This window comes from Diabrotica virgifera, chromosome 8 (genome assembly GCF_917563875.1).
Source record: "Diabrotica virgifera virgifera chromosome 8, PGI_DIABVI_V3a".
NCBI classification, from domain to species: domain Eukaryota; kingdom Metazoa; phylum Arthropoda; class Insecta; order Coleoptera; family Chrysomelidae; genus Diabrotica; species Diabrotica virgifera.
Genome location: NC_065450.1, coordinates 118,886,773 through 118,958,861, shown reverse-complemented (window position 1 = coordinate 118,958,861; position 72,089 = coordinate 118,886,773).

Below are 72,089 nucleotides of genomic sequence, written 5' to 3'. Positions count from 1 at the left end.
ACGGGTTTATTAAGTATTTTAAGGATGCTTTGAAACTGTAGAATAAAACTAAAATTAAAACCATTTGGTTTTTAAGTAAACCTTAAGGTTGCAATAAAACCGCTTTCAGCGTAAAAGGGCGCACTCTGAAAAGGTCAATAAAACCAAAAATAAAAACCTTCTTAAAACTTTGTTTTCTTAAGCAACTGGTTTTAAAGCTGCTGTGAAGGTGCTTTTAAAACCATGTTAAAAGACACTTTAAATACAGACAGTTTTATAGCAAACTTAAAAAGGTTTCGTAAATGGAGACTTTTAAAGACGATTTGCCATATTAAATGATTCTTTAAACCCATATATGTACTCCATATAGGCCAACAAATTTTTACATGTGTTATGATAGGTATATGCGCATTTGTAATCATAAAATAATAAAAAGTACTTGGTTATTTCGGACTGTCAAGGTAGAAAAACACTTGCGCACCCAACTTTATTGATAATGTTAACAAAATGAGGTCTAAATAACTCACGCGCCCTAAAATTTCTGACTTTTGACGATTAAAGAATAAAAATAATAAAAAAATTTAAATCCGAAAAATATTAATTTGAAAGAGAATTAATTTTATTTACAATTTTAAGTACGCTTATCTATAGTCGTTTATTTATAATTTTTATGTAAGCCTTCAACTGTAATCTATCATGGCTTTCAGCATCTCCAGAAAGCAATATGGCCGAAATCCAAATAAAACTATTTGGTCTATCGACAGAGAATTGATAAGATCAAATGGTTTTATTTTATACATTGCCAAGAGCATATATCCTACATAAAAGCAAGGTTGCCTTGAAATTCAAACCGTTTAGTTTTAATGCTGCTGTCAATAATGCCACTCGGTTTTACTGTGAATCTAACCTAAAATCGAGGCGTCGCGCGTCGTAGTGCTGTGTGTGTTGTATTTTTCTTTTAAAATGCCCAGTACGTTTATATTTTAAGTACTTGCGACATTTCTTCCATACTAACTGTAATTCCACTTTTTACAACACACTACACCACTGTTTCGCTCTAAAACAAATGGCAGACCATTTTGGACATGAAAGAAGAGGGAATGGGTTTAGTTTTAGTGTTTCTAATAAGAAGCATAGTTTAGTCTATACGATAACCAAATTGATTTAGTTAAGAGCGTTTCGTTTTAATATAGCCTACTAATTGCTTTTAAGAAAGCAACTTTAAAGACAACTACAAAAATAGTTTTAAGGCATATGTTTACTGGCATAATAGTCTCGAGATCAAGTAGTTTTAATAATAGGTTTTATTAGTCATATTAGGAGAATCTTTAAAACTGCTTTAAAACTAAAAGGTAACAAACAAGAATCTAATAAAACCAAACAGTCCGGAAGTTCTTTATAAAACTGATTAGTTTTAAAGTGAACTGAGAATAAACCATTTTAAAACTACAATAAGACAAAGTATTTATTAAGATTAATTAGTCTTATTTGATACTCTTATTAGATACTTTAAAACTAGTGACAAATGCTTAACAGTTTTAAAGTTCTGGCAGTATATCTACAAGGTAACTTTAAAACCAGTATCTTCTTATTTACCACAATAAAACCTTTATAAACCTAAAATAAAACTAAAATGTTTTTATTGTGCTACTTGGGTTATTTCCTATTCTTTTCAATTTTTCTGATAAGCCCTTTAAATATTGTATTTTCATCTTTGAATCACTTTGCTTGCTTGTGGTGTTTTGTTGTTTCATTTCTTCAATCCTATGAAATTCCTTGTTTATAAATGAAAATGAGTAGTCATTTTTGGCAAGACCAGATTAGCAGATTATTTGCTTCCTGTGGCTCATTTTCATTAGAGCAGGTGTTTCGGGCTCTTCATTGAATGATTTGATCGTTCCTTTTTGTATATTTACGTTGTAGTTTGAGTGGTAGTTCAAATATCTGTTGGTGTGGGTTGATTTTGATCGGTAAAAAATTCCTATAATTTTCCTCCAACCAATTTTAAAAGCTCGCTGGTATGCTTGATTTGATTATACAACCTGTAGTTAGGCTCTGAAGAGGTGCAATAGGAGAACATTTCATTTTCATGTGTAGTGATGCACCTCCACAGACCAGCAGAGTGACTACAGACTTCCTTGAAGCAGAAGATATCACTTTACTGAAGTGGCCTACTTGCTCACCCGACCTTAACCTTATACCAGGGCTTCCCAAACTTATTCGTACTGTGACGCCCTTGAGACTTTGCTCTTTTTTTGCGACGCCCCTTACCCAACCCCCAATAAAACTTACCAATTTTAGTAAGTACTAGCCTAGTAACAGGTTACAGTTGTTATAACAAAAAAACTATTTGAACATTTATATTTTTATTAGAAATTAAGAACTAAATCAAAACATAGGCACAAAAATAAAAAGGGATATATTTTATGTAACTGGCTGTTAATTTGAGGGATGCTTGCTTTTTTGAGCACAGCTTATGAAACCGGGGCTCCAATTTGGAAATTGCCACTCTCATTTTAGTCCAGAAAGCCGCTGCGCATCCGATAGGAAAAATATTCCGATTCGGATTTTTTGCACAATCTTCTTCAAAAAGGACCCCTTTTAACAAATGCCATTTGCATGTTGCCAGGACCAAAAGTGGGTCAAAAATTTTTTAAACGTTTTTTTTTTTGTTTTTTTTTCCTAAAATTATTTTTTTTGCATGGAACAAAGTTTTTCTAGGTTTTTTAGATCATTCCAAACAGAAAAGGTCTTTAGTGACTTTTTTCTAAAGTTGATAGTTTTTGACATATAAGCGATTAAAAACTGAAAAATTGCGAAATCGGCCATTTTCAACCTTCAAAAACTATGTGAAAAACTTAAAATTTGAATGTTGCCAAGGTAGGTACATATTCTCTAAACATCGATTGATGAAATCCCGAAGAATTTTTTGCGATACGGTATTCAAAACTCCTTTGTTTTTTAATTTCTAATCACGCGTGCGCGACGCTATTTTCCACCGTTGCATATGTATACAGTATGGTGCGAATGAAAGGAATAAATTCGTTATTTCGTAAACCGGCGACTTTAAGGGAAAAACCCGAAACAGGTCGATTTTTATTTTTAAGTTATGATATTGTGCAATATATGGGATACTACTGACGTCATCCGTCTGGGCGTGATGACGTAATCGAGGATTTCTTTTAATGAGAATAGGGGTGGTGTGGTACCTCATTTAAAAGGTTCTTCAATTCTCTATTCAGTAATCTAAACATTTACATAATTATTTATACAGAGTGTCCAAAAATTTTTTATTAAATTAAATTATTTGACAAAAAAAGAAGTAGAAGGACACCCTGTATAAATAATTATATAAATGTTTATATTACTGAATAGAGAATTGAAGAACCTTTCAAATGAGCTAGCACACGACCCCTATTCTCATTTCAAAATATCATCGATTACGTGATCACGCCCAGATGGATGACGTCACTAGTATATTATATATGCCACAATATCACAACTGAAAAATAAAAATCGACCTGTTTCGGGATTTTTCCTTAAAGCCGCCGGTTTACGAAATAACGAATTTATTCCTTTCATTTGCACCATACTGTCGGTGGAAAATAGTGTCGCGCACGCTTGATTAGCAATTAAAAAACAAAGGAGTTTTGAATATTTTATTGCAAAAAACTCTTCGGGATTTCATCAATCGATGTTTAAAGAATATCTAACTACCTTGGTAACATTCAAAATTTTAGTTTTTCACATAGTTTTTGAGGGTTAAAAATGGCCGATTTCGCAATTTTTCAATTTTTAATCGCTTATATGTCAAAAACTATCAACTTTAGAGAAATGTCACTAAAGACCTTTTCTATTTGGAATGATCCAAAAAACCTAAAAAAACTTTGTCCCATGCAAAAAAAATAATTTTAGGAAAAAAACAAAAAAAAAAAACGTTTAAAAAATTTTTGACCCACTTTTGGTCCTACCAACATGCAAATTTGTTAAAAGGGGTCAATTTTGAGTAAAATTGTGCAAAAAATCCGAATCGGAATATTTTTCCTAGCGGATGCGCAATGGCTTTCTGGACTATTTCTTTTTCTAAGTTTATGTTTGACCTGTACTTGTTTTTAATTACTGTCACTGCAGAAAAGACCGTTTCGCACAAGTACGAAGTCGCAAATGGTAATAAAACCTTTAATGTTGCAGTACTGATGGCATGATATTCATGAGAAACTGAGTTCCAAAATTCAAACAGTTTGTCCTTGTCGTATTGAAGCTTTAGGCTGGAATCACAGGACAATCCTGTCAGTTGTTCTTCTTCCACTGTTGAAAGGGTCGATGATGTGGATAACTGGAAAGGGTTTCTGACCCAGTCATATGACTCCAGATCTTCGGGAAAATATTTCTCAAAGTATTCGCTCAATGATAACATGTGTTGTGTAAACATATTTTTTAAAGAAGGAGCGAGGATTTCTATCGATTTTTCTTGTAGAATAGCTTGTAAAGCAGGTAAACAGTCAATTTCTTGATCTTCTAATTTTCTCTTCCATAAGAGCAACTTCTTCTGAAACCCAGTAATTTTATCTGCCAATTGCAGGATATGAGTATTGTAATAAATATATATTGTGACACGCGATACTCTGGGACAACTAAGCGACGCCCAGGGCGTCGCGACGCACAGTTTGGGAAGCCTTGCCCTATACAGTATTTATGGGATATGTTTAAAAGAAAAATTAGAGCTCACTGGGATAATCTACAAACCACCGTACGACTAGTACAAACTGCTCATGAAGAATGCAACTATTTACCACAACAAAATGTTGACAGTTTGATTAGAATCGTGCCCACGTAAATTGAAGCGTGCATAAGGGCTAGGGGTGTTAACACTGACTACTAAAAAACGTACATAATTAAAAACAATTTAAACAATATTAGTTTTACACTGAATTTTTTATCCTATTGCCTTTAGACAACTAGTTTCAATTTGTTATTTCAAGGCTTTGCCCTCCCTTTTTCCTTTAATTTAAATCGTTCATTCTAAAAATCTATAGATCTTCCGAAAATCGATACAAATGGTAACACCGCGTGGAGATAAAACCTTAACCGGCAGATGAATTATTTAAATTATGACTGTATGTATCTAGCCATACTCCACTGCCGTGAAGCGGAGGTTAACGGCCGTTGCGGTTATTCCTCTTTGAATACAACTTCCAGTTTTATAGCCTGCGGTCAGCCCTGGAACCATGAACATGTTGCTTTCGTCGGGAACTGGCCACGGAGATGATGTCCACGATCGAAGGCGATATTTTCTATTTAAAAATAGGTATTGGTGCCAGATTAGACGCAAGACTTGATACATGAGAGCAAATTTCGGAGATAATTTTTACTTTAAGCCCTATTTTTTTTAAGAAAAATCAGAAACTTAATACAAAGAGCAAAATGTATTATTATTTTAGATTATCTTATTTGAAGGACTATTTATTATTAGGCTAGTATCTAAAGAAAAAAATAGCTGAAAAAATCTTATACGGGTTTTTGAAAGTTCTAAGAGGTAAATGATGGATAGCTGATGGTGATGACAAATCCTTGAAGACCTACAGCTGAATCTGCTTTGTTTTTTTAACAATCATAAAATGTTAAAAATTATTTTTTATATATGAAACATTGTACCTATAGTCCAGAAAACTAAGGATTTTCTCAGGACACGTAAATCTGCAGGTAGTTGACTACTTTTTTTTAGTTATTGTAGACCTGTAGGAAAAAAACCTACCTGTTTCCTGCCTAGAGTTCGCGTCCGTTTTTTTATTTATTAACAATTTAGTGCAAAAACGCTATTATTTTCAATTTTTTGCACCCCATTAAAAAACTAAATAGTTGACGTAAAATTACAAAAAAATTTTTTAGAACCTTGAAAAAGCTTTAAAATTCCGATTTTTGAATATTAAAAAGTCAATTTGTTGCTTCGCAAATTGAAAAATCAATGAAAATCGTTTGTTAATAACTTATACTAAATTTAACTTAGAACTTTAGTGTTTCATCCAAAGCTGGGTATTGGGGTACTTAACAAACCCTAAAAATTTGAGGCCGATCCATTAATTAATTTAAAAGTTATTCTATTTGTTTATCTTAGAAACCTTTGTTTTGCAATAACAAAAGACAGAAAATAATAAAGATAGGGCAATTCTGCGTATGCCAAATGAAATTAGAAGAGTGATACTATCAAAATGTTTTAAAAAAAGATAAAAAAAAATTTTTATACATATAGTCAAACATCCTAATGCCAAATTTTTGAAATTTTGTAGTTTATAAACATTTAGAATATCTTCATAATGCAGCCGATATGTGAAACAATTGTGCATTTAATGATAGAAATATATAATTTGGACCACATATACTACACATATAAAGGTTCAAATTTAGATATGAGACCATCTCAGATTTTGCCTTTTACAAAAATGGCGGGCATTCAAAATGGCGACTATACATATGTGACTAATAGCACGATACATTTTGAACGAGACGTCAGATGTCAACCAAATTTTTATATAGGTTCTTTTTTTGATGTAGATCTTTCTTGCTGGAACTCCTTCCTAAGGAATCTTTCTTGCTGGAACTTTTACCACGCTGAGGAGATGAGTTGTGAATTATTTAAAATTCTCTCATCTTAATTTCCTCGGCATCCTGTTTGATTTATAAATTTTGAAAATCTCAGGAGGTGTAACCAAAGAAAGTATTCCATCTGTCGTCAATCTGGTAGTATGGAAACGACATTTATTGTCGTTTTCTGTGCTACTTCGATTGATAACTTACTTTGTTTTTCGGTAGATGGCTCTAGTTCATCCGTGACATTTCTTTCTTTGCGATTCGGAAAGGCCCAAAGTATGATACGTGGAGAAATCGGAGAGAAGAGGATATGAGACTACTGATGAGGGGGAGAAGACCTCCGAAACCGGTATAGACTCTTCCTGCACTCTCCGATTTAACCAGAGTATTATGCAGCTGCAGAATTTTCGTGTTGCAAAGAAATTGAAAATGTTTATACATTTTTAAAAAAACATTTATTCAAGACATTTCTTCGAATTGTGAATAGATAGCTTTATAATCGGAAAAACTATTTATCGTGATACCATAGGTAAATTATAGAAACAGTCTAATATCTCGAGAAATACACTTGAAAAATAAAAAACCAAAAAATACGTGTTTAATATTTTTGAAGATCCTGTCGAATAACATCAGACACGACCCTTCACTTCACCCACTGGAGATGGGGTGGGGGTAACTTTAAAATAAAATAGGAATCCCCATATTTTATTGTAGATTTGGCTTCCTCATGAAAAAATAAGTAACATTTATTCGAAACATTTTTTAGAATTGTTGATAGATGGCTCTAATAAATAGTGTTTTTCCGATTATAGCGCCATCTATCCATAATTCAAAAAAATGTCTCGAAGAAAATTTCTTATTTTTACGAATCCTGCAATAAAAATGAGGGCTCCTATTTAAGAAATTAAAGTTACCCTCCACCCCACCTCCAGGGGTAGAGTGTAGAGTCGTGTTTAGTGTCATTCGATCTATTTTTGAAGAATATTGAATACGTATTTTTTGGTTTTTTTATTTTGAAGTGTATTTCTCGAGATTTTAGACCGTTCCTATAATTTACCTATGGTATCACGACAAATCGTTTTTTGCGATTATAGTGCCATCTATCATCTATCCACAATTCGAAAAAATGTCTCCAATAAAAGTTGCTTATTTTTACCTAAGCAATCCAAATATGCAATAACAAATGGGGGTTTCCATTTAAGATTTTAAAGTTACCCCAACCCACCTCCAGAGGGTGGAGTGGGGGTTAGTGTTTAGTGTCATTGGATACATTTTTGAAAAATATTGAACACGTTTTTTCAGTTTTTCAATCCAATTTTTATTTCGCGAATTATTGGATCGTCCCGCGAATTATTCAATCGCCCCAGGCGACGAGTTCCATCCTGGGCACCAGGTACCTCGGAGACTATCGCCGTCATGACATTCGTATTCATATTCATACATTAACAAAATTAACAAAATATTTTAAAATCAGTCTTCTTTAACTGACTTAATAAAAAGTCGTCTATTTTAGTCTACGAATATTTAACATTCCGCATATGAATCCCACAAGGACAGAAACTATTTTCAATATATTAATGTAGGTTTTCTTTAAAGACAATCATAATAAAAGTCCGTTTGATGTTTAACAGTTTTAATAAATAAAATAGATGACTAAATTATTGATACTATTAAATTGACGAAATGTAAAAGTGTTGTGTAATTGCGACTAAAATCTTAAGTGTTCTTATTCTTACAAAAAAGAATTGTATTTATAGATCATTTGCGTCTAATCAATATAATATATTATATTTATTAAGCGCAACAGGCCTTGTAGGCCTAGGGCTAAAATGTTTACATTTCTGATTACATAAATAATATAGTAAATAACTTAATATATCTTACATAACTTATAAATTTTATTTAAATACACTTCAGTCTTTTTATACACTCCTTCACAACCTCTCTCCATCTTCTTCTGTCCAATGCTAGTTCTTTCCATCTCTCAATGTTACTTTTCTTCAAGTCTTCATATACACTGTCCTTCCATCTTTTCCTTGGCCTGCCTTTCCTCCTCTTTTGTATTGGTCTTCGTGAAAGTACCATTTTTGGCATTCGTTTACTTCCCATTCTCTCTATGTGCCCCAAGTATCGTATTCTCTGTGCTTTGATCGTCGTCGTAATCGTTGGCTCTTGATATAGTTCTTCCAATTCTTTATTGGTTCTTCTTCTCCACTGACCTTCTATTTTCACACCTCCATATATTGCTCTTTGCATTTTTCTCTCCCATCTTTCTAACAGGTCTGTTTCTGACTTTTTGAGCACCCATGTTTCGCTTGCGTATGTTACTGTAGGTCTGATAACAGTCTTATAAATTCTTATTTTTGTTTTTCTTGATACGTATTTGGATTTCAATAATGTGCGTAATGCTCCATATTTTTTATTTCCTTTAGCTATTCTTGCCTTTATCTCCCCTTCTTCATGACCATTTTCATCTATTTTGGCTCCCAGGTAAATAATTTCTTTGGCTCTTTTAAACGAGTATGTTTTTTCTCCTTCTATTTGTACTATGATGTTATTCTCTTTTTCTTTTTGGATCTCTCCCATTATCATATACTTTGTCTTTTCTTCATTTATTTTAAGTCCGAATTTTTTGGCTTCTGTTATTATGTTTTTCATAAACTTTTGTAGTTCTTTTTTGCTTGTTGCTAATAGCGTCAGATCATCTGCAAATGCTATGCATTGGTGGCCGTTTTTAAATATCGTTTCTTGCATGTTTATTCTGCTTTTCCTGATTATTCCTTCCAATGTTAGATTGAATGCCATTGTTGATAGTGGGTCTCCTTGTCGTAATCCTTCCTTGGTTTCAAACTTTTTGGATGTATACCCTTTCCAAGCTATTTCGTTTGTTGTGTTTTCCCTCGTCATCTTTATCATCCTGACAATTTTACTTGGTATCCCCAATTCTTTCATCAGTTCGTACATCTGCTGTCTATTTACTGTGTCGTAAGCCTGCTTAAAGTCTATGAACAAAGCATATAGTACTGTTTTATGTTCGTAACATGTAGTCTGTATTTCTTTTAAGGCAAATATTTGGTCAGTCGTTGATCTGTTGTTTCTAAAACCTGCCTGGTATTCCCCCAGTATTTTTTCCGAATAATGACTTATCCTTTTACTTATACTTTGTGCCAAGATTTTGTAAACTATTTCTAATAGTGCGATGCCTCTGTAGTTTTCGCATAGCATTCTATCACCTTTTTTATGTATAGGGCATATTCTTGCTATGGTCCACTCTTCTGGCATTTTTTCTACTTCCCATATTCTTTTTATCAGATCATATATCTCTTTCTGTAGTCTTTTCCCTCCTGATTTTATCATTTCGGTCGATATTTCTGTTATTCCTGGGCTTTTGTTATTTTTCAAGCTCTTTATTTCGTTCTTTATTTCTTGTTCTGTGGGTATTTCTATTGCTATCTGATCATCTTCAATTTCATGGTTTGTTTCCTTTTGTACTTCGCTCTTATTTAGCAGTTCTGTGAAATAGTTTTGCCAGTTTTCCATTATTTTTTCAGGCTCATTTAGCAACATCCCTTTATCATCTCTCATATATGGGTTGTTTTTTTGATATCCTCTTTCCATTTTTTTTGCTTCCTGGTAGAATGATCTTATTTCTTTTTTTTGAAATTTTTCTTCTATTTCTTTCAGTTTGTTCTCGTTGTATTTTCTCTTTTTGCTTCTACATTTTCTTTTCATGATTTTTCTCAATTCTCTGTATTCTTCTCTAGTGCTTTCTTCGTCATTTGTGAGATTTTTGAGTCTTACTTTTCTTATTGCTTCTGCTATTTCTTGACATTCTTCATCATACCAATCTTTTGTTTTGTGTTTTCTTTTGGTTTTCGCTAGGATTGCTTTACTTGTGTCCAAGATTGCTTCTTTGATATTTTGCCATTGTTTGTCTGGGCTTGACGTTTCTTGTTCCCTGATTAGTCTGTTGGTTATTCCCTGTTCATACTTCTTCTGTGTGTTGTTATCTTTTAGTAGTCCTATGTTAAATTGTTTTCCATTTTTTTCTGTTGTTTTATTGTTTCGCTTTATGTTATGCTCGATTTTATATTCTGCTCTCACCAGGTAGTGGTCAGAGTTACAGTCCGCTCCTCTCATGCTCTTTACATTTATTACATTGTTTGCATGCTTCTTCTCTATTAAAATATGGTCTATCTGATTTACTGTCTTCTTATCAGGGGAAATCCACGTTCCTTTATATATATCTTTTCGGCGTAATTGTGTGCTTCGTATCACCATTTGCCTTTCTGTTGCAAAGCCTATTATTCTTTGGCCATTATCGTTCGACACCTCATGCTTACTATATTTCCCTATTATGTGTTCGTATATATTCTCTCTTCCTACTTTGGCGTTGCAGTCTCCCACTATTATTTTGATGTCAAACCCATTTACATTTTGATGTATTAATTAGGAATTCTAGGAAATGCGAGATATGACGGCGATGAAATGGACTGGCGATGAACCGGCGGCATCGAAACGGCCGGCGATGAACCGGCGGCATCGAAACGTCCCATTCCGCTGCACACGTTGAAGTGCTCTGAGGTCCATCATGGTATCCAGATTTCTTTACCTCGTACCTGTCATTTGGATTCACTTGTACTACCACGTATGGTCCAAAATATTTCTTCAGCAGTTTGAGTCCTCCATCAAACTGTGTTCTCTTGATTGCCACTGAGTCCCCCTTTTTATACATCCTCGGCCTTTTTCTTCGTAGATCATATCTGCGTCTATTTTCCTCTTGAATTTTGACTAACTGACGTCGACTCTCGTTTCTCAGCATCTCTCTATCTTCATCAAATTGTTTAATTATCTCCTGTTCTATGATCTCCCTCATCCTCAGATCTTCTTGGTTCTTCATCTTCGTTCCGAACAGTACTTCGAACGGCGTCGACTTTATGCTTCTTTGTTCGCAATAGTCTTCGAATTCCTTCGCCGTAAATGCGGTACCTCTGTCAGATATTATACGGAGCGGATTTTCGAAATCCTTTTGACGTCTCTTCACGCATTCTATAACTTCTTTTTTGCTTCCAAGTATACATTTAACGCAATTCCCTATGCAGTGCTCGATTTTTTCTCTAAGATTTGGAATGTAACATTCTCTTCGAATCAAATCTTGTGTTTGTGTTACAGAAAAATGTCCTACCTCGTGTAAGCTTCTAATTACGTCTGTTTGCATTCTTTTCGGAATGACTAACACTTCCTTGCCGTCTTCGTATTTAAACAAAATATTGTTTTTTATAAAGAAGTCGTCGTACAGTTTAATCTTCTCTTTAAAGTCATTGAAATTTTTGGCACCATAAAGTATTACTTTATTAGCCGGGTCTTCCATAATTCCCTCAATTATATATTGCATTATGACTTCATTTTCGATGTTTCCTCCGCTACCGATTTCTTTTAGACATCGTTTAGCAAAAATTAGCATTTGCAAATCATTCCATCCCATCAGATTGGAAATTTCTTCAAAATCAGCGATCTTGCTTATACTGTCCTCTACGTCCCTAAAAGTTAAGGCAAATGAATCATTCAGTCTGCCTGTCGTTATTTTGTTTGATTTTGATCTATTCCTCGTAAATAAATCCGTCGTTCTTTTATCTTCCCTATTGTCATCATGATTACTATCGTCGTCGGTAACGTCTTTACCTTCTTCTTCGTCTTCGTGATAAGCGTCTTTATCACTATTAACGTCGTTATCCTCATTATCGACATCGTCTTCGATAACGTCTTTACCTTCTTCTTCGTCTTCGTGATAAGCATCTTTATCACTATTAACGTCGTTATCCTCATTATTGCAATCGTTTTCGGTAACGTCTTTACCGTTTTTCTTGTGATAAACGTCTTTATCACCGTCATCGTCGCTAGCGTCTTCGTCTTCATCGTCAGTCTCGACTTCAAGATTGAAGTCGTTCAAAAATGAACAAATACGTTCAATCACATCGTCCTCTGAACCAGTGTAGTTCAGAACCAAAACATGGCAAACTCCTACTAAGTCCGGCATACTTAGTTTATTTTTCACGTCTTCTATTTTTGTGGAATATTCCTCGGATTCTTTATCCCACGAAAATTTTGTGAAATTCCGCAAGTTCTTCCTTGTTTGTCGCGGCAACTCTTTATCCCCGTACGCGACAACATGCAACGCCTTAACAGCACTTAATGCCGAATTTTTAAGGTTTGAACTAATTTTTGGAAAATCGTTAAGAGTTTGTTTAGACTGCATTTTAAAAAGGTATATAATAATATTACATAAAAAAACCAAAAATAAAAAGATAAATTATCTTTTAACTAAAAAGTTAGATTATTTTTTCCCGTGTGCAAATTGTACTTGTGAACTGTAGAATTGTAGTCGCTTTTACTTCAAAATTATCAATATTTACTACAAATACTAACAAAGTTATGATTTATTAAAATAAATGAACAAAAAAAAAACAATAAAAAACAAGAAAAAGTTAATCGTTAAATGATTTATGATAGTTCTTTCGCAACATTCACTGTTTATCGTCAAAGTTCCAGTTCACAGCTCCTCGAAAAAAATAATCTTTGGTCAGATTTCTAATTTCCAGACACAAGACCAAAGTGTCTTGACTACTTTTAAAATATTGGAAAAAACACACCTGATTTCTCCTTGGTAATACTGCTTGCTATGATTGCGTCTCGTCGTCGTCGTCATCACTGCCCAAACAGCCGTCGTATTTGCCTAACAGCGTCGTCTACACTGTACTAGCCTGCTACTCCACCAACACAACCATTCACCAACAGTTCACAAAGTCCGGAAGTCACCAATAGTTTAAAAAAGTCCGAAAATCACCAACAGTTTCCACGTTTCCCGAACAGTCATAAACAGTTTCCAAAAATTACGTCACGTCACTTGAGCCGAGTTTTTACGGTATTTCGCGAACTTTACGACGAAACTGTCTATCTTAGATCCCGTTTGAGCCCCCAAAATGTAGGGATTCATCTAAAGACAATCGTAATAAAAGTCCGTTTGATGTTTAACAGTTTTAATTAATAAAATAGATGACTAAATTATTGATACTATTAAATTGACGAAATGTAAAAGTGTTGTGTAATTGCGACTAAAATCTTACGTGTTCTTATTCTTACAAAAAAGAAATGTATTTATAGATAATTTGCGTCTAATCAATATAATACCCGTCTTAATTCGTCTTTTTACGTCTTATTAACCCTAAGAGCACGTCTGTCGTCGCTGTGATGTTATAATCGACTGCCTGTATTCGTTCTAGTTCCTTACGCTAAAACCAACCCTCTTAGGCTAATCTCTTTTTTCCTGTGAAAGAACCCAATTAAAATTGGTTCAAAGTATGTACCGACCCGCCGCCGTCTTTTTCCAATAAACTAAAACTATAAAGTTAAAAGTAGTTCGCTACCGTCGCCGTAATCCCCAATTCGTTCTGCACATTTGTGCCAACGTCCATATGTGAGACCCTTATCCCGTTCTCGTACTAATAATTAAGAAAAATGATATACAGGGGAATTTTAAATATAAGGTAAACTATTTACAATCCTACATTAATTTATAATAAACAAAAAATTCCTGACCCTGGTGAGATTCGAACTCACGACCATGCGGACCTTTCGATCCAAAGGTAGGCGCTCTTACCACTGAGCCACAGAGGGGGTGAAATTAACTGTAATAAAATAAAATTATTTAAACTTACAATTTAGTATTACGTCAACATCGAACTATACCTGCTTCGACGAAGATTAAATAATCAGAGTTTTTCATAATCGGCCATTTAGAAGCTTGGTTCTTGTCTTATATTGAGGATAAGGGACAGTCACAACAATACTGTTATATTCTTTGAACTTGTTTATATTCAGTTTTTATTCTTTATCCAATCGACTAAACTTCATCGCTATTTTTTATTTAGGTGTTTCGTTTTCAAGTTTTAAATATTTCTACCTGCTTTCCTTTTCTCCACAATCCTTCTGCCATTTAAATTACTTTTCTTTTCTATCCCTATACTCAGATGTTCATATAATATTATTATTTTTCATCAAAACTTTAGATACCTTCTAAATTTAGCCTGTCAATTTTTCCGATTTATTTTAAAATTTGCGATGGGTTCATTTTCGTGTTGGAAAAAGCTCTTACCATCGTTTCTGAATTGTTTATTCACTGATGTGTCTTCAGGCGATTTAAACTTGAACGGCTGCCTGGTTAGAAGTTTAAAAAACGTTTGTTAAAACAAATTGTTGTTGCCAGCTACACTTTTTTCCATGACAGTAGTTATCCGTAATAACTTAAATTTGTACAACATTGATTTTCAAAGCAGTCGATAGAATCTTTATTCCTTGTGAGGAAAATATTTGTTTCCATACCGTGAAATTTTTCGTGTCACCACCGAATTGTATGAAAATTTGGATTCAGGTTCCTCTTACACTACGCTTCACTTTTGGACTTGTGGCGTTGGTTGATTTTACATGAGGGGTGAAAGCCACCTCGGGGGTGAAAAAACATACGTTCAAAATAAGTTCGGAAATGGATAAACTTACGAAACTTTGGTTGTATAGAGTTTTTTCATTAAGTCAATAATTTTCGAGTTATTTACGAGTGAAAATGTTCATTTTTCAACAACAACCTACGTTTTTACACGGTTTTTTACAAATAACTCAAAAAGTAAGTATTTTATCGAAAAATATTCTTAGAATATAAACATGTAGCTGATAAAGAAAAATTAAAAAGCAGAGTTACAGCTATTTTAAGAAAGTAATAATTAATTTTTATTCCTTTGAAGAAGACTTTCAATTTCCATAAAGCTCTTCCATCCAGTTTCTGGTAAATAAAAATAAAAAATGATAAAACATATAAAATATGAAAAATTGTAAAAATTTAATAACATACACATATACACACCGAATGAATGTAGACAAGACAACTTATATTAAAAGTCTAATAAGTCAGGAAGTAAAATTCATCATTGTTTGAGAGGGTCCACGTTTCACATCCATATGTGACGACTGGCCTAATTACTGTTTTGTAGATTCTAAGCTTAAACTAATGGTTTACATGATACTTACATGATATTTATAGCGACTACAAGTAGATGTTAAAAGATTGAATGTGTTAGGAGTGCTCAAAGGGCAACATGGTTCCCTGCTCGATAAGAACTTGTGTTCTAATGGACACAGTCCGTTGAACTGGCAAAAACCACAAGTTCTTATCGAGCAGGGAACCATGTTGCCCTTTGAGCACTCCTAACACATTCAATCTTTTAAAACCGACTTGGAGTCGCTATAAATATCATATAAGTATCATGTAAACCATATTTCTCGATGTTACCAATTTCATAAGGATGCTAGTTTCGTGTACTAAGCAGAACGCACTGAAGATGATCTGATCTAGATCGAAAACGTTTTGCGAATTCTTTTGGATGACTTTTAATGGTTTTTAATAAACTTTTTTATACCATTGTACAAACGAAGTTTTTACTTCTCTATGATTTTTTAATTATGGTATACAGCCAGCTACTGGGATTTTCCCATTGATTTTGAAAAAGAAGTATTTACACAGCAGTATTAAAAAAACTATGTTTTCTCGATATGTTACAGCTGTAACAAGAATATTACGATACAAGTGTATAAATAAGCCTTTAAAGCAAGCCCAACATAGTTAACCCGCGGTGAGATAAAATCTCAATTTATATCCTTTTTCGCGATAACTTGATAAAAATTTTGCAATTTTGAAAAAATTTCGTAAGTGCCTCGAGGAAGGGTGTAGTAATGTGTAGGAATTTTTTTTCTTCTTCTTCTTTTTGTGGAATTTATGGCTTTGGGGAGAGCCAATTAGCTTTAACCCGCGAGTAGTCGCGCCGTTAGATAGAATCTCACATTTCATCCTAAAACCCGTCAGTAACGGCCACTAAAAATGAAAGAACTATTGGCCGATATAGAAAGATGGCCGCTATTGCCAGTTTTTGTAGTCTTCATATAATTGGTGTGGGAAATTTTTAAACTGGCCGTTAGGACAGGTGGCCGATGTTGTAAGGTGGCCTTTAACACAGGTTTTACTGTACAGTAAAATTTGTCAGTAACGGCCACTAAAAATGAAAGAACTATTGGCCGATATAGAAAGGTGGACGGTATTGCCAGTTTTTGTAGTCTACATCGATGGTTAAGAGCGCAGATATAGTATGTCGAAATATCTTAATTGTTGAGGAGAACGTTTTGAAGTTTTCGCGTTACTTTTTGTTTGATACTGCTGATATACCGATATATCATAATGTTTGGGTAATAAGTTCGGGTATCATTATTAGCTTAATGTAGATATTTTTTAAAATATTATGTATTATCGGGTTAAAAAATATTTTTTTTTGAAAATGTGCATGGACATACAACATAAGGTCATGTTACTGCATGTCCGGTCAAATAATATTTACAGCCATGATAAGTTTGATCGCGTGAGCACTAATATTGTATGTCCCAAAACATACTATGTTTGTGCACTTCCAAACGGACATAAAATATCTGTGCAAGTCGGTTTTTAGTACAAATGGGAAATACTATATTTTGGCAAGGCCGTTTAACTCATTTACAATCATTCTGGACTTACAATAATTATGCAGAACATTCATATGACCCTACTGAATATTTTTATAATGTTATCTTAAAATCAGCAAAAAGTGGACATACTATATCTGTGCTCTTAACCATCGACATAATATGAAATTGGAAAATTTTTAAACTGACCGTTAGGACAGGTGGCCGATGTTGGCAGGTGGCCGTTAACACAGGTTTTTTAACAAAATTGTTAGAAATACATATTTTCAATATAAAAAGTAGATAAAAATAGTACAAAATAAAAATTTGTTTTAAATTCGTATTTTGAGATAGAATCTCACACGCGACTATCGACGTTACAGAAGTGAGCGCGACTACTCCCGGGTTAAGGGAATAAAGAAAAGAGGAGTGAAGTTATACATTAATGTTGCAAGCAGTTTAAATGCATTACACACGTACGAGTATGCGTACCTACTACCTACCTACACAAATTACGACTATGCTTTTTCTCATGAGAAACTTTCAGTGCGTCACAGTTTTTCCATTTCTTTCTAACGCGTTAAATTGCATGTGACAGAAAAAAACGCACGTCGGTGATTACATTTCGTCGGTGACATTTATAACATTTATTCTAGTTGCTAATAGATGGCGCTATATTCGAAATAAAAATTATTTTCGAATTATATAATATATCTACAAATATAATCTGTACAATTTATAAGACTATACAAATCAAAGAAAATACCATTTTATAAATGCAATAAACAGAATTGATTTGTTTTTATGCCAAATTGCAAATAAAATTTGACAACTGTCAGATTTAACTAAAATGTCATGTCACTAATATGTATATTATCACGGACTTACCTTTTTTTTCTATCATTTGTGACGCACTGAAAAATGCTCATGAAAAGAAGCATATCGCACTTAAATGTTTATTATACGCATATTAAGAGGATGGGTACGTATTTTCGGCTGCAATGCTATTCAAATGGGGATTCATTTTTTTCGAATTCTCTGAAAACTAATAAGTATTTTTGAAAAATTTAAACGCAGAATGAAATATTACGTTATTGACGAGGGCCGAAAGTCCCTGAGAACTTCTATAATGTTTATTTTAATAAGTTATAGGAGTGAAAAACTAAGAGAAAATTTAGTGTGATATTTAATTTAAAATATATTATTCAAAATAAACTTTTTATTTATTCTAAGGGACTTTCGGCCCTCGGTAATAATGTAGTCTTTCATTCTGCGTTTAAATTTTTCAAAAATATTTATTGGTTTTTTCAGGATTCGAAAAAAATGAACACAACGTCCGTGGTAATATTTCCAAATCTATCTTTGTCATACAGCGCACTCAGTCGAATAGAATATTGTCAGCAGACTGTCAGTCAGACAGTGACAATCAGTGACAATTTTAAATATTTGACATGGCATCGGGAATATTTTGAGTTGTTGATTAAATAATATTGATATATAGTGTATTTGATAAATAATTGATTTAAAACGTGAACTTAATAAAAAGTTATTTATTGTGTATTATTTGTGGAAGATCCAAGCAGAGAATACATCAGGATAATATATTCTGTGATCCAAGTATTTTGTTGTTAAAGATGTTCAAAATTGTAAGCGTTCCATAGTATTAATATATTATTAAAAAATCACTTTAACACTTTTCCTCTTTTCTCGATTGAGTATTAGTTTTTGTTGTACATATTTATAAATTATTACAAACACTGAATACATAGTTAGTGAAAAAAATATCAGATTTATTAACTGAATTAATAATTGGCAATTATAAAAATAACAGTTATCCAATAAGATTCAAAAGCCATCTCTTTAAATTAATGATGACATTTTCAAGTAGAATGACATTCTAGTAATGTTTACATATTCATACCAGTGTGAATTTTACTACATGTAATTTGCCATGTAAAGACATAAAAATTAGGGATACCCGTGCGAATCTTTACCCGTGCGTAATCATTTAAAGCATACGAAATAAGTCGATGATAAGTCGGAAATTGAAATTTACTAAACGCAACATCAAGTCACTTACTGTCACTTGCTGTTGCGTTTAGTAATTTTCAATTTTCGACTTATCATCGACTTATTTCGTATGATTTAAATGATGACGCACCGGTAAAGATTCGCGGACTCAACTGTATTAGACTTTTGATTCATAGATGGTGCTAGTAACATCTTTGGTAATTATTTTGATAATTACCCGGAAAGTATGAAAGGATTTGATTTCAGTTCAGTGCCTCTACCCAGGTGCTCCGATGAGGAAACGGTTATTCCGAAATACGTATAAGCACATAGTAGAGGCTCTGTACTGTAATCGAATCTGAACCATATTTTCTTTTCTTTTAGTTTACAACTTATATTGTTTGGAATAGAAGTAACAAGCCATCAAAGCCCGAACAACCCATTTTGGAAAATAAAAGAATAGGTCATTTACCTGATTTGTTGACAAATTAATACAGTAGCTAGGAAAATAATCACCATATGTGTAAATCCAAACAATGTACTTACTGTTTTACCTGGGAGTAATGCGACTATATCATTAAAGATTGGGACCAAATATTCTATTTCTTGCGTAGCATATGACAAAACCTAGAAATAAAGCTTTCCTCGAAGCAGGAGAACGAAAAATTGCCCATGTTCGGCGATTTAGATTAGCACGGCTTGTATTGAATTGTTTTATTTTATAAAGTATTCCAGTTCTGCGTCTCCATATCTCCTAAATTTTCTCAATCTATCTAAAGTAGATATAGCTTCACGCTTTTTATTTTTGCAATCTAGGTAAATGGATGACTCAACCATAAAGAATGATAAAATAACATGTAATACAAGGAGTAGAGCATAATAAGAGTCAACTCTTTTACTGGTTCCACCAATGCTGCTATTATATCCAAATAGATTGCCAATTGGTACCATAAAACCAACCATACAACCAAGCTACATTATTTCGTAATCAGTACAAATGTCTCCGTTATACAGGGTGTCCGAAAAGTTGGGTCATAAATTATACCACAGATTCTGGGGTCAAAAATAGGTTGATTGAACCTCACTTACCTATATACAATAGTGCACACAAAAAAAGTTACAGCCCTTTGAAGTTACAAAATGAAAATCTATTTTTTTTTCATACATCGAAAACTCTTAGAGATTTTTTATTGAAAATGGACATGTGGAATTTTTTTGGCAGCAACATTTAAAAAAAAAATAAAGTGAAATTTGTGCATCCCATAAAAATTTTAAGGGGGTTTTGTTCCCTTAAACCCCCCAAACTTTTGTGTACGTTCCAATTCAATTATTACTGTGGCACCATTAGTTTAACACAATGTTTTTAAAACTTTTTTGCCTCTTAGTACTTTTTTGACAAGCCAGTGTTTATCGAGATATTTTGAATATTTGTCGAATCCACCACATATTTGTATATGGTTAAGTATGGTTAAGTATGATTATACACACCTGTAAATAATCTGAAAATTTATTTATAACTTACATTTTTAGGTATATTTTGAAAAAGAAGCCACATCTCGATAAAAGGTGACTTATCAAAAAAACTAAGAGGCAAAAAAGTTTTAAAACACTGTGATTAACTAATGGTACCACAATAATAGTTTAATTGGAACATACACAAACATTTGGGGGGTTTAAAGGAACAAAACACCCAAACAATCTTTATGTTAATATAAAAAAAAGATAACCGCATCCCGATAAAAACTGACTTATCGAAAAATATTAATAGGCAAAAAAGTTTTAAAAACGTTGTGTTTAACTAATGGTACCACAATAATGAATTAATTGGAAGGTACACAAAAGTTTGGGGAGGTTTAAGGGAAGAAAACCCCCATAAAATTGTATGGGTTGGACAAATTTTACTATAATTTTGTTTTAAGATGTTCCTGTCATAAGAATGATACATGTCCATTTTCAATAAAAAATCTCTAATAGTTTTCGATATATTGAAAAAAATCGATTTTCATTTTGTAACTTTAAAGGGCTGTAACTTTTTTATGAGCACATTTGTATTAAGGTAAGTTAGGTTCAACCGAACTATTTTTGACCCCAAAATGTGTGGTATAATTTATGACCAATCTTTTCGGGACACCCTGTATATTGCCATGATAAATAATGATTCAATGGAAATTGAAAAAAAAAATAGCTGACATAATAAATGAGACCATAATAGTGGTTTACTTTCAGGAATTGATATGTTAATTTTTGTTATTTTTTTATGTTTAGTTCACGTTTCTGATTGAAATATTTTGGTCCGAAAAGTATTCTTCAAATTCCTTGTGGACTAAATAACCATTTTAAAATCCACATTAATTGTTAACAAAAATGCAGATATTTCCTATTTTTACCAATTTTGGAACTCATAACTTTTCAGGAATGTTCGAAAATTGTACCCACTTTCAATATTTATAAAGATTGTTAAGATTAAAAAATGTTAGTGCTATAATACTTACTCCTTTAAAAATTGTTTAAAATAAAAAAATAAAACTTCGTTCCATAACATTTGCTTTTTTCATATACAACAGGACCTTATAGGTCATAATGCCTAGTTATTATGTCCTAGGCCCTAGAATATATCTAGGTGTGTTTATGGTAACCACATGAAAGGTAAAATAAACAAATAATATGCAAGTAAAAAATAAGCAATTTCCTGCCAAATCATATTTTATTAACAATGTAATGAATATATAGGTGTAAAATGACTTTTGTATGCGATGAACTGCATCATAACGATTTTGTATTTAAAGAAATAAAACATCTTTTAAAAGTAATAATTAATTTTTATTCCTTTGAAGAAGACTTTGAATTTCCATAAAGCTCTTCCCTCCAGTTTCTGGCAAATAAAAATAAAAAATGATAAAACATATAAAACATGAAAAACTATGAAATAACATACACATGTACACACCGAATGAACTACTTATTAATGGATACGCAAAATTACTCCCAACGCCTAAAACACAATACGGCAATGTTGCTGCAGCATACCCAGTGACTCTTACTTCATTATCAAATAACTCTCCAACTATACCAAACGGAAGAGGACCTAATCCCGTGCCATAGGATATTATAAATAGTAAAATGCAGATAACTGGCAACCACTGTATTTGATCGAGAAAAGACAACTCTTGTTGTTTGCAATAGAAGTAGAAAGCCATAAAAGCCATAGATCCCGAACAACCCAATGTGGAAAATAAAAGAAGAGGCCGTTTACCCGATTTGTTGACAAATACAGTAGCTAGGAATATAATCACCATATGTGTAAATCCAAACAAAATACTTACTGTTTTACCTGGGACTAATGCAGCTATATCATTAAAGATTGGGACCAAATATTCTACAATAATTAAAAACCCTGATAATTCCTGCGTAGCATAAATGACAAAACCTAGAAATAAAGCTTTCCTCGAAGTAGGAGAACGAAAAATTGCCCATGTTCGGCGATTTAGATTAGCACGACTTTTATTGAATTGTTCTATTTTAAGGTATTCCAGTTCTGCGTCTCCATATCTTCTAAATTTTCTCAACCTGTCTAAAGTAGATATAGCTTCAAGTTTTTTATTTTTACAAGCTAAATAAATGGGGGACTCAACCATAAAGCATGATAAAATAACATGTAATACAAGGGGTATAGCGTAAATAAGAGTCAACTTTTTTACTGGTTCCACCAATGCCCCAATTATATATCCAAAAAGATTGCCAGCTGGCACCATGAAACCAACCATACAACCAACCCAGGTTCTTTCATAATCAGTACAAATTTCTCCGTTATATATTGCTATGATAATTATACCTCCCGCAGCAAGGACACTGATTATAGAACAAAATACATAGTATATATAAATATTTTTTCCAAAAGCTAGTATAATGAGACATACTAAATATAGAATTCCTATCGTCCTAATTATTATTTTCCGCCCAAAGAAATCTGCTAGCTTTACCAAAGCTATAAGCCCAAATATTGATATAAAGCTACAAGTCGATAAGAGAATTGAATTTTCCATAGTTGTGATAGGTCTTCCAAATGGATTGAGTTCAGTGTCTTTCAAAAATAATTTTGGTATAACTGACGAAGGCCAGACCATCATGGATCCTACTGATATTAGAAGAATGTTGGCTAAAAAGTAAAATTGCTAACATTAAAAAAGTATTTCCTCAATTATTAAAACATTATTGAATGCACTAAATAAACACAGGTCAAAATATGTATGTTTATCACGGTCACATGTTTATCAGAAACATTAAATAATGCGTTCCTAGACGAAAATACTTAGCTCACATCTACATAAATTCGTATATTCTACATAAATTCGTATATTTATAATGTGTCCAATATTCTAAAATATGTATTTAAATAAATTTTCCATATACAGAGTTAAAGCATTATAATGTTTTTCTCTATAGTTATTTCATTATTAAGTACTTGAGGTTGGTTCATGTGATCTTGTCTTCAAAGATGTGTCAGTAAATTATAACTATTACAAATAACAATATACCGGATGACGGCTTAAAGCCGTTACATCAATATATATTATTTTATGTGCTTTTATGCAAGCTCGCCTTTGTACAAATTAATGAGGTATTCTATTTAATAATATTCAAAGAGGGCATTATACACGTATAGGTACCCTGGCAAGAAAGAAAAATCGCGTTTTCCGTGTTTTTTGCTTCGTTGTTTTAATATGTTTTTGTCAACAAAATTATTATAGCGTTGCACTTGCGGAATGCCGACAGAAGTGCCTTCTTATAAATTCGATTCTATTCGGTTTGATTCCATTAGATTATATTTAATTTTATTTAATAATATATTACGCCTATAATTTAATATACAGGGTGTCCCGAAAAGATTGGTCATAAATTATACCACACATTCTGGGGTCAAAAATAGGTTAATTGAACCTCACTTACCTATATACAATAGTGCACACAAAAAAAGTTACAGCCCTTTGAAGTTACAAAATGAAAATCGATTTTTTTTCATATATCGAATATTCTTAGAGATTTTTTATTGATAATGGACATGTAGCATTATTATGGCAGGAACATCTTAAAAAAAATTAAAGTGAAATTTGTGCACCCCATAAAAATTTTATGGGGGTTTTGTTCCCTTAAACCCCCCCAAACTTTTGTGTACGTTCTAATTAAATTATTATGGTTTCACCATTAGTTAGACACAGTGTTTTTAAAACTTTTTTGCCTCTTATTACTTTTTCGATAAGCAAGTGATTATCGAGAAATTTTGAATATTTGTCGAATCCACCACATATTTGTATATGGTTAAGTACGATTATAGAGACCTGTTATAATCTGAAAATTTATTTATAATGTACATTTTTGGGTATATTTTGAAAAAGAAGCCACATCTCGATAAAAATTGATTTTCAAAAAAGACTAAGAGGCAAAAAAGTTTTAAAAACACTGTTTTTAACTAATGGTAGCACAATATTAGTTTAATTGGAACGTACACAAACATTTGGGGGGTTTAAAGGAACAAAACCCCCATAAAATTTGTATGTAAATGTATTAAAAAAGAAGCCGCATCTCGATAAAAACTCGCTTATAGAGAAAATACTAAGAGGCAAAAAAGTTTTAAAAACGTTGTGTTTAACTAATGGTACCACAATAATGAATTAATTGAAACGTACACAAAAGTTTGGGTGGGTTTAAGGGAACAAAACCCCCATAAAATTTTTATGGGGTGGACAAATCTCACTATAATTTTGTTTTAAGATGCTCCTCCCATGAGAATATTACATGTCCATTTTCAATAAAAAATCTCTGATAGTTTTCGATATATTGAAAAAAATCGATTTTCATTTTGTAACTTCAAAGGGCTGTAACTTTTTTTATGAGCACATTTCTACTAAGGTAAGTTAGGTTCAATAGAACTATTTTTGACTCCAGAATATCTGGTATAATTTATGACCAATCTTTTCGGGACACCCTGTATAATATATACCCAATTTAATGTATAATATAGAGGTACCAAAGATTTTACCCGTTAATTTTAGGATGTCACGATTTTGAATGACGCCCAATATGACTTTACATCCGCTAAAATTCCATATCGAACGATAAGAAGTATTAACTTCAAAAGCATTATAAAAACAACATATTTTTAAAATCAATTTTTTTTTAAATCAAAATCAATTGCGGGAATGGGACCAAGCCTTCTGGGTGAAAGCCAGGTATCCTAGCCAATAGACCATAATATGGATGTGAGACATTGAGATAAACGTTTGACATGTAAGTTCTAGGGTTGTTTTCCATCTACTTTCATATTATATTTTCTTGCCTAAAAGTCCCGGAGTCGCGTTAGCTGATAGACATTTTCGTTATCAAACAAGTACTAACCACCAAAATAAATTCATGGAATCTGTGCCAACTAGGGAACATCCATAAACTACGTCGTAAAAATTTCAGACTTTTTAATACCCTCCCCCCTTCCGCCGTAAAGCGTCGTTTACAGTTGACCCCCCCTCATATCGACGTCGCAATTGCAACTCATGACCCCCTTTTTTAGTGATTTTTTAAAATTCCATGATATTTCTGGATTTTTTAAAGTTAGCTATCAAAGTTTATTTCTTATACTATGTAGTTCATTAATATCCGCTAACTTTTTTTTCTCAATTTACTGTACAACTAATTAGCCAGCGGCGGATCCAGCATCGTTAAGAGGGGGGGCCGATTGGCTAAAATGAAAATCGGATCGAAGAACTGAAAAATACCTGTTCAGTAATATTTAAAAATCTATCGAATGACACCAAATACGATCCCCTACTCCAACCCCTAGAGGTGGGGTGGGGCTCAATTTAAAATCGTAAATGGAAACCCCCAGTTTTTATTGCAGATTTGGATTCCTTACGTAAAAGTAAGCAACTGTTATTCGAGACACTTTTTCTATTCTATAGAAATAGAATAATATAGAAATAGTCTGTCTCAAGAAATACACTTCCAAATAAAAAACTAAAAAACACGTGTTTAATATTTTTTAAAAACCTATCGAATGACACCGTGTCGTGTTTGGTGGCATTCGATTCGATAGGATTTTGAAAAATATTCAACTTGTGTTTTTTGATTTTTCATTTGAGAATGTGTTTCTATTGATATTAAACAATTTCTATAAATTACCCATGGTATCACAATAAATCGTTTTTCCGATTATAGCGCCATCTATCCAGAATTCGAAAAAATGTCTCGAATAAAAGTTGCTTACTTTTACGTAAGGAATCCAAATCTGCAATTAAAACTGGGGGGGTCTCCATTAAATATTTTAAAGTTACCCCCATCCCACGTAGAGGGTCGTGTTTGGTATCATTTGATAGATTTTTAAAAATTATTGAATACATATTTTTCATTTTTTCGATCCGATGTTCATTTCGCGAAAAATTCAACAGTTCCGCTACTTTTGGGTTGGGACACCCTATATATAAAGTGGACGAAATAAAAATAAATATATGTAGTGAATTATCATTCAAATTTAAAAAACCTACAAAATGAGACTTTATAAGTTAATAACTTACAGTAGTTTCGGAAATGTAATAAAGAATTAACCGAATGTAATTTATAATACTGATTACAAAAATGTATAATACGTACATGCGCAAAATTTTGGTCGAATGCTTTTTAAACGCGTTAATTTTTTTTTCGAGTCCTGAGAAAACTAATACGAGAACCTTTGAAAAATTTACACGCAGAATAAAATATTACATTATTACCGAGGGCCGAAAGTCCATTAGAATAAACAAAAAGTTTCTTTTGAATGATATATTTGAAATTAACACGCTGACGGACAGAACGTCTATAGACGTCTAATTTCCATTGATGTAATGTAACACAACGTCTATAGACGTTGCATTTTCCCCTATTCTACTTTCCAAAATACAATATAGTGTCACAACACTTGCTTATACATTTTTCACCCCTGTAACATTTGTACCCTTGTATTAAAATAAACATTATAGAAGTTTTCAGCGGAATGTCCCGTCCCATCGCCAGTCCATTTCATCGCCGTCATATCTCGCATTTGATAGAATTCCTAATTAATACTAAAAATAACTAATAATTGTAACTGTCGAACATTCGGAAATATATCAGATAGCGATTAATTGACTGGCTATGAATCGGCCGGCATCGGCATCGAACCGGCGGCATCGAAACGGCGGCGATGAAACGTCCTAGACCCGTTTTCAGGGACTTTCGACCCTCGGTAATAAGGTAATCTTGCATTTTGCGTTTCAATTTTTTAAAAATACTTATTAGTTTTCTCAGGATTATAAAAAAAATTAATGCATTGAACCGATATTTTGGACAAGTATTGCCTATATATTTTTGTAATCAGTATCTCAAAAGCTTTTAAATGAGGTGTCACATGATGTACTTTCCCATATGAAGTTTAAAATTTTATTTATTACCATAATTTTATATAGGTAGCTATGTGGATGATTGCATCCCGCGACATAAATGACTATCTATCGTACTCGTGGAGAAATACTCACTTCTGTCAAACGTGATATAAAATAAACTTATATAACATATAAGACATACTTTCATGCATATAAGACATACCTTTTTCCATAAAACTCTCGAAAGTAGAATTGGTATTTACTGCACGACTTGCATAAATCGCATGACTTGTTTTGAATGATCTCAGAACTTAAATTTGATCCAAGATCAGTAGGTCTCATAGTATGATCTATCTGATAAGATGTACCTTGTACATATTTATTATCATCATTACTATTAATATTATCACCCAAATTACGTTGATTTTTAAAAAAATAATCAGTTATACTGCGACATTTGAATTTTTTACTTTTTAAGTTCTCGGTAGAAGCTTCTGATTCATTTCGTTTATTTGACATCTTATAACTCTTCGCAAATCACAAACTATATTAATATAAAAAAAGAAGAATAAACTCAAAATACTATTAATCACGCTTACAATTTACAAACTAAGATCTGTACGAATCAGTATTAAGAGATGTTACTTGCATCGATACCCAAAATGCACTAATTACTAATAATTAATAAGGCTGTTCTTTTTTCGTGGACAGCTATCTATTTATATTTTCGGCGAATTAATATAGTTTTTGCTAGGCGCGCAATTTTCGAGAGATTTTCGGCGAATCTGTTAACTGCAAACGATTTTATAATTATACGTGGAGATGCTTAAGTTGCGTTCACAGTATATAGGATTACATATTTTTTTAAATATGCTAATTGTGATCATTTTTAATTCTTAATTTATAAGGATTATAAATTACTCATTTCCAAATACACTGTCGTCACTGGCCCGTTTTAGCCAAATCCCATACATACTAATAAAATATATTTATATATAATTCATAATTCATATAATATTGTAATTTTAATTATTTATTTTAATTATTGTAATTCGAAAAAATAAATAAACGTTTTTGTAATATTTATATTATAATTAAAAAAAAATAAATCACTTGGGTTGAGAGGGGGGGCCGATCGCCCCCATCGCCCCCCCCTGGATCCGCCACTGTAATTAGCTTTATTGGGACAAAAGACAATACTTTTATCGGAGTTCCGATATGCTTTCTTAACTGCATCATATAAATCTTGATACTTATTTTGTTTTGATTTCAATACCATTTCTTTTATTAAGTATAAATACAATGTATTAACTAAATAAAATAGAATATTTTGATTCTATTCATTCTTGTAGAATTGTTTCACACATAGTATTCAGTAAATAAATGAACAGTTTAATATTTATTGCTTCCAGACGTTGTTCTTTATAAAAGCGTTTTTTTTTTAATACATAGAACAATGTTTTATTGTTTGTTACTCGGTACAAAACTGCCAGCAATATTATTAAGGCTGTGAGTGATAAAAACGAAATGAAAAGTATGCGATAAAAGTAATATACCTACTAATTCTTTATAATTCTATAATAGCGTAATTTTTTTATATTCGTGAACATCAAACGACGTCGGATGTGCACTCACGGCCCCCTCCTCCCTGTCGTATACCGTCGTAATAAGCAAAGACCACCCTCCCCCTTTTCAACGACGTAGTTTATGGATGTCCCCCTATGATTGTTATGAATAATTTAAAATTTAGTTTAAATTTGACGGATCTGTCAAACTCGAACGTAAACTACGTATATTCTTTGTTGATACATAAAAACATTATAATTTATAATTATTAATATTTGAATATAACAAAATTTGTTTAAATCCAAATAAGAAATAAATAATATAAATGTTTTATTCAGTTTAAATATCAAGTGTACAATATTTATACCGCAAGCTAACCTCTAGCGTCTTGAGACGCTCTCGCGACACGATTTTGAATGACGCCCAATATGACTTTACACCCGCCAAAAATTCCAGACCGAACGACAAGAAGTATTCACTTCAAAAATATTTTTGACTTTAGAAGGTGACATTTTAATAGGAAATTTAATTTTGAAAAAATTTTCTGTAGATATACAGGGTGTTTTATTAATAATTTTCCATACAGTAACTGGAGAAACCTTAACAAAAAATACGAAGATTTAACCTAAAACACTTAAATAAAATGTGGTTCCTTACTGAGTTACAGGGTGTTTTATCTAAAAATTTAAAAACTATTTTTGCTCAGCATTTTAAAACTATTTGGCATATCCTTTTCATACTTGGCAAAAAGTGCGACTACTAGATACCCTACTAAATAATGACAAACAAACGTTTCTAGCTACTACCAGAGGCGTACGACAGGGGATGGTGAAAGGTTGGCCCTTCTCAAATTCTACTCCACTGGAGGAATAACTATTTTAGTGCCATTTTTAGATTCTCCAATACTTTTCACGTAAAAAATATACTCTTCTTTGGTAGCGATAAAGTCACTAGTTTTCGAGATATTTGAAGTTAGATATGAAACGGCACAGTTATTTTGATTAATTTATGATATGATTCATATGATTAAAATTTAAAAATTATTTGTATCCAGTACTTTAAAACTATTTGGCGTATCCTTATCATACTTGGCAGAAAGTGTAGGTACTGTACACCCTACTAAATTAAGATAAATAAACGTTTCTTGCTACTACAAGAGGTGTACAACAGGGGATAGTGGCTGTTTGAACCTTCCCAAATTCTACGCCACTGACGAAATTGCTATTTTAGTGTAATTTTTTGATTTTGCAATAGTTTTTATGTAAATAACATACTCTTCATTTGTAACGAGAATATTTGAAAGATGTATTGATGAATATTTTAAAGATGAATATTTGTAATATATATATTCGAGATATTTGAAATTAAAAATGAAGCGACACAATACATTAATCAAAATAACCGTGTCGTTTCATTTTTAACTTCAAAGATCTCGAAAACTAATGACTTTATCGTTACGAATGAAGAGTATATTATTTTCACATATAGTATTGGAGAATCCAAAAATTGAACTAAAATAGCAATTTCGCCAGTGGCGTAGAATTTGGAAAGGGTCAACCATTCACTTTCCCCCGTACTACGCCTCTGGTAATAACCAGAAACCAGAAGTTTGTTTAACATAATTTAGTAGTCTGTACACTACCTATACTTCCTGCCAAGTACGAAAAGGATACGTCGAATAGTTATAAAATGCTGAGCAAAAATAGTTTTTAAATGTTTAGATAAAACACCCTGTAACTCAGTTAGGAACCACATTTTATTTAAGTGTTTTAGGTTAAATCTTCGTATTTTGTGCTAAGGTTTCTCCAGTTACTATATGGACAATTATTAATGAAACACCCTGTATGTATATGTACGAAAAGTGCAAAAAATGTTAATGAAAAATAAATGAAACTGAAAATAGACGCTTTTCACCCCTTTCTCAAAAACGCACCCGTTTTAATGGTAGCACACTGCGGTTTTTTCATATTTGGCGATCCATTGTCCATTTGAAACAATACAATCCCTTTAACAGAGTAGTTTCTTTCTAAAGTACATAATCAATAGACTATTATTATATTGGATAAACGTAAACAAGTATATACATACATATATGTATATGCTTTGTTCTTAAATTACACAGGAAAATAAAAAATATATTTACCAGAACAAACTGAAAAGTAAAATAACCACGATGATTTTGCCTCATTATTAAGGTCAAACTTATTTTCTCGTATAAACTTATTACATACTTGCCCAACACTTTTGCGAATGCTCTCTTTCATGGTATTTGTCTGTTACTATTCGGCTTTTCGCTTTAACAGCTAGAAGATAGATAATAAGTTGACTAGATAACAATATTATCGTTTAAAAAACGTTAACTAATTAATTATAAAATACAAATATAAATTACTTACACTAATAGCACAAATGCACATACTTGCAAGTCATCGATCCAATGATATTTGTAATTGATAATAAGTACCAAAGAATGCTAAAAATTCAACAATTTCTGGTCTAGATTCAATTATTTTAAAGCTGTTCTATCCTTACTATTAAAAAAATTATTCTATGGTACGTTGTTTAGCACAATGGTACAAATGGTACAAATGGCACAAATGACCATTTGCATACCATAATGATTTTAATTGAAAAATGCATCGAGTACAACCAAGCCCGGACTGGCCCACTGGCCCGCAGGCCCGCGAAATGGTGCGCCTTTTGCCTTCGTTAACATCTATCCATTAAAAATTTAACGCTGAAAAATTGTTTGCACATTTACCCAAAGATAATGCAGCTACCATTTCCTAATTATTTTTTTTACTTGTTTCCGATTGCGCCACTTGATTGATTCGTTGGCGCGAAGATCAATGGGGTATATTGTTTTTGCAGAATACAACTCGAATCAAGTATCAGATATAATTAAAGGCCAGCGCATATAGCTTGAAAATAGCACCCAGGTTTTTGTGTTAATAGCTTAGATGCGACGTACGGCGCCTAGACCAGGGCGCATCTGTAAAAATATTAGTACATTTGGACGTTGAGAGGTGACTCAAATTTTTTTGCAGAAATTGCTTGAAAATAACTTAAATAATAATATTTGAGTTATCCTTCCTCTCAAAAAGGTCCGGAACATTGTTTAAATAATCAAAATGTCAAAAAATGAAGGGAAAATTCGATTTTTTTCTTCGTTTTTTGATTATAACTTTCAAAGTATTCATTTACGAGAAAAGTTGTACTGACATAAAAGTTGCTTAATTAAATTTCCTATAATATAAAATTGGTTAAAAATTTCAAAAATAGTCACCCTTGTTGCAAAATAGCAATAATTGCGAAAAAACCATACAAAAACAAGTATTCGCATTTTACATTTTTCAACCATTTATGCTAGACTTAGGACCTTCATATTTCACCCATAAAAGCTTTATGATACAGTAAAATAATACTGTAAATTTCATTAAGATCGGTTTAACAGATTTTGCAAAATAAAGTTTGCAATCCAGCTTTCGCAAAAAAAATTCATTTTTTCAAAATGTTACAGGACTGAAAATAAAGCAGATAGCAAGTTGAAATTTTTTTTGCATATAGAACTGTACTGTACCTTTCATTTGCAATTTTCAAAATTAAAATCAAATAACTACCACGGCGTCAGAATTTTTTTTAAATGTGCATTAATTATTGGTGCTACGCGCAGGACAGCGGATAGTTTGCTCTAATTGGGCATTCCAATGACCTTTGATAATGATTGATACATTTTAATTTTTATTACATTTCGATATAAATAAATAAATTTGTTTATTGCAAAATAAAAACACATACTCTATCCTTTGAAATAACACTTTTTTTAGCAAAAACTTTCTTTGTTCATATATTTTAACTTAGAGAATAAAAGTTTATTATTTTTAAACATATGCAATTGTTTAAACAATATTTCATAAACAATAATAAAATTATTTTGATTTTTGTGGAATTAAAATATTAAAATACAACAAAATATAGAGTAAGAAAATAATATATTAGATAAAGATTGGAAGAAATTTTGGTGGAAATCAACTTGTGTGAATCGAACACCGCTGTCCTGCGCGTAGCACCAAAAATTAATGTTTATTTAAAAAATTTCCTGACGCCGTGGTAATTAATCTATTTTAATTTTGCAAATTGCAAATGAAAGGTACAGTACACTTCTATAAGCAAAAAAAAATTCAACTTGCTATCTGCTTTATTTTCAGTACTGTAACATTTTGAAAAAATGAATTTTTTTTGCGAAAGCTGGATTGCAAAATTTATTTTGCAAAATCTATTAATCCGATCTTAATGAAATTTACAGTGTTGTTTTACTATATCATAAAGTTTTTCTGTGTAAAATATGAAGGTCCTAAGTGTAGCATAAATGGTTTAAAAACGTAAAATGCGAATACTTGTTTTTGTATGGTTTTTTTTCGCAATTATTGCTATTTTGCAACAAGGGTGACTATTTTTTAAATTTTTAACCAATTCTATATTGTAGAAAATTTAATTATCCAACTTTTACGTTAGTACAACTTTTCTCAGAAATGAATAGTTTTAAAGTTATATTCAAAGAACCAATAAAAAAAATCGAATTTTTCCTTCATATTTTGACATTTTGATTATTTAAACAATGTTCCGGACCATTTTGAGTGGGAGGATAAGTCAAATATTATTATTTGAGCTATTTTCAAGCATTTTCTGCAAAAAAATTTGAGTCACCTCTCAACGTCCATCTCAAAACAGATACGCCCTGGACTAGCCCTCGAAGAACATTTTCATGATTCGGCCGCCTTTAGTAGGTATCAGTAGGTATCCGCTGTTTCTGTTATAATATGAAACTGGTACATACATACGACAATTGACCTAAAATTTACGGGTGCAATTTTGTGCGCTCCTTAACTACATTATACATATCCGTACCTCAGAACAAAAGTGTATTAAGTCACAAAATATAAATTTTACAGGAGAGCGAAAATAAAAATTATTTTTGGTGTTTTGTAACATTTTCATTTAATACATTAAATTTTATTTAGCAAATTCTTATAAATGTGAATAATTCTCATTGTTCTTTTTTATCAGCAAAAAATTTTTTTATATTACTGCTTTTGGAAAAAATGGACAACACATTTTTGATCTGGAAATAGTTATTTTCCTAACTAGTGCGGAAAGTGATACTTTCAACGCACGAGACTGCCGTTGACCCGAACGACGCGATAGCGGAGTTCGGGCCAGCAGTCGAGTGCGGGGAAGACACTTTCCGCATGAGTTAGGAACAATATTTTTTCTAGAACCGTACGTTTGGAAAAAAGCCACAAAAATAGAGTTATATCGATTTTTATTTAGAAGTGAAAATACACAAATTAATTCTTTGACAAGGTTGTCAAAACCAAACTTTCAATATAGTGGGTTAGCACTACGACGATATTGGTTTCCATGACGACGATTCAAAACCATTATAATTGTCTACTGATTTGACTTTGAAATATTATGTCAAAATAATTTTATTTCATCGAATTATCAGTAGTAATTGCACAAGATCTCTAAAATTATTGAATTTTTTCCGAGTGACACTTTGAAATTATGTCAAAGTGTCACGAGGGCAAAAATTCTATATTAATTTTAGAGATCGAGTGCAATTTGTTGCGATTATTTCATGAATAAAACTGTTCCAAACCAAAATTTTATTGTAATTTATTTATGTAAGTACAAATTAATACTGTTAAACACACAGTTGATATAAAATATTTTACGGTTTAAAGTCATCACTCTTATAACTTTTAAAACATTAATTGTCATTGATGTCAATGAATGTATTTTTTCATAGCAACGAAGGGCATCTGACGTAGTATACTTGACGACGGGATATTATCAAAAATTATCACCTTAATTTGCATTTCTGTAGCTTTCTATTGGTCAGAATCTCCTATGAATGAAATAATCAGTAGTAATTGCACAAGAGCTCTAATATTCTATATTAATTTTAGAGATCTAGTGCAATTTGTTGCGATTATTTCATGAATAAAACTGTTCAAAACCAAAATTTTATTGTAATTTATTTATGTAAGTACAAATTAGTACAATTAAACAAACAGTTATTATAATATAAATATCTGACGGTTGAAAGTCATCACTTCTATAATTTTTAAAACATTAATTGTCATTAATGTCACTGAATGTATTTTTTCATAGCAACGAAGGTCATCTGACGTAATATACTTGGCGACGGGAAATTATCAAAAATTATCGGGTATAATATCGCAAGAGAGTGAGAATAAATTGAAAATAATTCGACAGTTTTTCGAAAATTTGTTGTCTGGCAATAGACACGAGAGCCCGCAGGGCTCGAACGGCTATTGCCCAATGACAACAAATTTGAGTAAAAATGAAGCATTATTTTCTTATTTATTCTTACTGTCGTGTGATATTCGTAAGATTATTTTTTAATACGTATATTATGGATATTTTCTTAAATGTGACAGTTGTTAAAACTAGGAAACTGGTTGCCATTAAACAGAAACAATCTACTTAAAAAAATTATATCGGTAATTTTCTACAGTAGATAATTCTCAGTATAATTTTAATCTGATTGGACAGAAGTAAACACGTGATCAAATATCTTACTATACGATTGGACGTTAAAATCATTAAAAAATAATCAGTTTAATTTGTATTTCTGTAGCTTTCTATTGGTCAGAATCTCCTATGAATGAAATAATCGCGCTAATTTCATTAAAACACGAACACAATAAGATAAATTTGAAATAAATTAGTAAATAATCTAATCTAAATATTAGTTTATTGCATGTATTATAATATATTATAATGCCATATTACAAGGTATTTTACTTTTCCGCACGTCGTGCGGGAAAATTTACTTTCACGCACGCCGTGCGGGAAAGTGCAACTTGCGGAAACGAAATGCGTGCGTGAAAGTGGCTCTTTTAGCACGGCCGTAGAAAAATAAATTTTTGACTGTGACTTAATATTAATTTTGCCACCTATCTTATAGCAAAGACGGAGCTCTATTACGAAAAATATCGTACCCATTTTACAAAATTAAGGAAATGTTTGGATATAAAGAATTAAAAATATCATACGAAAGTGTTTGTAACAAAACCATTACCTAATACGAGTACTAAAAAAAATTCTTAAAAATTCGAATTAAAAAAAAAACAGAAATGTTTGTAACGCAACTGTATTTTTATTAAGTAAAAAGAGCTTTAGCAGCTTTTGAAGATCATTGAACTTTTTAGTTCTTATCGGATGTAAGGTATCTCTTAAAGATACCAGAGAATCTTCTACAGATTGATGATTTCTTCTACCAACTCTTCGGTCTTCCAAGTCTACACTCTGAAATTCCAAATCGAAGTCTGTTTAAAGTACAGAAACCCAGAATTTTCTTTTCTGAATTGCATACATACTGTTTGTGAAATTAAAAATTTTTCGGTATTCTCAGTTTTCTTTTTATTTTGAAACGGTAAATCACAAGAATTGTACAGTTTATTAAAGTCTTTAAAATTAGAAGTTGTCATTTCACACACTTTGAAATCTTTGTTTTTCCGGAAATTCTAGCCAACTGTAACCGATCCCCCGGAGTAATAATTTGAAAATTAGGACTTTTTTAGCCTCTCGTTCTATAACTGAGTGTATACTGTCCATCTTCATGTGCGTATGCTCTCGAAAAAGAAATTTGTGAGTGATTTCTTTTATATGTGGATATCTCAAAACTAGATAAAAGTAGCACATAATCATTTGTAAGTTCCTCTGTTTTGGGATGGGCAATTATCGGTCCAAATGACAACCGAAGTTGTGCTTTGAGGTAGTGAGTGAATATATTGAACCAAGCATTAGGCCATTTCGTTTTCACCTCGGCCAGCAATTGATTCATCCCACATTAGACAGTTTGTCTGTTTTTCCGTTGAATCATAAATTGTATAATTAAAATACCAACGTTTCAGACTATAAAAATTTTGAGAATTAGTTAGTTTTGGGCCAGGAAGACATTTTGTAAATCTATCATTAAAACTTTTTGTCCAGGGTTATTGATGGACATCTCCTTGTCTATCTCTTTCAATTTGTAGGTACTATCTATCAGCCTGTAACAAATGAGCGTTATACTGCACTTATAATGTTTCTCGCTCAGCTTCAGAGGTTGACTGTTTAAGACTGTTTTAGACTATACTTTGTTTGTTAACAGAAAATGATATAACAAAAATTTACATGAAATTATTATGTACAATATTAAGACCAGAAGTTTTGTGTATTACATTGTCACTTTTTCCGATTAGAATATGTTATGTGATTCTGCGAATTACATGCTAAAAAAGTACTTTTTTATATTTTGTGATGGTACATATACTGTTAACCTCAATTTGCTTCTTCTTATTTTCTTTTAAGAATATTTTAACCTGATTTTCCTCAACATTTAAACTAGTTAGTTTTACCTTTGATATTTTATATTACAAAGATATATGTTATATGATGGATAAGAAAACTCTATTATTATCAGCTGCTTCCATTGCCACATTTCTTAAAAGAAAAGTTAAGCTTAAAAGAACCAATGTGACAGTATAACGAAAATAACCTAACTGCGCATGCCTGTGTACTAAAAATTGTTATCAAATAGGACATGTTCTAATTTGTATAACATTACCGGACCGGGTTAAACACACAGACGCTTTAAAGAAAAGCAGAAGGGTAGAGACGAATTTGCAATGGTTATAGCCAACCTTCATTAGTGTAGTTGTCTCTACAAGAAGAAGAAGAAAAAGAAGAATAAGAAGAAGAAGAAGAAGAAGAAGAAGGAGAAATGTAAAGGAGATAAAAAAACAACCAAAATACATATTAACCAAGACACAAGAGGCATACGATAATTACAAGACAATAAGAAACTTGTAAGAAGAATAAAAAATGATCTCTAGGAATGTTTTTCAAAAGAAATGGAACATAAATTTTATGATCTGATTAACTTATGTTCTGTGTCTGATTGACTTGAAGAAACCATTTGACAATGAGGGACTCAAAAATGTACCTAATCCATCTTCTGTATAAAGAGAAGTTCCCCTAAATCCTAAATATTATAAACATTATTGAGAACATAAAAATGTATACCATTTTTATTCAGTTGCAATGCGAAGGCAAAACAATCTTACTTTTCAATTAGAATACGGAGTGCAATCCAGCTCTCTGAATCGCGATTTTCGATTCTTATTGGAATCTCATCGGAGAGAGCGCAGGCTTGTTCTCCATGTCCTAACTGACCAGCAGCCGAGAGCTTTTCCCACACATTGCAACTGAAACAAATAGGGTAGGTGACTAGCGTCATCTGGCAGAATTATTGAGAACATCTACCAAAACAACAAAATGAAAGGCAGAGATGGACAACTTACAGAATCTATAGCCTACAGGCAGCGGAATAAGACCTATGCTATGCAATTTAAACATGTATAAAATCATCAAAATTGTCAACAAGGAAGAGGATGCTGAATGGGAAACAAAGAAGTAAAAATACTCTGTTACGCAGAAAACGCAATATAGACGAAGATAGTTTGCAAAGACTAGTCTACATTATTTAACATTAGAGCAAAAGAATTTAATAAGACGATTTCATCTCAGAAAACTAAAACAATAGTAATCAGCAAAGAACCAATCAGATTTGAAATAGAAGATGACATCAATATTAAACAAGTAGTAGAAATAAAATACCTTGGAATTACACTGGTCAGCTATGGAGACCTGGACAAAGAAGTGAGAGCTCAAACACAAAATGCAAATAAACTGGCATGATGCCTTACTAACACTATATGACGAAATCGACATATTAACACCGAGATGAAGTTATAAAGCCAGTGTAAGACCAATCTAGAGGAGTAAACCTCAATAAAAGAATCCCCATTATCACGGTGGAAGGTATTGTGCCAAAGGTATGAAAGATGTGAGAGTAAGAGCATCACAAGCGATCCCTTCGGGATACCTAGCGACCTCCCGAAGTAACCTAGCCTTAGTGCGGTAAGGGCGCCTTGCCCAGCTTGACTGTTGTTCGGCCCGACTCGTGGGAATTAGAATGGAAGTGAAAAATAATGATAACACAGTGGCGGTGGAAGGAGAATTTTTCTCAATTTTCTCCCGATCTAAGAGGACCGAGATAACCCCTGAAAAGGCGACAAGGGAAAGAAAAGGCAAGAGTGAGGGAGCGAATAGGTCTTCTCCAGTGCGGGAGGTCCACACAGACCTAGTAATAATAATAATAATATCGTATGGCATTTTTGCCGGGGAGATCCTTTCGGATAGTTCCAGCGCCAATTACATCTTTAACCCTGTTTCAAGTAACTAGTGTCGATGTACACTAGCCCAGGGGGACCGACGGCTTAACGTACTCTCCGAGGCACGGTGAGACGGCTCGTGTCATTATTGGAAATGAAAATGGTTTGTCTTTGGCAGGGATCGAACCCACGTCTACTGGCGTATGAGGCCAGCGTTTATGCCGTTACCCACGGCCGCTCCACGGACCTAGGACTGGGAGGGATGCCGGTAAGTACCAGCAAGAGAAAGAGAGAGGCAGGGATAAGGCCAGGGCAATCGCCAGAACGATTAGACAGTGTCAAAAAGATGAGTACAGAGTTGCAGGAGCTGAGGGAGACGGTCAGTGAGGTGCTGAGGTTGACTAAGGTCAATTCCAACACCAAAGTTGAAATCAAGACTGAGGTAGTGGGCTTAGATTGGCAGCTCACCAGTCTGGAGCGGGCTTTTAAGGAAATGGAAGGGAGAGCAGATATGTGTGGAAGTAAAAAGAAGAAATCTAAGGGGTCTTCCGTCTGTAGGGTTTCTACCACAAACGAGGGAACACAGACGCTAGCATTGATGGCTTCAGCGAATATCGGAATCCAGGCTAACCTGGAGGAAGAGTTTTCGGAGGAGCAACGAGTGGCAAGGATTGAAAAGAGTCTGAAGGAGGGCGCGAGTGCGGGTGTGGAAGATATAATGGGGCTGATTAGCGAGGATTAGCCGGAGACTCTGTTCAGGAGGACGTTTCGGAAAGAAGGAAGTCCCTTTTTATCTGGAAGTGACGTGGCCGTGGCCATAACGAGCGACGTTGGACATGCGAGGGTGGTCGAGAAGCTCAAGGAGCTTTATCCGGAGCTCAAGCTCCCCTGTTTTCGGTAATGAGACCGCAGGCGTGGGGACGGTAAGTAAGGGTCCAGCAGGACAAGGAGGAGGGTGAGCGAGTGTCTACTGAAAGGCGCGCGCACAAACTCATCCTCGGCAAGGGTGAGGAACCGGACGCTGTCAAGTTCCTCTCAGAGATGAGATTGTTGAAGAAAAAAATGGAGAAGAATGAAAGGAGCAGTGTAAATGTGTGGGCTCCGACAGCCTTGGGGATGGAGGTAGCTCGTAAGCTGTCGAAGTGGGCAGTGAGAGGTAGAGGTCTGACGGTGACCCTGTTCGGAGAGAAAGAGAGCGAGAGAAGACCCGCCGTTAAAAACGGGGTAGTTGTGCTAAGTAAGGCCTATGATAAATCCTTTGCCGATATGGTGCGACGACTTCGCACGGGACTGGGAGAGAGGAAATATGTAGTGGTAAAGCGAATAAGGAAAACAAAAAATGAGGGCACGCTTTTGGAACTGGACGGTGGAAGAGAGATGGCAGAGGAGGTCAGGAGGATCGCCTCCTCGGGCAACACTTGTGTTACCAAAGCGGTAGCGAAGGGTGGAGTGCCGAGAAAGATGATCTTCCTAATCGACATGGACGTGATAACCACGGAGGAAGACGTGGTGAATGCGATAGAGGACTTTGCAGGGAGAAAGTGCGAATGTGTGGTGAAGGACATTCGACCGTCATACGGTGGCAAAATTGCCAGAGTTGAGGTAGAATTTTGTGTGGCAGAGAGATTGATCCGGAGGGAGAGACTGAGGATGGGAATAATATCCTGTCTAGTAAAGGAAAGGTGCGAGGTGCGAGGTGCAAGAGATGCCAGGCATTTGGGCACATAAGGGCGGAGTGTAAGCAGAGAGCGAGCATAAGGGTTGTTAAAGATGTGGAGAAGAGGATCACATCGCCAGACAATGCAATAAGAGTAAATCGTGGTGCGCGAACTGTAAAGTAGAAGGTCATAAAGGTCAGAGTAGAGAGTCACCGAAGTTCAGGCGTTTGGTTGACGAGGCCAGGCGTAGGTCTGCGAACGCGGAGCGGCAGATGTGAGCTCTCTGTCTGAAATGGCGAATAAAAATCGTTATCCTAAGTTGAGGGTTCTCCAGACCAACGTGGGTACGGCGAGAATGGCACACGATCTAGCCGTTGAATCCGCCGCTGAGGAAATTTTTGACATTCTCATGGCGTCGGAACCAACTCCTACGTTGATCACGAATCGTGGCTGGTGTGTGGACGACTCGGATTGCGTCGCTGTATGGATCTGTAATCCAAAGTTTAAAGTGAGAGAGATCTAAGCCCATATGGGCTTCCTGTGTGTATGGCTGGAGAGAGTGAGTCTCGTGTGCTGCTATATCTCTCCTAATATACTAGTGAATGGCTTCGAATGGAAAATGAATGAAATAATGGAAGAGATGAGGAAAGAGAGTAGTAACGGATGTGTGGTGCTCGGCGACTTCCACGCGAAATCCGCGGCTTGTGGTTCGCCGATCACCGACACCCGAGGGCAAGTGATGATGGAGTATGTGGGTGCTCTTGACCTGGTTGTGCTAAACACAGGCCTGGAGCCTGCGTTTGTGAGAGGTGATTCTGGAACATACATCGACGTCACCTGCGCTACACAGGCGACAGCGAGATACGTGAAAGATGGGCTGTGTTACCGGATTACACTGGGACCAAACACAGATTTATCGGCTTCGGGATAGGCGTGGCAGGGATTCCTACAAGAATGTGCAAGACGTCCGGGACCAACCACCTACGGTGGACCGTCTCGAACGAGTTATGAAAGCCGCGTTGAGTGACAGTAGAACGATCAATGTGCATGCCAGCAGGATGCCTTACTGGTGGAATGATGAAATTGAAAAACTGAGAAGAGAGTGCATCACGCTACGCCGATAAGTGACAAGAGCTAGGAGTAGAAGACAGGAAGAAGTAGCGAGAGCGAAAGAGAGTATAATGCTCGGAAGAAGGATCTGAATAGGATGATCCGAGCCGAGAAGAAGAGGCACTGGGGAGATCTGTGTAGTAAGTTGCATGAGTACCTCTGGAGGGACGGTTATAAAATCGTAATGAAGCATTTTAAAGCGTATCGTCCGTACGACATGCAGCTGGACGAGAAGCTCAAGATTGTCAGGGAATTATTCCCGCCCGGAATTTGGCATGGCGTGCGAAGGGACGTGAATGGGAAAGCGAGGTATACCCTTCTCTCCTGAGGAACTCGCTGTGGCGGCGGAGTTCCTCAAGTCGCGCAAGGCTCCCGGTCTAGACGGAATACCGCCCGAGGCGGTTAAGTGTCTGGAGCGATTGGAGCCTGCGTGGCTTTTGGGTCACAGAAATTCCCTGCTTGAGGCACAGGTGTTTCCCAAGCCTGGGAAAATCTCTAAGCTCGTACTCTTACCGAAGGTACCGGAAAGTATCGACCTATTTGTCCTCTTTCGAGCATAAACAAGCTGTACGAGAAGATGTTGCGTGAGAGAATCGAAGGGGTGATAGAGAGATCCAAGGGATTGTCCCCAAGGCAGTACGGATTTTGTAAGGGTAAGAGCACGGTAGATACGGTAATGGAAGTGTTTTTAGCAGTGGAGGGGAGGGGATACCGCAGCAAGTGGGCGGTTTTGCTTGTCTTCGACCTTCGAAATGCTTTTAATGCGTTACAGTGGTCCTCTGTGCTAGGTCCTGTAGCAGCGAGGTACTGTTCCGCATAGGTACTGAATATCGTGTCGGACTCTCTGTCCGAGAGGAAAATCATGGTAGAGAGAGGCGTGCTTGTAGACGTTACGGCTGGGGTGCCCCAGGGGTCCGTCTTTGGCCCGTTGCTGTGGAACTTGTCATACGACGGGGTCATGCACTGCGAATTCGGAGAGGGGGTAACCTCCTTCGCGTTCGCGGATAATCTCGCGGTGCTGGTAGCAGCGCGGGATAGGGAAGAACTCCTGTTCCGGGTATGGCACGCAAGTGTGCTGATTTAGGACTGGATGCAGGACCATGGTTTGAGTCCCGCGGCGGAGAAGACGGAGACGGTAATCCTTAAAAGGTTGATCGTGCGGGCGTGCGTTAAGAAGGACGTCAAGTACTTGGGAGTGGTCTTCCATACAAAGGCAGCGGAAAGAACGGCTGCACTGGGGAGGATAATGCCTAACATCGGGGGACCTAAATCCGAAAGGAGGAGGGTTCTACACGGTGTTGTTCAATCTGTCATCCTCTACGTGGCACCAGTCTGGAGTGCAGCTGTGGAAATACGGGCATACAAGAGGCTCTTGGTACGCGCGGAGAGAAACTAGTCTGCTGCGCGTGGCAAGTGCTTACAGGATTGTGTCTGCTGCTGCCCTGTGGGTGATCACCGGCTGTGTCCCCTTACATTTGTTGGTGAGTGAGACAGATATGATGTTCCAGCAGAGAAATAGCGAAATACAAGGGGAGAACGTTAGAAGTGAGGAGAGGGCCACATTTATTGAGAAGTGGCAGGCCGAGTGGGATGTAGCGGAGCATGTGGCACAGTGAACGAAATGGCTGATATCGAATCTGCGGAGCTGGCTGGACTGCGGATACAGGCGCCTAGACTATTATCTGACGCAAGTGCTCACAGGACATGGGAGCTTCCGTAGCTACTTACACAGATTCAAAAAGACCCAATCGGACAATTGCCTGTATTGCGGGCCCTCGGACTCTCTGTCACATACCTTTTTGGAGTGTGTCAGATGGGCAAGGGAAAGCAATGAGCTAGAAAGAGTGCTTGAGTCTGTGAGAGAGATGGTAGAGAAGATAGTGATGGATGAGCGATGGTGGGACAAAATCCACAACTATGTGAGAAAGGTGCTGTCGATAAAAGAGAAGGAAGAGCGGGAGCTAGACGCGGTTCTAGCAGGTATCGAGAAGGCAGAACTGGGTCCGCAGAGGTAAGAAGAATGAGATGTTGACAGCATAGGATTGAAGGATGTGGTGGTCGGATTGAGAATGTGAGAAAGACAGAAGCTGATGCGTGATGACAAACGACTAAGAAACGGGCAAAAGAAGGACATCGGCGAGAAGTTATGCTCTAATGGCCGATTCCACCCCGACGCCCTAGTATGAGGGGTGGGGTTTAGCTGATCCCGGCCACATCTGAGTTACAGAGGACAGGGAGGTCCGACTTAAGGCCAAACTGGTCGACGTGACACTGATGAGGTTTTAGCTCAGGAACCCAGCACTGTCGGAAATGTTTACCCCCGACGTCTGTTTGCCGATTTCCCACTTAGTGATGAAAAAAAAGTGTAAGACCAATAATGACACATATGCATCAGAAACAAGACCCGACAAAGCCACAACACAAATACTACTGGAAACGGCAGAGATGAGGCAAAGAAGAATTGCAAGAAATACGCTGAGATCGAAAGAGGAGTGGAGACATTAGAAGAAAACGTAGTAAAATATATAAACGAATGGGCACTAAATAGAAAAAAGGAATGAAATAACCACATAAGCAGAATCGGGGAAACCGGTGTGGTCAAAATAGAAATGAGATAAATCACCAATTGGCAGAAGAAGTATCAGACGACCACTCATAAAAAATAGTGGCAACCTTCCATAGAGGTATCAATCCGCCAATGACCAAGCATAATTGCTTATAAACAGGAAGAAGACGAAGAAGAAAAATTAGGATTTTAAAAAAGTTTGACATAAAAAGCTTAACAGGAGTCTGACGCCTCTGTTGGAGTTTAGGTTAGCGCCTTTTTTTAGAGTTTGTATTAGCGCCTTTTTTAGGGGCCAGTCCGGCCCTGAGTACAACATACCACTGGTTCTTGCATTTATCGATTACGAGAAGGCTTTTGATTCTATAGAATTTGAAACAGCACTGGAAGCCCTAAAGCAAGGCCGAATAGACTACAGGTACACGTGACTAATCAAAAACCATGAGAACGCTACATCAAGTATACGACTACACGAAGACACAAAAAAATTCAGCTTAGGTAGAGGAGTAAGACAAGGAAACAATATTTCACCAAAATTGTTCACGGCAGCTCCAGAGTCAGTATTTAAGAACACTCAATGGCATGATATGGGCATAAATATAGATGGAGAAAGATTAAATCATCTGAGGTTTGCGGCTGATGTTGTATTAATCGCAGACAACTTAGAAGATACAGTGTCTATGAAATATTCGCTTCAAACTCTGAGAGAACAGAATTAAAAATAAAAAAATTAGGGCACTCGTGGGAGTGCCGACAGAAGTGAAAACTTCTTACGAAGCAAGCCCCTTCGGGTACACACTCTATCCCTCCTCCAACCATTATAACTTCGGTCGAACTTATACGCAATTCAACCTATAGTATATAAATTACTAATTGCTGTGTCGATAACGATCGCGAGTTCCATGCTTTTTCCCCATCAAAAGAGAAGTGATATACCTAGATTATTTACCCATTGGGTACATCCTATACTATTTATATATACATACACATAATATATAAACGTACAGAATTTATTTCGACGAAGCGGTGACGGTCACGAATTTAATGCTTTTTCCCCATCCAGAAAGTGCACAAAATCGCTACAGAAGTTTTCACTTCAAAAATACTTTAAACACTAATCACTTATAATGATTGGAGTAAGGACCGTGTGGCCCCTTATGCGCTTGCTTCGCAAGCTCCTTCGGGTACACACTCTATCCTTCCGCCAACCATTATAACTTCCTTCGAACTTATACATACGCAATTCAACATGTAGTATATAAATTACTAATATCTCGCCGTAGCGATGACGGTTGCAAATTCAATGCTTTTTCTCAATCCGAAAAGAAGTTCTATACCTATATTATACACGCGTTGCGTGCGTCCTATACTATTTATATATACATACACCTAATGGCTCCTCTACACATCGGCAGATGCGTCCGCGGACGGCATCTGCGGATGCATCCGCAGATGTGTAGATGGGGTAATTTGATCATTTGTTGTTTATATATCACGTCGGCGGACGCGTCTGCGAAATATCCGATTGTAGTCGGATTTTCCAGCACAAATCAAAGGGTTTCGATGCGAACGTCCGATGTCTCTCCACACATCTGACCTCTGACCTCTACGACGCATTAGTTTTCGCAGTGAATCCAAAGTAGATATTGCGTTTCCCGAGAATTAACACAGACTGAAAGATTTACAGATGTGTACCTACAGTGTGTGGTCAGCTCGTGATTGTCGTGATGATACATCGGCAGATGCATCCGCAGACGCGTCTGCCGATGTGTAAAGGAGGCATAATAATATGTAGATACCACAAACGCGAAAATTTCAAACCAATAAGCCTGTTGCCACATCTGTACAAAATGCTTACTAAAATAATTACTAACAGGCTATCAAATAAATTCGATAGCTACCAGCCTGTTGACATAGTACCATAGAACACCTACAGACAATAACGACACTTATCGAAAAGTGCAACGAATACAATGAACCTCTTCATTTGGCATTTGTGGATTACAATAAGGCATTCGATTCCATAGAACTATGGGCCGTATTAGAAGAAATGAATAACGCAAGGATTGATTCTAGATATAGAATACTCCTCAAACACATATACGACAATGCAAATAAATGTATCAGAAGGTCTAACAACAAGCAAAATAAGAACGGAGAGAGAAGTTAGACATAGGACAAAAACAAATAAAACAAAAGTGATGACAAATCAATATACATATCACAATCGACTTAGATGGAAGTGATATCGAAAGTGTCGAAAAGTAGATATACCTAGGTCACACGATCAAACTAGGCAAACAGAATTAAACGGCAGAAATAACTAGAAGAATCCGAATGACTTGGGCAGCAGTAACAAGACTCAGTGATATGTTGAAAAACAAAAAGAAACCAATAAATCTAAAGAAAAGGGTTTTCAACAGTTGTATTCTACCAATTATGACCTATAGAATGGAGACGATGACACTTACAGAGGTATCAGCTAATATATTGAGAACGACACAGAGGGCGATCAAACGAGCTAAGTTAGGGGTATATCTGAGGGAACATATACAAAATGAGGACGTGCGAAGCAGGACGAAAGTGGAATATGTAATTGAAAGAATTGAAATGCAAATGAAACGGACCTGGGTAGGACACGTGGCACGACAAAACATCGAAACTTGGACCAGAAACATTGTAAATTGGAGACTACCGAGCACAGTCGTAGTAGAGGAAGACCACAAAAACGATGGCTAGACGACATCAAAGCAAAAATGAGGAGAAACTGGCACCAAATAGCACAAAACAGAGAAGAATGGAGAACTAATGGGGTGGCCTTTGTCCAGGACAGTATGCAAACAGGCTGAAGAAGAAGATAATATATATACATACAAAAATTTATTTCGACTAAACGATGACGGTCGCGAAATCAATTCTTTATCCCCATCCAAAAATAGGTGTTGTACCAATATTACATACGCGTTGCGTGCCTTCTACATTATTTATATAATATACATACACATAATAATATACATATACGTACAAAATTTATTTCGCCGAAGCGATGACGGTCGCAATGACGGTCGCGAATTAAATGCTTGATTTTTTCCATCTAAAAAGTGCACAACGTCCTTAAAGAAGTTTTCACTTCAATAATATTACTATTATTATACGTACATTATAATAATATACGTACAAAATTTATTTCGTCGAAGCGATGACGGTCGCGATGACAGTCGCGAAATCAATTCTTTGCCCCCATCTTAAAATAAATTTTACCATAATATAAATAAATTACCCTTGAATTTAAATACTTCTACACAATTTATATATACATACACATACTAAATATACGTACAAAATTTATTTCGCCGAAGAGATGACGGTCGCGATGACGGTGGCCAAAAAAATCATTTTTCCCCATCCAAAAATAGGTTTTACATTTATTTTAATTTTAAATACTTCTATACAATCTATATATACATACACATAATATACATACGTACAAAATTTATTTCGCCGAAGAAATGACGGTTGCCAAATAAATCATTTTTCCCCATCCTAAAATATGTTTTACATTTATTTTAAATACTTCTATACAATTTATATATACATACACATAATGTATATACGTACAAAATTTATTTAGCCGAAGAGATGACGGTCGCGAAATAAATCCTTTTTCTCCATCTTAAAATATGTTTTACATTTATTTTAAATTTAAATACCTCTACAAAATTTATATATAGGGTGAGGCAGATAACTGACCTATTAGAAATATCTCGAGAACTAAAGGCAACAGAATCATGAAAATTGAAATGAGGGAGTTTTGAAGGATGATCTATTAAATGAAAATATTTCATCTCTTTGCAACTTCCGGTTATACCGGAAGTTGCTTATAACTTCGTTTTTTTAAATAGGACACCCTGTATATTTTTACATTTTTGGATTCTCTTCGATGTCTTCTTTCTTAAAATATGAGGTTTTGTAATATTATACAGGGTAGTTTAAAAGATAATTACGTTTTTTTATTAATTTCGTAGCAAAATTCACACCCTGTAGAATTGTAGTAGTTTGACATCTAAAACTCTACTTACGTTCAAATGATTTTTAATATACTCTACTATTGTTAAAAATCATAAGTATAGCTCAATTTTTTAATTTTTGTATACAGGGATGGTCGAAACCCGGAATGAGTATTTTCTGAGTTTTCTTAAATGGAACACCCTGTATTTTTGTATTGTAATGAATTGATATTTATGGTACTTTTTTATTTCTTAAGCATTCCCTATACCTAACTGCTTTAATTTGTGAGTTATTGGTGATTCAAGCTAAACATTAATTGCAACAAAAAATACGTAAAATTTTATTAGGTTGGCCGTGAAAATACTCAATGCCAAATAATTTTTCAGAAATAAATACATATTAATCCAGACTGGTCCTTAAAATTACCAATAATGGTTTAGCTATCAAAATACCTACGTAGTTAAGATTGTTGGTGCGATTAACAATTAAGCACAAATTAAAGCAGCTAGGTACAGGGAATGCTTAAGAAATAAAAAAGTACCATAAAATATCATTTCATTACAATACTAAAATACAGGGTGTTCCATTTAAGAAAACTCAGAAAATACTCATTCCGAGTTTCGACCAACCCTGTATAATAAAATTAAAAATTTAGCTATACTAATGATTCTTAACAATAGTAGAGTATATTAAAAATTATTTGAACGTAAGTAGAGTTTTAGATATCAAACTACTACAATTCTATAGGGTGTTAATTTTGCTACGAAATTAATAAAAAAACTTAATTATCTTTTAAAATACTCTGTATAATATTACAAAACCTCATATTTAAGAAAGAAGAAATCGAAGAGAATACAAAAATGTAAAAATATACAGGGTGTCCCATTTAAAAAAACGAAGTTATAAACAACTTCCGGTATAACCGGAAGTTGCAAAGAGATAAAAATATTTTTATTTAATAGATCATCCTTCAAAACCCCTTTATTCCAATTTTCATGATTCTATTGCTTTTAGTTCTCGAGATATTTCTAATAGGCCAGTTATCTGCCTCACCCTGTATACATACACATAATTTTTTAGCATAAGCGATGACGGTCGCAATGACGGTCGCGAATTCAATGCTTTTTTCCCTATCCAAAAAGTGCACAACGTCCCTAAAGAAGTTTTCACTTCATTATACTTATGACAAATCTCGTAATGAGTGGAAATATAACTATTGACAATAATACCATACAACAAACAGACACTTACAAATATCTGAGACACGAGATCAAAATAAGCAGAGACAATCAAACAGGTGAAATACAGAGGCCTGACATGGGCAGCATTTAGCAAACTAAGCCATATTCTAAAAACTTCAATTCCTTTGTGTCCCAATCGAAAGGTTTATAACGAATGTGTTTTACCTTTACAAACTTATGGAGCAGAGACTTTAACATATTAACATAAACTCAGAGTTACACAACGAGTCATGGAACGTGCAATGCTGAACGTGAGCCTTCGACACCGCATAACAAACCAACAAATCAAGCAAAGATTAGGAGTTCAAGACGTCATCGAAAGAGCTACGACGCTTAAGTGGAACTGGGCAGGGCACTTAGCTAGAACATAAGATAGACAATGGACAAGACGAATCATGAAATGGAGGACCAGAAACTATTAAAGAAGCCGGAGACGACCCCCGACTAGATGGACCGACGACATAAAAAGATTAGCGGGAAACTGGCTACAAGCGGCCCAGTGTAGAGAACACTGGAAAGAACTGAGGGAGGCATATGTCCAGTAGTGGACGCGATTGGTTGATTTATGATTATGATGACGTTGTTTTAGGAACCAGACTATTCGTGGATATATGAAGAAAGGTACAGAATCTGCACTAAACCTATTCAAACGTATATCAAAAAACTGGATTATCCTTTATAAATAATATTACTGCAGTAATCTTTACTTTTTACTTTATTCCACATAGTTAAATAGTAATCATGATATTCAGAACCCAAAAGAGCAATTTATTTTCCATCAGAATAAAACATTTAAAAATCTTTAAGTATTTATTTTGTTTTTATTAATAAAAAATGATTACTAATAGAAAATTCCATTATCATGAATAATGATAATGGGATGAATGAATTCCATTATCATGAATAGTGGCAAAGTGTATAATTATCTTGGATTACAATTTTATTATTATAATAATTTTAGATTTCACCATTAAAATGTGAAGACCTTGAATTATCCATGTCTGTCTGTCCGTCCGTAAACACAACTCCTCCCTTATTAGGACAGATAGAATGACAAATGAGGTAACAAATGAAAGCTTATAACCCAGAAATATTATTAAAGATGAGAAATTTGATCTCGGACTCTCGATTCCAGAGTTACAACCGGAGGTACTGTTTTAAAGTCGCCAAAATGGTACAAACGATATATTATTAGGCTCGCCTTAGAAAGACGAGAACAAATATATTTCCGGATTCATGCCTGTCTGTCCGCCCGTCGGTCTGTCCATGAACAGAACTCATCCGTTATTACAACAGATATAATGACGAATGAGGTGTGGAATGAAAGATAATAAATCAAAGATGGCAATTAAGCTGATAAATTTGCCCTAGAACTTCCGATTCCAGAGTTGCAAAAGAAAGTACTGTTTTAAAGTCGCCGAAATAGTACAAACGATATAGCAAGATGAGAATGTGCATTAACAAGACGAGAACAAATATATACCTATTTCTGGTTTTTATATCATTTCTGGTTAAAATATTGTAACCGTTGTTGACAAAAATTACTCAAAATTAGTCAAATGGTATATCAGTCGACAAAACGTTACACGAAGAGTTAAAATATTGACATCCGGTTTGCACTCACGTTGGCTGAAAACCTACGACTTCCGAAGTCCAATTTCTTGTGTGTAAATATTAATCATAAACTGTTAAAAAATTTAAAAAATATACTTTTGCTTAAAGTGAACTAGTTTTATTTTATTATTAAACTAGAGTTGTGAATAAAGTTTAGGTACCTTTAAGTTACAATTAATATCGGTTATGAGCACTTGTATAGTAACTATGTATAGTTACTTCCAGCCACTTCCAGCCAAATTCAAAATTTGTCCAACGTAGTAAAAAATAATAACTAAATTTACTAGACAACCTGGGACTGGGATCACATATTACACATAGAGTATGGTGCAAACGTTTGGAATAAATTCATTATTTCGTAAGCCAGTGACTGATTTTTATTTTTGAATTACGATTTTTTGACGTATATATCATACTAGTGACGTCATCCATTTAAGCATGATGACGTAGTCGATAATTTTTTTAATGAGAATATGGGTCATGTGCTAGCTCATTCGAAAGGTTATTTAATTCTCTATTCAGTAATATAAACAAAGACATAATTGACACAAAAAGAAGAATGTATGTAATTTATTTAATTCAAAATATATTCTACTGCTGTCAGCAAACAGAAAAAATGTTGATTTCATAAATAAACATTGCTTTTCGCTTAAATTCAATGCCCTAACTGCCAAGAGGTAGGTGGGTGGCAGCTTGAACATTGAAATTAAGCGAAAAGTAATGTTTATTTATAAAAAAAAACATTTTTTCTGTTTTCTGATAGCAGTAGAATATATTTTAAATTAAATAAATTAGATACATTCTTCTTTTTGTATCAATTATTTTAATTCAAAAAACTTTTCTTGGACACTCTGTATAAATAATTTTGTTAATGTTTATATTATTGAATAGAGACTTGGGTAACCTTTCAAACGAGCTAGCACACGACCCCTATTCTCATTTAAAAAAATCATCGATTACGTCATCAGGCCCAAATGGATGACTTCACTAGTATGATACGTATGTCAAAAAATCATGTTTTAAAAATAAAAATCGACCTGTTACAGGAATTTTCCTTAAAGTAGCTGGCTTACGAAATAACGAATTTATTCCAAACATTTGCACCATACTGTATGTACTCTACTATAATGCACAAGCTACTTTTGTAACACTTAACACTTACCAGAGACTGTGACAGAACCAGGGCTAGGTGCCTCCAACGGGCTACTGGGATTTGAACCAGACTCTTGCTTAACACTAAAATCAAAAGAATAATTTTAATAGTTGATATCAAAAATCTTTAAACATTTTAGTTCATTTAGCTCAAATACTTAGAGAAGTAGCTGTGAATTAAATAAAAACAGTGGCTAAGTTTGACCCTAATTGACCTACTAGGCGAATTTTTTTTGAAAATTCGTGTAAAATGATTTAGTCTACAGTCAATATTAAAAAAGTTATTCAAATAATTTATAGGCCAAAATTTACTTTACTTTAGTCAAATTTTTTTGGCCATGGTTATTTATTTTTTTAAATACTTTGAAAATATTAGTCTTCTTCTTTCATGTGGTTCCCGCTGAATCCCTGTATGATTACTATTTTCTGAGCAATAACATTGCAAATAAAAGCTCTGTGGGATAAACAAATTGAATATTTAGACTGATTAAAGAATCGTCTTGAAATTCTTAATGCATTATAAGGACTACTTGACTCAACTTTTCATACAATATCAAAGTCTTCAGATTATTTTTGAAAAAGTTATAACACATTTTTGATTTTCAAAATGTTAACTTTATTTTGCAATTTACAAAGCAACAAATGATCTGATCAAAATTCAAAAACTGTCATTTTAAACCTTTGTTAAATAATATATTTAATTACGCTATTTTTACCTTTAACGATTTAAAGAAAATACCGCCACTTTTGACCGTTATTTGTTAATAACTATTATAACCTATTTTGTATGAATACATTTTTTACTAAACCAGATAATATAAGGTGGACAAGGATAAACCCAGACGGGAAAACCCAGTTCCAGTTTTTGTTCTAAGTCTCTTTCACTATTTCCTATTAACACTACATCATCAGCATACATTAGGCACTATGGAATGCTACCCTGTAGTTTCGCTGTTATCTGGTCCAAAACTAATGAGAATAAATAAGGACTAAGCACCGAGCCCTGGTGCAGTCCTATTTTCACCTGAAATTTATCAGTCTCTCCCACACCTGTCCTAACACTAGTCGTTACTCCCTCATACATATCTCTCACAATATTTACATATTCGCCAGGGACTCCTTTCTTATTGAGTGTCCACCACATAATCTCTCGAGGAACTCTATCATATGCTTTCTCAAGATCAATGAATACCATATGAGCGTTAGTCTCTTTATTCCTGTATTTTCCATCAGTTACCTTACAATGAAAATTGCATCTGTTGTTGATTTGCCCTGCATAAAGCCAAATTGATTATCGGATATTTCGGTTTCTTCACGTATCCGTCTATCAATTACTCTCTCCCATATTTTCATAGTGTGGCTAAGTAGTTTTATAGCCCTGTATTTTGTACATTGTTGTATGTCTCCCTTGTTTTTGTAGACAGGTACTAACATACTGCTTCTCCATTCGTCTGGCATTTGTCCAACTTCCATAATTCTATTAAATAGACCTGCTAGCCAACTTATTCCTGTCTCTCCCAATGCTCTCCATACTTCCCCAGGAATATCGACTGGTCCGACTGCTCTTCCTTTCTTTATTTTTTGAAGCGCTTGAGCCACTTCCTCGTTTGTTATTCTGGTAACCATTGCTGTTACTGTCTCCGTTAACTCCACAGGCTGTCTGTCAAATTCTTCATTTAATAAACTGTCAAAATACTTTCTCCATCTCTTTTTGACATCCTTTTTGTGAATTAGTATTTTATTATTTTCATCTCGGATACATCTAATCTGATTAAAATCTCTTGATTTCTTCTTTGCTCTCTGTTTGGCTATTTTATATATCTTTGCTTCGCCTTCCCTGTTATCAAGTTGATCGTATAGGTTTGAATACGCTTCTGCTTTAGCTTTTACTACTGCTACTTTTGCTTTCTTTTTGGCGACCATATAGTTTTGAAGATCTATGTCCGATCTGGTTTCTTGTGACCTTTTATATAATTTTCCCTTCTCTTTTATTTTTCCTTGTACTTCATTTGACCACCACCAAGTCTCTTTATCCTCAAACTTCTTTCCTGACGTTTTCCCAAGCATTTCAATAGCCGTCTCTCTAATAATATTGGCCATTTTCCTCCAAATTGTGTTAGGGCTTCCTTTCATGTTACAACATATTTTTTCTACTATTCTTTCCCTAAATAGACCTTCTTTCTCATCTTTTAGCATCCACCACTTGATTTTTTGTGGTCCTCTCCGATATTTTTGTTTAGTTTTGCTTTTTACTTCTATGTCCAGAACAAGCAGCTCATGTTGTTGGCTTACAGTCTCACTAACTATTACCTTGCAGTCCTTTCATTCACGTATGTTTTCTTTCCTTATCATGAAGTAGTCTATGTGGGATTGATGTTGTCCACTTTTGTAGGTAATAAGCTGAGTTTCTCTCTTTTTAAAGAATGTGTTAACAATCGGCATATCCAATGCTGTTGCTAATTCAAGCATGTCATCTCCAGCTTCATTTCTAGTTCCAAAGCCTAATTGCCCATGTATTGTTTCATATCCTGTCTTCGCTTGGCCCACACGTGCATTGAAATCATCTCCTATTATAACTTTTCCTCTACTGGAATATCACTCAGTACGTCTCCTAATTGGTCATAGAAAGCTCTTCTTTCATTCTCACCCAGACCTGTTTGAGGAGGATAGATACACACAACATTCAATACCTCTTTATCAATTACAAATTTCACTGACATCATTCTATCACTCGTTCTTACAACTTCTACTACGTTTTCATTCATTTCAGTATCAGCAATTATACCAACTCCTCAACTCCATTTCTAGTGTTACTACTCCCTACATACCACAATTTGTATCCTTCACCTAGTTCTTTCGCCCATTGTCCTTTCCACCTAGTTTCTTGAATATAAGCAATTTGAACTCTTCTTCGTTTCAGCGCATCCACTAACTACTACTCTTACCTACTCTCATCCACTACTCTTACCTGTAAGACTACCAAGATTCTAAGCACATCCATACAAACTGCTTACCAACGTAATTAACAACAGACTATCAAATAAATTCGATAGTTGCCAACCTGTTGAACAAGCGGGATTCCGCAAAGGTTATACAGTGGAACCTCGATTATCCGTCAGGACACCGGACCAAGGGTATGACGGATAATCTAAACATTAAAAAAATAAAAATTCATAGTATATATAACTCTCAAATTGTATTTGTATGTTTTATTTGACATTATAAGAGGGATACAGGGAGTACAGTCGCATCAATTTGATTTAAAATATTCCGAAATCTTTGTTTGTTTTATTGTTACTTCACATTTTGCAACGTCTGAATTTCTTAGTCGACGTAAAATCATCAATAGTGTTGGCTACTATCATCAAATTTAATAATTATTGTGCCGTGCGTTTTTATTTTCGGCTTGCGATTCTAAAAATAGAACTCTAAAAGCACGGTATTATTTATCATTACCTATTTAAATTGAAATTAATTCCAAAGCCCTGAATAAGAACAAAAATTATTTACATAAAAAATGCGGTGGTGGCATAACTGGACGTGTACATTTCAACGAATTTTGTTTGACTTATCGCAATGCTCAAACAAAATGAATTGATGACTAAATTTTTTCTTATGTAGTCAATATAACTTATGTATGGACCCTGACGGTAACCAGAGATGACAGTTAATAGAGAGACGGATAATCGAGGTTCCACTGTAGTACCATAGAACACCTACAGACAATAAGGACACATATCGAAAAGTGTAAAGAATATAAGGAACCTCTTCATTTGGCATTTGTGGATTACAATAATGCATTCGATTCCATAAAACTCTAGGCCGTATTAGACGGAATGAATAACGCAAGGATTGATTCCAGATATATAATACTCCTAAAATCATATACGGTAATGTAACTATGGAAATAAATGTAGCAAAAGTCCTAACAACAAGCAAAATAAGAACGGAAAGAGATGTTAAATAGGGACACACCATATCTCCAAAATTATTTACTCTTGCATTAGAAGACGTGTTCAAGAAGTTAAATTGGGAATAACGCGGAATTAAAATCGATGGCAGATTTTTAAGTCACCTAAGATTTGCCGACGACATAGTACTCATAAGCAACAATACAGAGGAACTTATCTGAATGCTGAAAGAGCTTAAGCGAGAATCTGAGAAAATCGGTTAAAAATGAATTTAAATAAAACAAAAGTGATGACAAATCATAATATTACAATCGACTTAGATGGAACTGAAATCGAAAGTGTTGAAGAGTATACATCCCTAGATCACACTATCAAACTAGGCAACCAGAATAAAACGGCAGATATAACTAGAAGAATCAGAATAATTTGGGCAGCAGTAGGAATACTCAGCGATGTGTTGAAAAACAAAAAGATACCAATAAATCTGAAGAAAAGGGTATACAACACTTGTATTCTACCAGTTATGACTTATGGAACGGAGACCGTGACACTTACATCTGCCAATAGATTAAGAACAACACAGAGGGCCATCGAACTAGCTATGCTGGGAGTATCTCTGAGAGAACATATACGAAACGAGAACGTGCGAAGCAGGACGAAGGTGGAAGATGTAATTGGAAGAATTGCGTAAATGAAATGGACACGTGGCACGGCAAAACAACGACAGGTGGACGAGAAACATTGTACATTGGAGACCTCGAGAACACAGTCGTAGTAGAGGAGGACCACAAAAACGATGGCTAGACAACATGAAGGCCAAAGTGGGGAGAAACTGCCAGCAAATAGCACAAAATAGAGAAGAGTGGAGCGTTCATGGGAAGACCTTTGTCCAGGAGTGGATACAAACAGGCTGAAGAAGAAGAAGAAGATTATATGCCTCCGAACTGTGACGGACATTTTTGTATTGATAATGTATTAGGTATACACTATACAAAAAACACATTTTTGTAATCTGGCTGGGTGAGTGTCCCGACAAAAACCTTATTTACCTGGAACAAAAACCTTATTAAGAGGAAAGTAACATTTTGACGCCTGTTAAAATTTTCAATATATTTTAAATTTAATCATTTTTTTCGAGTCCTGAGAAAATTAATAAGTATTTTTGAAAAATTTAAACGCATAATTAAAGGTCACCTTATTATCGATGGCCAAAACTCCCTTAGAATGAATAAAAAATTTATTTTGAATGAGATATTTGAAACTAAATTCACACTAAATTTTCTCTTAGTTTTTCACCCCTGTAAGTTATTAAAATGAATAATATAGAAGTTTTCATGGACTTTCGGCCCTCGGTAATAACGTAATCTTTCATTCTGCGTTTAAATTTTTCAAAAATACTTATTAGTTTACCCGTGTTGAGCTGGCCCCCCCCCCACTTACAAAAATCAAAAAACAAATAGCCCTGATTTATGAGCTATTTATGAGCTCTCATATTCCGCAAACTAAAAATTTTGAGCTCGTTCCACTGAGCAGGAATTTGATGCTTTAGTGGGGGGGGCTGAGTCAGCCCCCCCCCCCACTACTTAAAAATAGGAATATTGAATCGGTTTTTGCGGCAGAATTACGAGCTATTTATGAGCTCTTGAAATTATATAGTTTCGATTTTTGAGCTCATCCCCTTCACCCCCAAACAACCCTTTAATTGATTTAACTTAAGAGAAAAATGCTGAGAAAACTTAAAATATATCGTATTGCGGATATAATTCCTATAGCTTATATACTCTAAGAATAAACTATTAAATCACGTGCATTTCGATTATTGAGCTACAACCCCTTCGCAAGAAAACCACCCTATCTTCCCGGCTTAAGAGAAAGTTGTACTTAAAATGCATTAAACTAATTATTTGGCGACAACATATCATTGAATAATTTATAAGCTTCCAAATTACGCGCATTTAGATCAGTAAATTGCAATTTATTTTGTATAGTGCAGTCACTGAAAGTGAAAATCAACGATTACCTTCAATTTCGGTAAACCTCTATCGATTTTCACGAAAATTGGTCAGTGGTTAGAGGATACGTCAAGAAACAAAGATGACATAATACTACCTTGCGCCTTTACCCTGAGGGTGCATACCGCCCCTTCTCGGGGGTGAAAATTATTTTATAAAAAATAACCGCACAAATCAATAAAAGAACAAATTAAAAGTAAAATTTATTATATAAAGTTAATAAAATAAGTCAATACTTTTTAAGTTATTAAAGATTAAAGATTTTAATTATTCGTGAAAAAAATGCATGTTATGAAGCGATTTTTCGTAAATCACTGAAAAACTGTAAGTTTTTACAAAAAAGTTAATAGTAGTTTAATTCGTATAGCTTATATTCTAAGAATAAACTCTTAAATCATGCGCCTTTCGATTATAGAGCTACAACCCCTTCGCAAGAAAACCATCCCATATTCCCGGCTTAAAAGAGAGAGTTGTACTTAAAATAATTTAAATTAATTATTTGGCGACTATATATCGTTTAATAATTTATGAGCTCGCTAAATATACGCATCTCAATTATTGAATTGCCATTTTCTTTCTATAGTGCAGTCACTGAAGGTAAAAATCAACTATGACCTTCGATTTCGATAAATTTCCATTCATTTTCACGAATTAACAATAACAATTTGAGGTTTTAACCTGGGGTATATGTCACCCCTTCTCGGGGGTGAAAATTACTTTATTAAAAATAACCCCACAAATCGAGAGAGGGACAAATTGTAAGCAAAATTTGTTATATAATGTGATTAAAATAAATCAATACTTTTTGAGTTATTAAAGATCAAATATTTTAATTTTTGTGAAAGAAAATGCATGCTTTAAAGCGATTTTTCATAAATAACTCAAAAACTGTAAGTTTTTACAAAAAAGTGTTTATCACTAGAATTGAAGCTAATAAAAATATAATAAATTGCTTACTTGAAAAACCCTTTAATGTTAATTTAAAGTTAGTTATTGGTAATTAAATGTATATTTTTTTCTGTGACTCTTCAAATCTAAGGATTCAAGCTTAAATAACGGGAAAGAGATGCATTTTATAACACTTAGGTACTAAATACTTGTCAAAGTACTTAGAAATACCTATCAAAAATGAGCTCTAGAAAAAGTTAATAGCATCAAAATCCGCTCACCAATTTTCGTGAAAATGAATGGAGATTTACCGAAATCGAAGGTCATAGTTGATTTTTACCTTCAGTGACTGCACTATAGAAAGAAAATGGCAATTCAATAATTGAGATGCGTATATTTAGCGAGCTCATAAATTATTAAACGATATATAGTCGCCAAATAATTAATTTAAATTATTTTAAGTACAACTCTCTCTTAAGCCGGGAATATGGGATGGTTTTCTTGCGAAGGGGTTGTAGCTCTATAATCGAAAGGCGCGTGATTTAAGAGTTTATTCTTAGAATATAAGCTATACGAATTAAACTACTATTAACTTTTTTGTAAAAACTTACAGTTTTTCAGTGATTTACGAAAAATCGCTTCAAACCATGCATTTTTTTCACGAATAATTAAAATCTTTAATCTTTAATAACTTAAAAAGTATTGACTTATTTTATTAACTTTATATAATAAATTTTACTTTTAATTTGTTCTTTTATTGATTTGTGCAGTTATTTTTTATAAAATAATTTTCACCCCCGAGAAGGGGCGGTATGCACCCTCAGGGTAAAGGCGCAAGGTAGTATTATGTCATCTTTGTTTCTTGACGTATCCTCTAACCACTGACCAATTTTCGTGAAAATCGATAAAGGTTCACCGAAATTGAAGGTAATTGTTGATTTTCACTTTCAGTGACTGCACTATACAAAATAAATTGCAATTTACTGATCTAAATGCGCGTAATTTGGAAGCTTATAAATTATTCAATGATATGTTGTCGCCAAATAATTAGTTTAATGCATTTTAAGTACAACTTTCTCTTAAGCCGGGAAGATAGGGTGGTTTTCTTGCGAAGGGGTTGTAGCTCAATAATCGAAATGCACGTGATTTAATAGTTTATTCTTAGAGTATATAAGCTATAGGAATTATATCCGCAATACGATATATTTTAAGTTTTCTCAGCATTTTTCTCTAAGTTAAATCAATTAAAGGGTTGTTTGGGGGTGAAGGGGATGAGCTCAAAAATCGAAACTATATAATTTCAAGAGCTCATAAATAGCTCGTAATTCTGCCGCAAAAACCGATTCAATATTCCTATTTTTAAGTAGTGGGGGGGCTGACTCAGCCCCCCCCCCTTCCCCCACTAAAGCATCAAATTCCTGCTCAAAATTTTTAGTTTGCGGAATATGAGAGCTCATAAATAGCTCATAAATCAGGGCTATTTGTTTTTTGATTTGTGCAAGTGGGGGGGGGGGCAGCTCAACACGGGTTATTAGTTTTCTCAGGATTCGAAAAAAGTAAATCCCATTTAAATAGCATTGAAGCCGAAAGTTCGTACCCATCACATTAATGGAAATAAGAGATTAGAAGTTGTGTGTATCTGAATCTAAACAGGAATTTAATTAAATGTTACCTAGTATCTGTGTATCTGGTACCTAGTATCTGTGGTCAATACTAGCTGAGATGGAGATACCCCACCACTTAATTCAGCTAATAACACATCTTTACGATACGAAAATAATAACTGCAGAGTAAAAATAATTTTGTCTTTGTTCTTATGGAGCCCATCTTTATCAATTTTATGTCCTAAATAGTTTATGTTCTTTTTAAAAAATTGACATTTTTCTTTATTCACCCGTAGGTTATTTTCTTTTAACTTGGTAAGTACCTCTCTTAATCTTAGTAATAGCTGGTCTTCTGTTGATCCTTGAATTATTATATCATCAAAAAAACATTGCACGCCTTCTAAACCTTTAAGTAAATTATCCATGAATCTTTGCCATAAACTGGGAGCTACTTTTACACCAAACATCAGTCTGTTTACTTTGTATGTTCCCATATGAGTGCTTAAAGTTTGTATTTGGGCGCTGTCTTCGTCCATCTCCATATTAAGGTAAGCTTGTTTAATATCTAATGTACAAAATAATTTACCCCCATTCATTTTGGCAAAAATATCTTCTATGATAGGTATCGGGTATTTTTCGTCTTTAATAACTCTATTTAAAGTTATTTTGTAATCGGCACATAGTCTGATACTCCCATTAGGTTTAACAATAGGTACAATAGGTGTACCCCAATTACTATGGTCGATTTTTGTTATAATACCTTCAGAACTTAGCCGTTCTATTTCTGCTTCTACTTTCGATTTTAAAGCGTATGGAATTCTTCTAGACTTAATGAAAATTGGTTGTGTATTTTCCTGTAAGTTTAAACGAGCTTTGAAATTTGGTGTTTTTCCTATATCTGACCTAAATACTGATGTTGCAAATTCTTCAAGAAGTTGGTCTAATTTGGGTATTTCAACAGTTTGTAGTCTTCGTACATCTGCCAATTCAATATTTATTTCTTTCATCCAGTTACGTCCGCATAAAGGATCAACGTCCTTAGCTATAATGTATAATTTGCTGAAGAAGGTTTGGTTTTTGTAGTTACATTTAACATAAGCAACTCCAGTAGGTTTGATTACTTCTCCTGTGTAAGTTCTTAATATTAAGTCTGTTTTAAAAATTTTCTTTGGAATGTTCAGTTGTTTGTACAATTTTAGTGATATAAGAGACAGTGTAGCGCCTGTATCAAATTCCATAGTAACTGGCCTATTTTCAATACTGATTGTAATTGTATATTTTTCAGATCGTTCATCCTTAACAAGGTTTATTTCGCCGATAGACTCTTCACTTGTATTACTGGTACAATCATTAATCTGGAGTGCATTGTTTCTTTTTAAACAAACGTTTGCTAGGTGTCCCTCTATTTGACATTTGTGGCAAGTTCTTTTAATGGCCCAACATTCGTTGGACCTATGATCTGGTTGTCCACATCTGAAACATTTTCCCCTTAAGTTTTTAATGTTATATTATCATGTTTTTTCTTGTAAGTACATGATCTTTGAGGGATCTTTTTTTTTACAGATGTCGATAATTTGTTTACCTTTTCAATTTCATTACGTATGTCTGTAGATATTTTATTGTTTTCTATTTTTCCCATTTCAATTGATGTAGCTATCTGAACTAATTTTGAGAATGTGTGTATTTCTCTGTCTTGCAGAATTTTTATTCGAATTTCGCTGTCATGCAATCCTCTGATAAACTGTAACGATAAAAATCCATCTATTGTGGACTTACAACAATTCTGGCATTTAAATTCACAGTTAGAAGCTAGAAGCAAGTTTCTTGAGTTCTGCAGCGTATGTTGCAACAGTTTCATTTTGTCGTTGTAAATGTGTAACAAATTTATGTTGTTGAGCCCACAAACTAGGTTTAGGATCAATAAAGTCATCAAGTAGTTTAATTAATTCTTCAAAGCTTTTATTTATTGGATCCTCCGGAGAACAAAGATTATGTAAAGTATCATAAAGTTGTGGAGAGATCGTAGATAATAGAAAGTAAATTTTACTTTGCTCATCTGTGATGTTATTTAATAGGAAAAATACCGTCAATCTCCTTGTAAAGTTATTAATTGTTTCTGTTTCTTGTAATGGTTGAAAATTAACTTTTGGTAATTGCATCTTATGGTCTATGTTTTGAATTTTCTTACTACATAAAACATCTTGGTCGTTTGATCCATTTTTCTTTCGCAAAATTAGGAGTTTGGTCTTTATCACTGTATATTTTTCTTCAAATTCAAATCTTTCTTGTGTTTCTTGTTCTATATCTGCGTCTTCAGTTTCTTGTTCGATATCATATTGTATATTTTGAAATTTCTTTATGGTTTCGTCTAACGTATGTAATCTGGATTCAATTTCTTCGTTTGTGATTTCTCGTTCATGTAAACAGTTTTCAGTTTTTGTCAGAGTGCCTCGTAAACAGGCTCGTACTTTTTTTAGCTTTTTAATGTCCATTCTACTAATCTCGTCGCCAATATTATATACAAGAAATGGACATGTTAACAGTATTTATTCAATTATAATTAATGACAGTGACAACATTATATTAATCTAGAAACATAAAAACATTAGTAACTAAGGTAGATATTAGTAGCCTTAGATCTTAACTACTAAATATATAACAAACAGCACAAATTCAGATTATTTTAGAAAAGAAGCCGGTATCAGACAGTGCTGCATAATCTTTCCAACTCTCTTTAATATATTATAGGTACTCTGGGCTAATTAGCAAAATTCATGGAAAAGTTATTTACCAGCAATTTTATTGCTGGAATCGAATTATAAGATCCTATATATTAATAATATAGGTATGCAAAGTCCGCAGATAGTGTGCTACTTTTTTTATAAACAAAATGGCGCTGACAAATCGTATTTTTTTCAATTATTGCTCTATAACTCCGAAGATTTTAACTTTACAACAAAAACACTCAAATAAAAATTCACCGCAATTAAATTCTACATAGAGATATGTTTTTCCCGATTTGCTCCGACGAAAATTTTCCTCGGAAAATGCGGATTTTCCCAACAAAAACTCTAATTTTCAAATAAAGTTTTAGGTAAGAAATTATTAATCAATAATTAAATAACTTAGTGACATCAAATCTTTCTTGGTATAGATTGTAATTCCAGAAGCCGGTGAAAATTAAACGAATATTTTAGCAACAATTCAATTGTTAATTAACAATTTACGATCACAATAATAACCAAAATAATCATGATACATTGATCAAACTTACAAAGATTATAAAGGTGAGATGCTCATTTAATATTTTATCGACAAAATATAAATTTTTCGTTTTTTTGCATAATCTTTAAAATTTGAAAAAAAAATAGTTATAATACGCTGGTCTAATCAGTAAAGTACAAAGAAAGGTTATTCACCAGCAATTTTATTGCTGGAATCCAATGTTATGATCCTATAATAATATAGGCATGCAAAGTCCGCAGATAATGTGATACTTTTTTTATTAACAAAATGGTGCCCCCAATTCGTGTTTTTTCAATTATCGGTCTATAACTCCGAAGATTTTACTTTTACCCCAAAAACACTCAAATAAAAATTCATCCCAATTTAATTCTACATAGAAGTATGTTTTTCCCGATTTGCTCCGACAAAAATTTTCCTCAGAAAATCTGGGGTTTCTCAACAAAATCTCGAATTTTCAAATAAATTTTTTGGGCAAGTAATTATTTATCAATAATTAAATAACTTGGTGAAATAAAAGCTTTCTTGGTATAGATTATAACTGCAGAAGCCGGTGAAAATTAAATTAATATTTTAGCAACAATTCAATTGTTAATTAACAATTTACAGTCGCAATAACAACCAAAATAATCATGAGACATTGATCAAACTTAGAAAGATTATAAAGATGTGATGCCTATTTAATATTTTGTCGACATAATATAAATTTTTCATTTTTTTGCATAATCTTTAAATGTTTAAAAAAACAGTTATAAACAAATTAACATTTCTCAGAAATTGTTTATTATATTCTAAATTTAAAAATACTTAAAATGCGTATTTCAAAGGTCTTGAAAATGAATGCTTTAAAAATGTTTTCCAACCATTTGCAAAAAAGTTATGAAATAGCAAAATAAAAACACGATTTCTCCGTTGTTTATAATTTGTTTTAATTGTTTCAAAGCTTGAAAGTGAGTCTGTGGTGCAATCTTATTACTCACAAAGAATATCAAATATTAGTTCAACGGTTATATTTTAATCAAAGATTAAAAGTACTTTTTTGTAATTTTTAGCGCGAAAGTAGGCTTGATACAGAGCCGGAGCTAAAAAATGTTCACTCGAAGCGACTGACACGCAGCATACATACACTACAATTTTATTTATTAAGTGTACGTCGCGCGGGCGGTCGTCTCTTCGAGTGAAAATTTTAGCTACATTACTAGTCAGTACAGTACAGTATTAGTCTACTTTCGCGCGTGTAAATTACAAAAAAATATATTTATAATCTTTAATTAAAATATAACCATTAAACTAATAATCGATATTTTTTGTAAATAATTAGCTTGCACTTTAAACTCACTTTTACGCTTTGAAAGAATTAAAAAATATATATAAACAACGTAGTAATCGTATGTTTACTTTGCTGTTTCATACCTTTTTTGCAAATGGTTGCAAAAAAGTGTTTTAAAGCATTCATTTTCAATATATTTGAAATGCGCGTTTTAACTATTTTTTAAAATTAGAATATAATAAAAACTTTCTGAGAAACGTTAATTTGTTTATAACTATTTTTTTTAACATTTAAAGATTATGCAAAAAAATAAACAATTTATATTTTGTCGACAAAATGTTAAATAGGCATCTCATCTTTATAAGATTTCAAAGTTTGATCAGTATAATTATTTTGGTTATTATTGCGACCGTAAATTATTAATTAACAATTGAATTGTTGCTAAAATATTCATTCAATTTTCACTAGCTTCTGGAACTATAATCTAAACCAAGAAGGCTTTTAAGTTACCAAATTATTTAATTATTGGTAGATAATTACTTATCTAAAACTTTATTTGAAAATTAAAGATTTTGTTGGGAAAACCCGCATTTTCCGAGGAAAATTTTCGTCAGAGCAGATCGGGAAAAACATATCTCTATGCAGAATTTAATTGCGGTGAATTTTTATTTGAGTGTTTTTGTTGTAAAATTAAAGTCTTCGGAGTTATAGAGCAATAATTGAAAAAAAAACTATTTTCGGGCGCCATTTTGTTTATAAAAAACGTAGCACACTATCTGCGAACTTTGCATACCTATATTATTAATATATATAATCATAAGCTTCGATTCCAGCAATAAAATTGCTGGTAAATACCTTTTCCCAAAAATGACCCATTCTCCGATAATCAGCCCAGACTAAGGGTAAATCAGGGTGATATGGTGAACAAAAAAGTTAAGCCGTGTAGAAGACAAGAAATTGTTTATTCCTTTCTTTTTTCTTTCTTTCTTTCTTTCTTTCTTTCTTTCTTTCTTTCTTTCTCCCCTTCCTTATACTTTTTCAGGTGTCGGATTTGGGTTTAGTTTAGCTACATATTCACCCATCTCTTCCATTCTTTTCTGTCTTGTGCTATTAGTTTCATTTCTTCTAGCGTTTTCTGTTTAATTTTTCCTGGTTCTACTGTTTGTTGTATCCATTTTTCCTCGGTCTGCCTTTTTTGTTTTTTGTAATATTCCTTGTTTCGTGAATTTTCCTTGTTAGTCTACTTGGTTTCATTCTCATTAGATGTCTATACCAGTTTAATTGTCTCTCTATTATTTTATTCATTATTGGTTCCTATTTAGTTATCCCTCTTATTGCCTCATTTCTTATTCTATCCCATTTGGTCTTTCCGGCTATAATAGCTCGTAGATGTCTCATCTCAGTTGCATTTATCCTACTATTATGCGTTTTCTGTAAATTCCAATTTTCGCTCGTATACAGTATCGTCGGTATCACAATCGTATTATATATTTTAATTTTTGTTTCGTGGGACAATTATTTTTTCCTCAGAACTGGCGCTAGTGCGTAGTACAGTTTGTTTGATTTTTTAGTTCTGTTTGTTATTTCGAGGTCTATTTTCCCATCATTGGTAATTATACTTCCAAGATAATCATATGCGGTAACTATTTCCAGTTGAGTATTTTTGCATTTTATATTTACTTCATTTTCTTCCTTTTCGCCAATGACCATTATTTTACTTTCCTCGATGTTTATTTCCAGTTTTAATTTCTCTATTTCTTCTGTCCATATCTATGTTTATAAGTTTTTGCATTTTTGTCACGGAATCTGCTATAACGACTATGTCATCCGCATACAATAAGGCTTCTATTTTTATTGGCTGTAATCTTTGGTAGCCTATTGTTGTCTGTATTTGGTTCACTATTTCTCCAGTATTTCTAGTCAATTCATTCATGACTATTATAAATAGCAGCGGACTAAGACTGTCTCCTTGTTTGATACCTCTTTCCCAATTGAATTCTTCAGATCTTTCTCCTGCTATCTGTACACGTCCTTTTACTACTCTGTGTATACTTTATACTTTCAATTATTTTTATCAGTGTAATTGGTACTTTCATGTTCTGCAAGCATTTCCATATAATTTTTCTTTCTATAGGGTCGAATCTTAGGGCCCTTAGATCTATGAATGCTAGAATGAGCTTTCCCGCCGAGTCAATACTTCTTTCTATTATATTTCTGATGATGTAAATGGTATCGTTTGTCTGTCTTTCTGGTCTAAACGCTGCTTGTTCTTCTCCCAGTTCTTTTTCTACCTCTTGTCTTAGCCTCTTCTCTACTATTTTCCGATGATAAACATATTGCTCTATAATTTTCGCAGTTGATGTGTTCTTCCTTTTTGTATATAGGCACTATAAGGTTACTTTGCCAGTCTTTTGGGATTTGCTGCTTTTCCGATGCCTCTTTGTATATTTTCAACAACCAGTTTATCCCTTCTTCTCCCATGTACCTACTTGACCATTTCCGCGTCTATGTCATCATCCCCTCCAGCTTTACCTATTTTTACGTTTGATACTTCTTCTCTACTTATTTGCTCTAATTCTTTGTTCTCATTATCTTGATATGTTTCATATCTCTCATCTATTGTTTCATTTCTAAATTTGTTTTCATAGTATTCTTTCCATACTTTAGCTATCTCTTCTGGATTTGTTTGGACTTGGTTTGTTGTATCCCTTCCGGCTGTTATTTCTTCACGTTTACCTTTCTTCATATGTCTGATTGTTGTCCAGAAGCTTCTATTATTTGTTACATAGTTTTCCTGTAATTCTTCTCCTATCTATTTCTGATCTATTTAAAAGAAATAAAAATACACTTCTTTCACAAACAAATTGGCAACAACTTAACAGTGTCATAGTTTCTTTAAGACATTGCAAATGTTTAAAAAACAAACAATATTTATTTTTATTAAATTCACCATTCCACCCATGCATAAGGGTGAAATGGCAAAGGCACTTGGGGTAAAATTGTGAACTTTCTTCTCCTGCTTTTAACCACATATATCACACATGGATTCATATTTTAAACAGTCTTCGTGCAGCCAAAGTTAGCAGCTAATACATTTGATCCAACCCACGTCCTTTTTAGTGTAACAGTGTACAGTTCAGCACACCCTACACAACAACAATCTTTATCGTCCACGTCGTCATCATCGTCTTACAAGTACAGTTTGTTTTTTTTTTTAATCACTGACAAACCAAAGCAAATCGGACCAAATCAATCAAAAAAAAAATTGGACTTGGCTGAATTTGAAACAGCGGCTATAGAAATAGGTATACGTGTTGGAAAAGGCATTCACCATATTGCCCTTGCCCGAGTTCACCATTTCTCCCATATGCCATGGGTGAAATAGTGAATAGCGCGGTAAGAAGTTCACAATGTTAGGGGCAACGATTTCTAGCTTATGTTGTATTTAAACAGTCTAAGAAGACCGAAAATATCGAAAAATACGTCGCGAACTAAGCTACCTTAAGCAACGTCTACAAATGCATGCATCGTATAACAATTACTGAGCACCAGAAACTGTTTTGAACAAATTATTTACGGGGTTGGTTTTCACAAAGTGCTCGCTACATAAATGATAATAAACTGTTGGCATGTAGTTTTGCAGAGACATCTGTGTACTGTGTAAAGAAATAGAGCATTTTACCATTTCCCCCGATTCACCATATCACCCTGAATTACCCTACAGTGAATACGTCATTATGCATAAGGTACCAGACGGATGGAGTGGTGGAATATCATTTGGCGGAAAGAAAATCAGTAACCTCAGATATGCTGACAATACATTAATAATCGCTTCAAAACAAGAAGACATGAAAAACATAATGAGACTGCTAAAGGAGAAAGAGTATGGCCGAATACTAAATTGGAGGAAAAAAAATCATGATAATATACCGAGCACAGTCAAATCTTCAGGATATTAAAGATATCAGGAGTTTGGAAGTTGTAGATAATTTCATGAACATCGAGACACATTGCTAGAAGAACAGGCATGATGGCAGAACTTATCATCGAGGGCAAATGTGAAGGAAAAATACTGAGAGGAAAATCTCCAAGTCGGGTGGATCAAACAAAAACACCGAGGAATTCAAGAGGTCGAACAAACGCTTATTGTTAAAATCAATAATTTTTAAAAATGATAATCAGCATCAAAAAGATTACTCTTTGTAATAGATATTTGTTGATATGTTTACTTTGTGGGAATCAACTCGTTAAGAACGATTTGAAAATTCCATCAAATACAAGGTATTCCATTAAAATGACTTCATTACATTAGTGTGTTTCACCCTGTGACACATTGCTAGAATGACACATTTCTAGAAGAACAGGCATGATAGCAGAACTTATCATCGAGGGCAAATGTGAAGGAAAAATACCGAGAGGAAAATCTCCAAGTCGTTGGGTGGATCAAACAAAAACACCGAGGAATTCAAGAGGTCGAACAAACGCTTATTGTTAAAATCAATCATTTTTAAAAATGATAATCAGCATCAAAAAGATTACTCTTTGTAATAGATATTTGTTGATATGTTTACTTTGTGCGAATCAGCTCGTTAAGAACGATTTGAAAATTCCGTCAAATACAAGGTATTGCATTAAAATGACTTCATTACTTTAGTGTGTTTCACCCTGTATAACATTGTTTTGTAATTATTGTAAAGAATTAAAATTAGAAGTCGACGTTTTCAGCTCTTCTTGAAAATACTTATATTTTAGATAATAATGGATATATTTGATCCATACTTTACGCACACAGTGTATAACAATTTTTGCCAAGAATCACACAAACATGACTTTGATAAATCAAATAAAAATAAAATTTAGCAAAAATTTTATTTTAATTTTCCAGCGACTCACTTATACTTAAAAAGAATATTATTTAGTACCATTTAAATTTTTTGTTGTTCATATAAAAAAAGTGTCATATTTTTTTAATAGTCGACTCTGGTTAGGCTTTGTGACACTATGGTTTTTCAATTTTCCTCACCCCCTACCAGAAATTGTTTAAGCTTAAACGGGTAGAGCACGTGTATCGATCTTTCTACATGTAGCCCACCGCTAGTATATATTTTGTATCCTTTTACCTGTTTATTTCCCCTTAGGTACTGTTTTTATTTAGAATAAACTTTGAAAATAGTATTACACGATATTGCTACAGCAATTTTACAACACCGCTTTTATCGCAGTTGATGTCGTTTTAAAATATATATTCCTGGCCAAATATACAGCTTAAGACACTACACCTGATAAAAACATAAATAAGTACACTCCAAGAAATTAACGCACCACTACCTTAAAAATGGGTAATTTTTGATGTCCCGAATTTCCTAAACCTGTTTTCCGATTTAAGTGATGTTTTTAATATGTTATTCTATAAAAAATATCGCTGTAATAATATTATTGCTAGATAGGTAAATTGTCATTGTATACAGGGAGTACCAACTATCAATAAAACTGTGTTTTTTTCTCAAAGTTCACATCACACTGTGGAATATTCTAGCAATTATAAAATACTGAAATTAAAACCCAACTATAGCCCCATGTTTTCTTACTATTTTGTTTTTTAATTCATTCGCTTATGTTGGATAATAAAAAAGTTAGATACTTTAACAACTAGCCATGTTTTTCATCAATACGGGGGTTTTAAATAAGTATGGAAAACTTTAAGGGGTAATTTTGTATGAAAAAAATAATGACAGTTTGCTTTATAAACGTATGTCCGCAAATGCTTCGTTTCCGAGATAGGGGGTGTTGAAATTTTTCTTACAAACTGAGGATTTATTTATTGCTCTAAATCCGGTTGAGGTATGCAAATTCAATTTGGTGAGTTTTAAGAGATAGTTATTGCGCATTTTTTGAATTTTAATATTCGCCATTGGCGCGCATATTACCCGTATGCGCTACAATGGGGACTTATAAAACATAAGAAAGAAGTTATGAAAACTTAGAAATAATTAAATAAAATAGGCTACTCTGCTGATGGTTGGATGATAAGTAAGGGATAATTTAAAAATAAGGAGTATGCTCCTGAGCCACTGAGCAAATTTTCATGTTGTGTGAATGTGAAAGTAGGGTTAGTGTTAACATTGGTATAGAACAAACTGACATGTGAGTGAGTCTTTAATTTCTGAAGGGAACATTCTACACTCTACACAAAAACCTTCTAGATTCAAAAAACGTACACCTACACGTGTAGAAGAATGGTGACAGACTCTAATTGAATCTAAGGGCAAACATCTATATTTTTTATTTTGTTTATCGTTCTTACTTGATGAAAAGTATTGGGACGAATGGAGAAGCAGTATAATTAGTACCTGTCTACAAAAACAAGGGAGACGCAAAAATTTCTATTATTAATAAATAGTATAATTAATATTAACTATTCCCATCCAGATGTCATTAATCTGAGGGTTTGCAATTCCGGGTATTCCACTTGTTCCATGATGTAGCATGTAGCTATTACATC